Raw genomic sequence first — 72,089 nt, forward strand, 5'->3', positions numbered from 1 at the left:
TTCCTTTTCATGGATTCCATGAAGCACGGATTGAGACAGAGTTTTTACAGACTAAATTTTTCTCTTGATCATCGCCTTACTTGATCTAGGAGGAATTATTTTTCATCAAGCTGTTGTGTTTTGCACATCCTCAGCTTTTTTGAGTCTGATGTGCCCTGGTGACTTTTTTTTGACTGGGGTCCAGCAGGAGTACATTGTTTGGGCTCCAATCGCAGCTTCGCCTTAGCCCATAAGGCGAAACCTAGACGGTGTAGCGTACATGAAATAGAACGATAGTTATGATATTATAACTCTAGCTCTATGATTGTAGCCGTCTAGTTTCCCACCTGCTGTACCTTCCAAAGAATAGTGTGGAGGATGAGCGGCGGTATGCGCTGCATTATATACACAGTGCCGTGGGAAATGTGGGCGGTGCCCACGTTGATTGGTGCATGGTTGATATTTTCACTGGGTGCGAGCAGGCGCACGGGACAAGCCCATAATGCGAAGCCTAGATTGGCTACGCCTAAAATCATAGAACTAGAGTTATAATATTGTTACTATCGTTTACCTGTCCAATTGAGGCACAGCAGGGCTGTGTCTCAATTCAGGGGACGCATCCTTCGAAGGACGCGGTCTATGAAGGTGTGGACCTTCGTAGACCGTGAAGGCCAGGCCGAAGGCCGAACAAACGTTTTTAAATGAGACGGTCTGCCCCACGGAGCATTTCAAGTTTGCGTTACAAGCCGTTAACACCCTTTACCTTGCGTGATGACGCGCCGCTCCTGTCACCTCGCAACCCTGACAGCTGTGGTTCAAACCGGACGGCGGAGGAGAAATGGAGCAGTTTTATATAACCCACGCGATGTCCACTTTCACTTAGATGTCCACTTCCTACTTTATTCTTATTCTATTTAATTTATAATCTTATCTTCTATGCTTGTAATTTCTATTTGTACGGAGCACCTGGAACGAAACAATTTCCCCGTGGGGATCAATAAAGTTTTCTGATTCGGATTCAGACTCGTTTATATAATAATTATCTAAAATATAACGTTAAATAGTTTAACGTTTTATGGCTCGTGTTAATTTAATTGAACTTTGACAATAAAGTTACAAATTTTAAATAGTCCCAACTCTATTTTAATAGTTTTGTCATTGAATGTAATTCGGTGCAACTGCCGCTTCCGCTCTCTCTGACCCCATTTCTGAAAAAAATCCAACGCGCAATGAATCTTGGGATAAGTTGGGCCGTGAAGGATACATCCATTCCGGTGTATCCTTCAAATCCGGGAAAAGAAGACTGCATTTGTCGGCCGCAATTGAAGGAGCCTTCGAACTGGGACAGCCTTGGCGCGTCGCAGTGACGCAATCGCCCTTCGAATGCACCCTTCGAAGGATGCGTCCCCTGAATTGAGACACAGCCCAGGTGTGCAGCCTCCCTCAGCCCCAGAGTCATATCAGACTCGGCCAGGTGAGGCTACTTAAACCTGTCATCATCACACACACTCCACAGGGAATTACAACGTCCCCTGCCCTGAACAAAAGCCTTATTAAAAAACAAGAAAGAGGATGTTTCTCAAGTTTAAAAACGTTTTTAAATGCACACACCGCAAGACGCACCGCAAACTTTAAGGCTCGCCAAATCTGGTGTTGTGTTCATGAACTGTGCTGTTGTAGAAAAGGCTTTGAGGACGAGCCAGAGCCAGGGGCCTTTAGGAAGGACAACGCTATCATAAAAGCAGGTCGTTGTGTTTCCAGGGCCTGAGGCTTGGCTCAATTTGGAAGTCTTGGAGGGTTTTCCGAAAGAAATGAGAGCATTTGGGAATGCTCCCAAGCTGAACACAGACATAAATCAAATGAAGCATCATTAAAGAAAAGATTAGCAGGAAGTGTACTCTACCATACTGCAGAAGTCTTACCTTGGAATCATGGATGTTCAGCTTTTGCAGATGCTTCTGATACACACACACACGCACACACACACACACACACACACACACACACACACACACACACACACACACACACACACACACACACACACACACACACACACACACACACACACACACACAGAGAATCACTTTGAAATCTGCTTTATGTGATTCCAAACAGCCTTGCTTCAGTCGATATCCATACCTGACCCTCTCTGAAACCCTCTTGTTTACTAATTACATCCATTTAAACATGTTTGCATGAAAACACCTGTATTAATAAATGAATAAATCTAGTTTTGCAAACTGTTACCAATTCACTGCATGCTTCTTTTTGTACACAGTGTTGACTATGACGCACTCTACTCATTGACATGGATCTCTAACACAAAACATGCAAGAACACACACACACACACACACACACACACACACACACACACACACACACACACACACACACACACACACAAACACACACACACACACACACACACACACACACACACACACACACACACACACACACACACACAAACACACACACACACACACACACACACACACACACACACACACACACACACACACACACACACACACACACACACACACACACACACACACACATATGGTGTAGAGATCCAAAGGTCCACATTTGCACCTTGGATGTATAGTCCTTGCCCAATGATATGCTTAATGAGTCTATATATTATTCACCAAAAAGTCTTTCCTTTTCATCTGCTGCTCGGCTTGGTGTTCAGCGGACATCTAGTCGTCAGCCAGGCCTCATTTCACTTTATCTCAGCATTGTATCTGAAAAGTTCTCTTAATATTGTGTTTAGAACACAGCATTACAACCGCATCACCATTGCCCATGCCCACCCACACAATTGCGAAGGTCATGTCAAAGTTACTTCGGAAAGATGTTGAACTGACTGTTCAGTTGAGGTACTCCCATGGAAACGCTGGTCAAACTGTTGACATCTTCTTTACCCTATTTTCTCTTTTTTTACAACCATTTTTCATTACAGCCAAGATGTTCAATGAAACATCAGCAGTTGTATTAGAAGTTACAGTAAACCGAGCCCTACCCTTATTTTTCAGGGTTTCCGTGGTAACAGTACCTATTTAGGGGCAGGAAAGCCCCACATTATTTAGGGAGGGGATGTTAGACGGAAAAAGTTAATAGATTAGGAAAGATTCAAATGACACGACTGGAAAACAGCCAACTCCTTTGTGCTGTGCATTGTTGAACATTATAAATACTATGGTCCAAATGTATTTACCATACACTAATGAGACCAAATGAGATGTACTTTGTTACAAATTAGACACAAATATAGAAATAATATGTTTTTTATTAGACAGTTAACAAACACAGTTATACCCTCACAAGACCCCATACAATTATGCTGTAATAATAAACCGCATATATTGCTGTGTTAGACTTTAAATTCCTTGCGTCTTTTCTACTGTGTCAACAATTCATTGATTTTTCGCCCTGCCACTTTAATCTGCATGAATGGTTAACAGGAATTGTTGTCTGTAGGCTAATAGGCTGATGAAGTTACTAATCCAATCATAGCGCAGCGTGGGGAGATGGGGGGGCTGCATGCTGTGATTGGCCAGCCGTCAGGCAGCATCCGGCATAGAGGCTCCTAGTACAAAGCACTGACGCGAGAAAATAATAAAGCTACTCTGGGTCAATGGATTTGTGTCTTTATATATATATAATTTATAAAACATAAAAACGGTCTGCCTCGTATTTTGTGACACCCTTACAAACGCACTAGAAAGCTGGGAGTCTGAAATCGGTTGTACTTCAGAGGACCCCCAGACACCGGGTGGTTTCAGAAGGTGCTTTCACGCCCGTTTTAGACACTTTGTGTTGTTGCCTGTGTGAAATTCTTTCTTTTACGCGTGATCTGATTATCCAGAAGTTGGGAATATTCTACCCGGACTGCATTTTATTTAATCTGCTGCACAGCTGCTGCTTCTCTCTTCATTTGTAGTCTTTTGATACATCTTGTTACTCCCATCTTGACCATTTGCCGTCCATTCTGGAGTTCTGTTGTCAAACCGCTCCCTCTCTCCCACAGCCTTGAATGATTTATCTTTTATAGTCCATTACTATATCCAGGGTCGGACTCCTTCAGCACATTTTAATTCGACTTTCAAATATAACATCATAGTGGTACCATGACATCTCCTGCTGCTGATGTTTATATCATTCCATAGGTGTGACACATCGTACTCTATGAGAAACTATGTGATAAACAACCAGCACATGAAGTACAAGGTTCCTCCATGGAGGTGGATACCTTGGCCTCCTGTGGACAGGCTTCCCAGCCACTGGTTGATGCTTCTCTATCTCATTCCGCAACCTTGTCATTTTGAGTTCAAAGGTTGAGGTTTAGTCAATTCTAAAAGAAAGGGCAATCATAAATCCCTTTGGTGGCTTCCCATTAACCCTTGGTGGTCATCAGCCTGGTAGGAAGGAGGGGGCGTATGTCTCTACTTAAGGGGACAAAAGTACAGAAAGTCTATTCTCCTCTCAGCCAAGGCCAGTGTCAACCCGGTGTGTTGTTCCGTAGCTCCAAAGCATGTAATGGGATTTCCGGACAGGAATTCCCTTTCACGGATCTTGGCCTTGCTGGCTCACTATGGGGTAACACTCTTTTAAAGGGAGAAGTCCAACTGGGCGATTTCCTGGACACACATAAAGGCAAGGTCCTGGACCTGAGGCCTGTTGTGGTGAGAGCTCATCCATCAGTGCTCTATAGGCATACTATAGGTCTATGAAGACCAAGACTTTGCGGTATGTTGTGTGCCACTCTACCTAAGACTGACAATGTAGTTGGGGACAAATGTTAAAGCTGTACTGGTGTTTCTCACTTTTGAGTGAATACAACTTTTTAAATGATGGCTAAAGCACTCCAAGAACGTGATGTATATTTCTCTCCACAAACTTTGCTTCATATAATTATGCCGAACCAAGACCTTTAGATGATTAAGTAGATCCTCTGTTTCAGACAAGGTTGTACAAGAATTATTAATTTAATAAATCAACATTCCAAGTGATTTAGCTGAGGCATAGTTGGATTTTCTGCTGTCTACTGTTCAAATAGTAAGTCGATTAAAAAGTAAGGGATGTTGATGAATGATGAAAAATCCAGAGTAAATGACTCAATAATAATACAATGTGGACATGTGTAGAGGAGTGTATTTGACCTCGTGGGCTCCATTCACAGCCAGAATAGACTCAGTGTAGCTCAGTGACTGCTTCTGTATAAAGGATTCCAATGAAAACACACTCGTTAATATAGTGTACTTTCAACAGGTGCTCAGGGTCACCTAGAACCTTTAGCAGAAGAGATTTATTTTAGCTTAAATATTTGAAGCGAGAGAGCAAATACAAAAAAAAAGAAGAGTCCCCTCAAGCCCCTGTCTGCCAAACCGGACCCCTGATCTGAGAGGAGGACGTTAACCAGCTGACCCCTGATCAGAGAGGAGGACGTTAACCAGCTGACCCCTGATCTGAGAGGAGGACGTTAACCAGCTGACCCCTGATCTGAGAGGAGGACGTTAACCAGCTGACCCCTGATCTGAGAGGAGGACGTTAACCAGCTGACCCCTGATCTGAGAGGAGGACGTTAACCAGCTGACCCCTGATCTGAGACGAGGACGTTAACCAGCTGACCCCTGATCAGAGTGGAGGACGTTAACCAGTGGAAGGGGACGTTAAACCAGCTGACCCCTGATCTGAGAGGAGGAGGTTAACCAGTAGAAGAGGAAGTTATCCAGTTGACTCCTGATCTGAGTGGAGGACGTAAACCAGTTGAAGAGGATGTTAACCAGTTGACTCCTGATCTGAGTGGAGGACGTAAACCAGTTGAAGAGGATGTTAACCAGCTGACTCCTGATCTGAGAGGAGGACGTTAACCAGTTGAAGAGGATGTTAACCAGCTGACTCCTGATCTGAGTGGAGGACGTTAACCAGTTGAAGAGGATGTTATCCAGCTGACTCCTGATCTGAGAGGAGGACGTTAACCAGTTGAAGAGGATATTATCCAGCTGACTCCTGATCTGAGAGGAGGACGTTAAACAGTTGAAGAGGATGTTATCCAGCTGACTCCTGATCTGAGAGGAGGACGTTAAACAGCTGACTCCTGATCTGAGAGGAGGACGTTAAACAGCTGACTCCTGATCTGAGAGGAGGACGTTAAACAGCTGACTCCTGATCTGAGAGGAGGACGTTAAACAGCTGACTCCTGATCTGAGAGGAGGACGTTAAACAGCTGACTCCTGATCTGAGTGGAGGGCGTTAACCAGCTGACTCCAGTGGAGGACGTTAACCAGTGAAAGAGGATGTTAACCAGCTGACCCCTGATCTGAGAGAAGGACGTTAACCAGCTGAACCCTAATCTGAGCGGAGGTTAACCAGCAGCTGTGTAGTGGCCCATTGAATGCTTTCTGTGAGGGTGGGAATAAAATGCTGATGCTACGGGTTGTGGAGAAAGTTAGGTACATTGGATTTTCCTCTCTTTGAGGTTGGAAGGTGATAATTGGAAAGGTGAATAACAAGACTACGAAAATGATAATGTCCATTTTTATTGCATCTTTAACGCTGTCTCTCTGTCACAAACCAATAGTTGTCCCCTGGTCTCCCTGCTCGTATCCCCACTGGGGGCCTGCACACCCATCCCCCTCACAAAGAAACTAAAGCTCCCTCCTGTCACTCAGCCCTACGGCAGCAGTGAGTTTCCCCCTGCATGCAGAGCGGGGAGAGCCCAGCGAGCCATGACGCTGCTTCCTTCCTGCTGGTTATCTGAGTCTGGTTTTTAGTGGTTTGTTATTCTGGAATATAATGTATCATATCAAATAACACACACAAATCAAGTCATAAATCAACAAATGTTTATATTCATATATACGTCTTTTGCGTGAATGGATGTATACATAGTATACAAAAACAGCTAACAAGAAACAATAAAAAAAATGATGTAAAACAAAATAGCGCCATTGCAAACAACTTTACATTTACACAATTCAGATGCACCATGAGCCAAACGGTTAAGGGTGGGTGCTGTGGGCTTTGACGGACCAGCGTTCTGTGTTTCTGATTCCCGTGTTAGTATTGCTGTCCTACAGAGGAAGCCGTTGGTCATTTCCCTGTCCTCATGCAGGCCTGAACTCTGCATACCGTTACTTGGTTCATCTCAGGTCATATGATACTGGCTGGCTCACATGGGGAATAACAAATACTGACGCTACTTTTCTTTGACTCAACATTTATTTAAATTGACCTAAATCCCATGAATCAACGCCGCATTACGAGGGGGTGTAGGAGGAGGACATGTAGGAGGAGGATGTGTAGGAGGTGAGAGTAGGTGGAGGAGGACGTGTAGGAGGTGAGAGTAGGTGGAGGAGGACGTGTAGGAGGTGAGAGTAGGTGGAGGAGGACGTGTAGGAGGAGGAGGGAGTGGGAGGTGGCAAGAGGTGGAGAGAGGAGGAGGAGTAGGTGTTGGAGGAGGGCGTGATGCAGAAAGAATGCAGCGTTAGTCATGGTTTTGTTTATAACACGTTGAAGATATCGGCTGAGGAACAAACTCCGTAATGCTGACTCTTCTAGCGGTGATATTAAAGGAAAAATATCCATTGTAAAATGGATCTGGGATATGTTTAGTATGATAACGAGTTGGAATGTTCGTTTGGGAGCAAAATAGTGTCTATAGACGCATTCTTCAGTTGGCTGTTTTTAGCCGATTCTACCGAAACGCTATAAACTTGGAACGATAGGGTCTCATGGTAAAAACTAAATAGCTATATTATATATATGCGCTTTTTTGCTCCCAAACGAAGATTCCAACTCGTTATCCAACATATCCCAGATCCATTTTACACCGGATTTCTCCTTTAGTACTGCATTTATATAGACGTATCCACAATATCGACAGAAGAGCGGAAAGCAAACAGAAGTTGGAACGCAAAATACAGGCAAGAAGAGAAAAGTACGAAGCAGCTACCCTCTGTGCTCTCAGTTTTGGCCAGTAGCATGATAGAAACATCATCACCACAACAACAACACGTCAGCAACATGCTCACTTGCTCACTGGGAATTCTCCAGCTCGTCGATACTCCAGACTTTACACCAGGGTCCTGGCCGGATAAACTCTGGGTAACCTCTGGGTAAACTCTGGGTAAACTCTGAGTAAATTCTGGGTAAACTCTGGGTAGACTCGGGTAAACTCTGGCTAAACTGGGTAAACTCTGGGTAAACTCTGGTTAAACTCTGGGTAAATTATGGGTAAACTCTGGGTAAATACTGGGTAGACTCTAGAGGTATTATACAGAGAATGTGTGAAAGGGCTATTAGCGTCTAAAAGCTTAACCCTCTCTCAGACGTGGACATCCACTGCTGCAAGTAGGGTAAAATAGTTTAGAGAATGTCAGTTCGAGGATCCATGTTTTTGAAACGTTAGTTTCGAGGTAGTATTCCCTGTCCGATAACTAAAGTGGGCTCTCGCTCATTCTGAGAAAGTTGGTATCCGAAATGAATACATCATCATACATATTATCAAAGGCAACCTATATTCTCAAATATGTTTTTTTATCGCCAACTGCTATTGAGATGGATGATCAATACATGTAACACATAGTGGTAATAATATTCATATGATGGTAGTTTACCGCAATGGAGTATCAATATATGTAAAGGATAGGATAATTATAGGTCTATCATGGTTGTTTACTACTATGGATGATCAAAAGATATAACAGATAGTGATATATGATGGTAGTTTACCATTGTGGATGACTGATCAATACATATAAAAGATAGGGATATTTATAGATCTCTGATGGTACTTTACCACTATGGATGATTAATACATGTAACAGATAGGATAAGTATAGGTATATGATGGTAGTTTACAACTATGCAGTTAGAACACTGTGTGTTGAGAACCTAAATAGGCTGTTGCCTCCGCCTTGTCCAATGGTGTCTCCATGGTGACTATGACAAAGATACCCGATTGTGATTGGTTTAACTGATTTATATGTTCTAATGGCTAAAAGCCATGAGAACAATCTACCTTAATGCGATACAAGCTAATGTTCCTTTTTCGCAAAATCAAAATTGTGCCGTTTGTGTAGAGTCCCATTCAGCTCCATGATCTATAATAAAAGCGCAACTAATAATAGTGTTCAATGTAAAATTACCATTACTTGTAAGCTATGACCTATAGTCTTCCATTGAGAGGCTTAACTAAACACAATTTATAAATCTATCAAAGAACCTCATCACTTGACACCTGGCTACTAGATGCTGTCCCTACTGGCACCTTACACAAAATTAGCCTGTACAGGCCACCTTACACAACACTGGCCAGTACAGAACACCTTACAAAATACAGGCAAGTACAGGACACCTTATACAGCACAGGCCAGTACAGGACAACCCACACCCCAGAGGCCAGTACAGGACACCCTTCACAACACAGGCCAGTACAGGACACCCTACAAAACACAGGCCAGTACAGGACACCTTACCGAACACAGGCCAGTACAGGACACCCTACAAAACACAGGCCAGTACAGGACACCTTACCGAACACAGGCCAGTACAGGACACCCTACAAAACACAGGCCAGTACAGGACAACCCACACCCCAGAGGCCAGTACAGGACACCCTTCACAACACAGGCCAGTACAGGACACCCTACAAAACACAGGCCAGTACAGGACACCTTACCGAACACAGGCCAGTACAGGACACCCTACAAAACACAGGCCAGTACAGGACACCTTACCGAACACAGGCCAGTACAGGACAGCTTACAAAATACAGGCCAGTACAGGACACCTTACACTACACAGTCCAGTACAGGACACCTTATACAACACAGGCCAGAACAGGACACTGTAGTTGTTATAAAGGGAGGGCTGATTTCAGTTAGTTTCAATCTGCAACTTTTAATTCACAGGTAACATATGTAGGTCTGATAAAAGTTCAGTGATTTCTTTGAATGATTAAAGAATTCAACCAATATTACATTTTTCCTAAACTGGCCTTTCACCCTTCTTTATCATGCAGCATTAATCACCCTCCAATCATATTTATTCTTATTAGATTAGATTAATTAAATGCTTACATTGTATGTGTTTGTGTATGATGTTCAATTTATTTGAATATAAATTCATGGTTGGTGACTCAACAACAGTCCAATACTCTCTGTCTGCCTATTTTTACTCTGTCTAACTAGTCTCACATGTCCAACTAGAGGTAGACTCTCTAAAAGCCACTGCCAGAGGCTGTCAACCAATGGAGAAGATGAGGGCACGACTTTTAGTCTGTTCATGTCCATTCAAAGTAGGAAACAGGAGCATCTCTGGTGTTGTTCTCCATTAAAGCCCGGTAGAGCCAGCCAACATAGCGAGAGTGTGTTTGATGGTGCAGTCTTGTCCCTGAATGAAATGGTGTCTTCAATTGAGGAGGGATTAGTATTAACATTCGTTTTGAATCCTCCTTTCTCTGCCAAGGTAAAATGTTCCATTGTTTTTATTTGTCTCTATTTAACATGGCCTCAAATTACAGAGGTCCAATTCCTGAGGCTTTTTCCTTCCAGAGCACTGATCTCTGGGTAAAGTCAAACTGTTGTGGCTCACACACCTCAGTGGACGCCGCTTGTAGCCCCGCCCACAGGACTTGGAGCAATGTGCCCAGGGCCCCACGTCCCACAGGGGGCAGGGGGCCCCGCACACCCTCATAGCCGCCGGCCTCCCGCCCATGTGACAATCCCCCGCGGGGCGACCCTCCGCACCCCGGCACCCCACCGGCCTCTTCTGGAGCCCGTGGCCGCACGTCACCGTGCACCTGTCCCACTCGCCCGCCACCCACTGGCTTGGGCGGCTGGAGCCCAGCGCCGGCTCCTCAGCCTCCACCTTGTTGCTGTAAGCCAGCACGCTGTTCTTGTCGCGTTCCTCCTCCTTCAGGGGCTCCCCCTCACGCCCATGCTCCTCCTTCTTCAGGGGCACCTCCTTGTTCCGGGGCTCCTCTTTGTTCCGGGGCTCCTCCTCCTTCAGGAGCTTCTCCTCCTTCAGGGGCTCCTCCTCCTTCAGGAGCTTCTCCTCCTTCAGGGGCTCCTCCTCCTTCAGGGGCTTCTCCTCCTTCAGGGGCTCCTCCTCCTTCAGGGGCTCCTCCTCCTTCAGGGGCTTCTCCTTTTTCAGAGGCTCCTCCTTGTTCTGGGGCTCCTTCTTGTTCTGGGGCTCCTTCTTGTTCTGGGGCTCCTTCTTGTTCCTGGGCTCCTTCTTGTTCCGGGGCTCCTTCTTGCGTGGGGGCGCTTCCTTGTTCAGGGGCTGCTCTTTGTTCCGGGGCTCCTCCTTCGTCAGGGGCTCCTCCTTCTTCAGGGGCTTCTCCTTCTTCAGGGGCTCCTCCTTCTTCAGGGGCTCCTCCTTCTTCAGGGGCTCCTCCTCCTTTAGGCGCTCCTCCTCCTTCAGGGGCTCCTCCTCCCTGCGGACGTAGAAGGAGTAGCGCACCCTGGGCGGGGTCATCCTCCCCACGGACAGCACCTCCACGGTGAGGGGCTCCTGGAGGGGTCTGGTGGCCAGCAGGGTCTCCACGGCCGTGGAGGTGCCGCTGTAGCGCAGCAGGCTGCCCCTCACCAGCAGGTCCCGCTCGGCCGCCGACACCACGTAGTCTCCGTTCAGGAGGTAGCGGCCGTGCTGGTTCTTCACCGCCAGGTAGTTCTCGTCTCCCACCAGGCCCCGGTACCCCCGCTGGCGGATGTCCACGTTGGAGGCCCCGACCGGCAGGGTTAACACCAGATTGTAGCCATGTCTGAAATGAATTGGTGGAATGAGTTTGTCATGGGTGGAATGTACTGCAGGATGAAAAACAAATGGGTCGTGCTAATTCTAAGCTAATAACATTCACATTTATTGAAGCTTACGATGCAAATGCCAAGGACGGAAGTCGATTGTTCTTATTAATCCTGTACTTACATGGGTTTCATGAAATGTCCCGACACCTTCTTGCAGGCCTGGTTGTCTCCACCACACACACCACACTTGTCAAACTTGCTGTTGGAGTTGAGCCTGTGGTCGCAGCCAGCCTTGATGCACCTCCCCTGCACGCACACAGCCGAGGTGTCCGGGGAGCAGGGGGTCCCATCCACCACCTGAGCAGGGACATCCATCAGGACGCCCACTTTACAAGTCATGTCTGTTTACATTGAAGGTGGTGAAAGAGGTAGCACCGATGGCCATGGCTTGTGTATAGTAGAACTGGAATCAGCAGGCCTTGGCTTAGGTTGCCATCACATGCTTGTTTATTTGCCGTTTGCATAAATACTTGCTCACAGGCCGCAGCTGTGAAGTGATACTGTCCTGACATGCTTCCCCTCTCTCCCTCCCTCTCAGACAGCAAGGAGGACTCCTTGTCCTGCCAGCTGCTGCTCCTATTCCCTGCCTCACTGTTGACTGTTCACAACATTGACTGGAAACACCTGTGACTGCAGTTCCTCGTGTTGAATACGATTTTGCTGCAGGTCATTCAAATACCTTCATCTCTTTTACAAACGGACTAATTCATGTTTGGTTTATTGCAAAGTATAAAATCGAATCACGTGTGCGCTTTGCCCAAGTGTTGAAAACATTTTGATTTGGATGATACATACCTTCGGAGCAAGCACGTAAAAGTATCCAGTTCCGTTGGCTCGGCAGATGAGTTTACATTTGTCCTTGGGAGAGATCCCTGAGTACTTGGGGACCCAGCCCACGGAGGAGCTGAGGCGGTTGGTTTTCAGGTTGAAGCCATTGAACGCCTCGCACTGCTCCTCGCGGTAACTCTTTCCTGCACAACAATAGCACTCTTTAGAACAAAGAGGTTGACCCTGTGTCTAGAACAAGAGGATTCAAACCCACTTTAAAACAAGAGGTTTTAACTCCACCTTTAGAACAAGAGGTTTCAACCCATCTGTTCTGCTCTAAACATCTCCATTGCCTCGATGATGCCTCATCCTTCATATCATTATGTCACGCTATTATTTACCTGTTTCAGGACAAGTACTGAAGTTGCAGGAGCGGTATTTAATGCGGAGGCCATAGCAATATTTTCCGCCGTTATCTGGCACAGGATTGTTGCATTCCCTCTTGGCCAGTTGGACCCCCCCACCGCAGGTCCGAGAGCAGGCCCCAAACGTACCCCACTTTCCCCACTTGCCATCCACCTGGGGAACACAATCAGGAGTGGTGGTTAAGGCAGAACTAGCTTCGCATTGAATTAAACGATTACAATGAACAAAAAATACAATTTCTAAACGTGAATGTGAATTCTATTTACCGCTGCATTACATTATTGACTACTCAATAACATCTTCATGATAACCATCTGTAGTCAGCTGTGGCATGATCAGCTGTTGACATTTCAAGATGGTGGTGCACAGTGGACAGAGCGAAAAGGGTCTGAGCATGACTTCCCTTAGTGCACTATGCCAGCTGGCACGATGTATTGCTGGTGTATTTGTGCTTTATCTCTGATGACTCAAAATGTTGGGAAGAACCTCCCAATTCCTCATGGGCATGAGGATTCTCCCAGCGCCTTACACTGACCTTGATGTGCACAGTGTTGTTTTTGTCCACGCATCCCCCTCGGTAGCAGACTCTGCTGGTTCCGCAGCTGGTGCCGTCTGCCCATGGGAAATGTCTGGTCTGGCACACCAGCTGCCCACGGGCCTTCCCCGTGCACCATAGCTTGGTGCAGGGATGCATGTAGGGGCATGGCCTGGAGCCGCTCCCGAAGGCAAGCTCACACTGGCGGTGGAGGCTGTAGCTGGAGCCAGGGAGGGTCTCTGGGAGAGTCAGCTGGTTCTGGGGCTGGTCCAGCAAACATTCTCCTAACAGAAGCCAAACAGAACCAGCAGGTCTATCAAACCTCATTGTGTTAAGAGTTTGTGGTCCTTTTAAATTTGGGTTAGCCATATCAATAATAATTAATAATAATTCATTATATTTATATAGCGCTTTTCAATTACCCAAAGAAACTTACAGTGAAGGGGGGACCTAACTCACCACTACCAGTGATAACCATGACAGCCTGAATACAGTATCACCCTCTTGGTCAATGGGACTTGCTGACAATTATGATTTGGGAATTTGAAAGTCACTAGTATTACTATTATTGCTATAAGATGAGGAACATGAGGTTTAAAGGTATTATATTACATTCTGCCGCTAAGGGTCTCTCGATCAAACAAAAACAAACACAAACATTTATTGATATTACATTAACTAACATTTTATGGAGTAGAACTTGTAAGACTAAACATAGGGAACGGGTTTGCCCCGTCCCGAAATAGGGAAAAGCGATGGATGATATTTGTCTCCAAGCATGGGCTGCATCACACGCTTCAACTAGTTGGACAAGAGGGTCTGCTTACTCAGCACATCTTCACAGACACACTGGCTAACACAAGGAAAAGCGGAGGCCATTTAAGCATTCCCCACAGGCTTACGCATGCCTGGAAGATATCCACATTGATATGAAAATGCCAGCCAAGCGCCTACAGCAACAAGTGCATGTTGGAACAGCGCTTACTACATGATGCAGATCGGCCTTTCAGTGTCTATACAGCCCACCACAACCCTCCAGCTACGCTGACGGACAACCAGCGGACCCTAATGGAGAAGACAGTGCAGGCTTCAGCTCCCTTTGAAGAAGTGACAAGGGTAGAGAGTGCTGAGACTACAGCTACTGTGATCCCTGCCATGACGGCCCTTAAACTTGTTTCTTTGGTGAGCACAGCACCGACCAGGGAATCAAGAGCATGAAAAGCACTTTCCTAGAGGTAGCGGCTGCATGCCTAAGCCAGGTGGACACTGACTCTACTGCACTGCTAGAATCCACATACCAGCACAGGCCATCCAGTTTGTTGGCCTATTGGATGCTATGATGAAGCATATTTGTATGCATTTGTTTCAATGAATCCAATATAGCTTACCAGTATTTAAGCCACTCTATTTTGTGGTTAAGAAAATAAAGTAGGTTTAGATGTGTTGATGGTTTGGTAATGGTCTATCTGTCTCAGTAAGCAGCTGCCAGGAAGGTCTCATTGACGCCCTTTTCCACACAGTGATTCCTGCTCATTCATTGGGTGTCCCGTGTGAATGTAAACCCTGCATGTTGTGATTTATGTTTTTCTGTGTATGCTAATTCCCTCACAGCGCCCCAAGTCCACAATAGGCGCTCTGTAGTAAGCCATCTGAAGCGGGGAGGACAGGGGTCAAAGTCTCCGTGGGTCCAGCGGGGCTAAGTGACTGTGGATCAGCTCGTCATGTCTCTTCATATACAACGCCATTGTTTCTGTCTTTCCTTTTTCAGTTATCACCGCTAGACTTGGACTGCGGATTGTCTCATTCTTACCCCGGATAAGATACATTTATTACTGATCATTAGACATAGAGTAAACATGCACAGCTCGTGAACGAGACCCTTTTTTTTTCTTTTGTAACCATTGCGGAACCCATCAAAGTTTAATCAAAGTTGACTAAGAGTTTTTCTGGGTTGAACATTGCTGGAAATATTTGGGAAGATGTACAGAACTCAACTAAATATATGACCAAGGTCATGTCGATTCTAGATATTTGAATTCGGAAATGTTACATATTAAAGGAAAGCTGCTGAAATGCTCAGTACCTTCCTTACACTCAGTCCTTACACTACCAGTTTCAGGGAACAACGTTTCAGGAAACAACGTTTCAGGGAGTTCCCAGCACAGCTGGCCCTGCTGTTCAGGCAACAGACCGCTCTGTTTCTGGTTTCCATGTACTTTCTAGATATGGTCTTTGAAAGCGGAGTAGGGAAGAGCCCCTTGTTACTGGCTGGTTCTCGAAGCCGGCAGTAACAATGCTTGTGATTTCATTGGGAATGACGTATGGAATGCACTACTAGGCTATCCTGCACCATGATTCCACTCACGGTACTCCCTGCCTCTTGTTCTACTCCCTAGTTGAAGGGCATCGGTGCTCACCATGACCTCTGTCCAGGAACTCTGTGATAATGGCAGCACTGCACACAGACCAGGGCCGGCTCCTGTCAATCTGAATCAGCGTAGGAGACATCATTTGGTTGTCCCTCAGCTTCCCAAACACCGCTTCACAGGCCTTCACATTGTCATGGGGCATGTTGAAGACGTGGCCTGAGAGAGGGGGAGAGAGAGATCAGTAAAAGAAAATTAGAATTTCATTGGAATTGTCCCCATGTATATTCTAAATTACAGTCAAATCTGATATGGCTGATTTGACCGGGTTTTGAAAGCAGATGATGAGGCAGCAGTGCTTGGTAACAATACATATGGCATGCGTTCATGCGCTGATGTTCATCAGCTTCAAAGGGAAAATGTGGTTCAAACCATGTTCTACCATACTCATGTAATATAAAACAAAGGAGAGAAGTAACACTCACAATGGGCGTCTTTACAATCTGATGTTGACTTTGGAAGGGGAATTCTACAATGACTACATATGAGTAGGCCCTGTAAACCAATGCCTCTGTTGGGACCTTGAGACATCTGGCAATACTCGCACATCTGGTTTCAGGCAGGCATACATACCCCCCATCCCACCCAACCAGGGTTGATATAAAAACACTTGATAGAAACGAAAGTTAGTTATTAGTCATTATTATGTCTCAACAAATGTAGGTCAACAGACTCTCAAATCAGTTTAATCTGTGTAAATACCTCTTACAGTAATGTCCAACACTCAAGCCGCATCAACACACACACAACCTTTTTTTTTTGGTCAAGACTAATGAGAGAGGGGTGTGACCAATGAGAGAGGGGTGTGACCAATGAGAGAGGGTGTGACCAATGAGAGAGGGGTGAGACCAATGAGAGAGGAGTGTGACCAATAAGAGAGGGGTGACCAATGAGAGAGGGGTGTGACCAATGAGAGAGGGGTGTGACCAATGAGAGAGGGTGTGACCAATGAGAGAGGGGTGTGACCAATGAGAGGGTTGTGACCAATGAGAGAGGGGTGTGACCATTGAGAGAAGGGCTGTGACCAATGAGAGGGGTGTGACCAATGAGAGAAGAGGTACAAATGAGAGAGGGTGTGACCAATGAGAGAGGGGTGTGACCAATGAGAGAGGGGTGTGACCATTGAGAGAAGGGCTGTGACCAATGAGAGGGGTGTGACCAATGAGAGAAGAGGTACAAATGAGAGAGGGTGTGACCAATGAGAGAGGGGTGTGACCAATGAGAGAGGGGTGTGACCTTTGAGAGAGGGATGTGACCAATGAGAGGGGTGTGACCAATGAGAGAAGAGTTACAAATGAGAGAGGGGTGTGACCAATGAGAGAGGTGTGACCAATGAGAGAGGAGTTACAAATGAGAGAGGGGTGTGACCAATGAGAGGGGTGTGTGACCAATGAGAGAGGGGTGGTATCACTCACCTAGTTCATGAGCTGTGGTGAAGGCCGAGGGTAGGCCGTCATCCTCAATGACAGAGCAGCTCCTCTTGGGGTCGCAGATGGTCCCCACATCAGCCATCCCCAGAGTGTCGCAGGTTTTGGCCCCACAAAGGTCCTGGATCACAGGAGATCAAATTGGATTTCTCTGTGAACTAGGTTATATAAATATGGTAGTTAATACTACCGTATAATTTAAATTATCTTAACAGCAAATCAATAAATAAAATGCTCTGAGGCAGTTGCAGGCCTGTAATAGGCGTAAGCCCGTACCTACATAGCTACCTGGTACATGCATAGACTCTGCCTGTGCACTCAACACGCATGACTCCACCCTGAGACTTTCACAATGTCAAGCAGACCAAACGATAAAGCTTGCGAGTTAGTCACGGGTTTGGTGGATTTTGAGGGAGGTCTGATGGAAGGAGTATTCTGGGGAACGTAGCAAAATAGCCTGTGCAGACAGCAGTGACTTATTTAAAAGACAATGAAGTCTATTTAAGCATATAGGTAAATGTTGGTGTCCAAACACCAATATTCGTTTTATCAACAACTTTTTTCAATGTCAAAGTGGTTGAGGCTGTATGATTAGTGCTCTTACTACGTACCCACTGATTGTTATCCGTGACAGATTTTTTTGTGTTGTTGTTTTATGTAATAATGAAGAGCATTTTGCCACAACCCTCTGTGTTCAAATCCTCTCAATACTCTGACTTTTAAAAATCATACGTATCACGAGAGAATTATCATTAGTCTTTTTCTGTTCTTATCTTCTTTCCTAATGACCCGGAGTGGATATGACCTTGAGGCCATTCTCATCCTATCACTGCATGTGAGGCGTCTGTTTGAACCTTACAAGGAACGTCGTGACCCAGGTCCAACTAAGCTGTATTTCAGCATTCACTGGCTGTGAGCATACATAGCGTGGGCTATCAGTAATTGGCATTAGCCTCTGTATCACTCTCATATTTAAAGGTGACAGATGTATTTATATACTTCAATCACTATAATACTCATTTGGTCACTGCAGAAGATCAGATCAGAAATCCTCATGCTCTTTTCCTCTAATTCTCATTCTCTAATGGGATGCTCTATCACCCTTCTTATTGTCATGCTCTTTCCTTCTCAAGGTTATGCTCTAGCATTCTCAAAATCATGCTCTCTAGTATAAATAAATATTTTATCTTCACGATTTTTTTCTTTTTTTTATTGATTATCACACACTTTGTGAGTGTCTTCTCCTGTCTTGTCCTGATGTTTTGTGTTGAGGACCACAATGGAAATAGGTCCTGGACTTTATTGTATTTTTATCCTCAATTGTATTTGATGTATTTTCATGTGTGTAAGGCATTTGTTTGATACAATTTAATAAATCAAATCAAAATAAAATAAAATAAAAAAATTCAGTCAGTAAATTGTGTAATTGCAGTAATGACATACCTTTTGGTATTCATTGTTTACATAGTTTCTTCAGGAAACCACAGTTTAATAATGAAAATAAATGTATGTTTGGTTTCTTTTAACCCTGCTGTACCGAAAAACCTACCGAACTGTGACTTAAAAACCGAACTACGTAATCCTGACTTTTGTGTATCGTTACATTACACCCCAGAGCCTTCTCAACGTAATTCTCTCTAGCCTTCTCAACCTCATGCTCTAGCCTTCTCAATCTCCTGCTCACCATCGTTCTCAACCTCATCAACATCCTTCCTATCATTCTAATCTTATCTCAATCTCATCCTCAAATCAAATGCTCTACCTTTCTCAAGAATTCTGCTCTATTATTCTCCACCTCCTTCTCTGATCTCATGCTCTCTCCATCTTGATGTCAGGATTAACGTACCAATTGAAGTGACACAATGTCTCGACTTCTTACCTGCTTGGTGAAAAGTATGGCTGTGTCCCAGTAGGCGGGATGTTGGTCGTTGTATTTATTCAACTTTTTCTGCCAGGAGCAGAAATTACGCAGCGTAAGAGCTGCGTTGCTGGACACTTTAGGCCCCTTGTCTTCTTCGTGTATAGCCATTAGGCCTACCACCACTATGTTTATGGAGTTCAGAATACTGGGATGTTTGTAAAGCCTGGCGGCCACCGACATCAAGGTCAGGAGGTAATGCTTGAGGTCATCGCCGTGGAATTTGACCATTGAGTTGTCCGCGACCACCAGCACCTCCACAAACCTGGGGATAGATGCGAAGCGTTTCGATCTTCCCAACGATCTCATGACGGTTTCGGTCGCACCATCCATCTCGAATTCCTTCATGAACTCGTACTTTTGCAGAGTATCCGAGGAAAGGTTGAACTTGGCGTTAGTGTGTGCCACTCCGCACCTGCTGGCGAAGGGACCGCTTCCATCGCTTCCATCACTAAAGTGAGCCCGCGTCCGGCGACGGATGACATGCGTCCTGTCAAAATTCCTCCCAGCCTCCGGACTTTCTTCACCCCCAAACAGGCTTATAAAATACTCCGTTCCGTTATGCGCGAAAATTCCTTGGAGCCCCTTGCAGAGACTGACAGCCGCGAAGGAGCGCGGGTCCGCGTTCACGTCGCCGGAATAGAAGCACTGCCTCGACGCTCCACCTGCAGATGCAGGGGCACGGAGCTCTATACTTAACGGGCCAAGGAAATTAGAATCGGGGGAAAGGTGTAGGTAAAATACTTTTCTGAAAGCATTGAGTTTAAACACTACATGGTTTTCAGCCGTGCTATCCGTGCGCCCAAGGAGTTGCCTCATTGCAAGTCGCTCGTCGAGCTCAACCGGTGTGCAAAAATCGATTTCCATGCAAAGGTTCAGTTTGGTATATATTAAAATATCCATCAGAATGATCCACGACCTACGAAGTGGAACCATCTTTGCTCCAAGTTTACCAGATAGACCGCGGCCGTACGGCGGTCAGAGGACCTGGTGATCGCTCTCTGCCTCCCGCATCTTGTGCGTCCTGACCCGTGGTGCTTCCTTGCCCGGGATGCGTCCTGGCCAGGGGTGGTTCCTCCGGCTCCTCTGCTCTTCACACGCCCTTTAATGAGATTAGAAACCAGGAAACTACTGGAAGAAGTAATATCATCCGAAATAAGGCGGTGCGTTTATAGCGAGCTTATTGGCCATGTCTCTGTGTTTCTACTGGAACCCAAAGCAGCAGTTGCCTCCACAGATGTTGCGGTGCAGGATGTGTGGGTATGCCCCCCCCCCCCCCCCCGCGCCTCACCCCCAGATGGAGGACGACTCGGGATGCAAAGCGCGGCTCCTCACAGATAGATGAATAATGATCCAAATAGAGCTTTTTTCATGACCGACATGCTCTTCTAACATATAATATTAATAGGAACACAACGTTGCAGTGAAGATCAACGCAGCTCCGAAAGACCCCCAAGTTGTAAGTTCCCCATCAGACCCTGGTCTTCTCATAGAGTTTGGTTTGATACTTCTAGAGGTTGGTTTGATACTCCTAGAGTTTGGTTTGATGCTCCTAGAGTTTGGTTTGATAATTAGAGTTTGGTTGGATACTCAGAGTTTGGTTTGATGCTCAGTTTCGTTTTTGATTTCGTATTGCTATTTGTAGAGCCTCCGCTCATCACGCGTGTCTGCAGTCTAATGGCTCCCTCTGCAGGGGACTCTGATCATTACAGAGTGGAGGCAAATCACTTCAGAATAGGAAGCAAAGGAATAGGAAATATTTAATTTGTTATCCTTTATTACTCATCGACGTATTTTTATCTACGAATACATTACATCTGTGGATTTATGAGTTTGATCATTTATATTATTTCACTGCTGTGGGGGAAGAAGACGAGCTTTAGTAAATGTTAGACACCTTGTGATTTCTATCGATGATGTGAGGGGAGGAAAGGAGTTGGAGGGGCCCCGCTGGGTTAATAACAGGAGCGCGGTGGTCAAACTGCTGCAGAAGGGGGGGGTGTCGCTCCACTTCATCCGATCCGTTTTATGCGAACGGTTCTCATCAAGTAGGAGTGGGAGGAGTATTTCCAGCAACGCACTGGATATCCAAAATAACCCCCTGGTGTCGGGAGAAGAGCAGAAGGTATAAATACCCCTGCTGTACCAGATCTCTATGGACCATAGGTGAGTGGTTGAACCAACACTAGGTAAGAGAAAGAGATTCTCAAGTTCTAGACTAGCAGAAAAGGACCTTAGCCGATCCAACCCTTTGACGGATCCACTCCGGCTGGAGAAACCATCTCTGACTTGTCCCTCCCGACCCGTTAGACCAGAGCGTCCAGCGAACACAACAGAAGAGTTGGTCAATGAGCATAATTTGTGTATTATTCTAGAGTGCGGTTTCCATTGCACAATGTGGTTGACACTTCGTTGTATATTTCTGTACCTGTGCGTAATCAACGTCGTGCTTTCCATGGTCTATGAATCAGAGGATATTGTACCGGTCAGGATAAATGGAAGAGGCAGAGGGCGCTTCTGGAAAAGGAGCGAGGAACAGCCGAGATTCACTCTCAATGCCTTTGGCGAAGATTTCACGTTAAATCTGAAGCCAGACACCAGCTTTATCGCGCCTTCGTTTACAATCCAGCGCGTCACAGCCAAACATGTCGAGGTTTTACAAAGCGCTCCGGGTGCCCAACGACCAGATGTACTCCATGACTCGATACACCAACTCAGAGGCTGTTTCTACTCGGGGAACGTGGACTACAATCAGGACTCAGTCGTTGCTGTCAGCTTGTGTAACGGAATCTTCGGGTCATTCATTAACGAGGGAAAGGAATATGTGATTGAGCCAAAGCAGTTCGGCCTAGGACTCGGGGCTATCGAACAGCTGCATGTCATCAAAAGAAGAATTCACAACAATACAGTTCACAGTGGCCCGCTGTCACCTGGTCATCACAGTGAGGAAAGTCCAACGGAGTGGGACGAGGACCTTTTTACGCGCGGACTGCATGACGCACAGAGGAAACGTCGCCAGAAACGTTTTGTGTCCGCGCCACGATTTATCGAAACCTTAGTGGTTGCAGACGCATCCATGACCCAGTTCTATGGAGATGAAATCAAGGTAGGCTATAACCCAGCCCAACACGTGTTTCATCAACACTAGCCTTTTCAGAATTAAATAATAATACTAATGAATCATTATTATGACATAAATTACTAAATACGCATACTAGTAGGATTTAAGAATTGCGATACATTCATGTTTTCTAAAAAAAAGATGCGTGGTGCATCGTATATTTCAGGGAACCAATCGAGGTAATAGTACCGAAATGCCAAAAATGTTGCTCCACATACTTTAAGACTTGGTCATTATTTGGCCTCAAATCCACTCACACATCCCTCCACCGATAGTGGAGCGTATCGAAAGAAGACGTTGGATGAACAATTCATACCAGAGGCTGTTTAATACACAAACGCTCTAGTAAAAATAGAGGAAGAGTAAAACCATTGTGCATTTTTTCCATTTCCATCCCACTCATGGGATGTTTCTAAAATACTTTCCAAAACAACCCACCCCGATTCTTGACTGCATCCTATTTCCCATTTTATTTACCTCCCCATATTTTTCATATCGCAGTGTAAGAAAGACCATTGTTCAAATACCTTTTATATACGAGAGTGCAATTCTCATTTTTCATATTGGCCACACTGCCAGTTCCACAATAATAATCCTCTCTCTTTCTCTTTTCTCCTCCACTCCTCCCCTCTCCCTCTCCTATCTCCTGTCATTTCTGTTCTCCGCCTGTCCCCACTTCACCCCTCCTGCCCCTCTCCTCTCCTCTCCTCTGGGATCTCCTCCTCTCTCTCCCCCGCCCCCCCCCCCCCCCCCCCCCCCCCACCCCCCCCCCCCCCCCCCCCCCCCCCCCCCTGATCTCCTCTCTCCCCTTCTCTCCTCTCTTCGCCTCTCCACTTCATCCACCTCTCCTCCCCCCGTCTCCTCTGGTCTCTGGCCTCTCCCCTGATCTCCGCTCTTCTCCTCTCCTCCCTCCCTCCACTTCATCCTCCTCTCCTCTCTCTTGTTTCCGCCTCCCAGCACTACATCCTGACCCTGGTTTCCATGGCAGCGCAGCTGTATCAGCATCCCAGCATTAAGAACTCTGTGCACATGGTGGTGGTGAAAATGCTGGTTGTGGAGGATGAAGAGGTGGGCCCCGCTGTCTCCAGCAATGGAGGCCTTACCCTGCTCAACTTCTGCTCCTGGCAGCAGCGGTTCAACCCGCCTAGCCACAGGCACCCGGAGCACTACGACACGGCACTGCTCTTCACCCGAGAGGTGAGGCCTCCTTCCATCGCGGCCGTACACGCTGCCTAGCAGTTCCATTGGGGGAGTAGAGGAGCAGAGGAATGCTAGTGGTAGTCATGGCGTTTGTGATGGTTCTCCTGTGAGGCAAAGCAAAGTTAGCCTAGGATACGGTATATTTACCTATATTTAGGGTTTTACACTACTACCAGCCTCTTGAGTTCTCTCAAAATGGCAGAGTATCTGCAAAAATAAATCCCAAGATGCATTCTGACGTTCTAGCGCTACTGAGGATGTGAACACCCTTTTCCATCGAGTGGTCCACTTAGGAAGTCCTTATTTTGGCCATTGAAGTACCTGCCACCAAGGGTACCAACATAGGATTAGGAATAAATTCTAAGATCTTTTATGAGTCGGGGAAAGGAGTATGGTTAAATCAAAGCAACAATCTCAAAGATTTGCATGTAAAGAAATGTCTGTGAAGTCACTATCTATGAAAGCCCTTTCATTTGCACTATTATGATTATGAGAAATCACATGCAGCGCACAGTGTGTGACGTATTTCAACCCGCCGCTGTGGACGGGTGATGGAACGTAGGCAGTTCCTCTGAGCTAATGTAACAAACTCCATCCAACTCGTTCTGTGTGAAGCAGCTGACATTTCTTTCCCGTTTTTTTCTCTGCTTGTGCTGCAAGCTGCCAAATGTCAGATCACAGGTGACAATGTTTGGATCTTTGGGATGAGTGGTCCAGAAAAAAACCTGCAGGCATTGCTTATCGCCATAGGCGCCAAAGACGAACTAAACGTAATTTTAAATGAAGTATTTAAATACATATAAGGATTGAAGTTTGGTGAGTGTTTGTCAATCACGCGCCTACAGATCCCCGCCTCCAGCAACATGAATGGTCGAAAAAAATATGAAACGGAAAAAAGTTAACGTTCACCCAGACGATAAGATTTACTTAAAAAGTCATCCTGTTGCAGTGGATTCTTATGTCAGGTTAAGCATTCAATCTGCATGGTGATGTACTAAATGTTGAGTAATTAGCAAGAGCTGAATAGGATGGATGGAAGGGTTTTATTCAGTTGGATAATTTAAGATTCAATTAATGGTAGCCAATCTCTTTAGTTGTTTCCAAGATAAGAGTGCAGATGGCTCCTGCTGCATGAACTACTTAAGCGCCGAGAACTCAACAGACCTCACAAGATGACATGACTGAAATGTCCGGGGTCTTTTTAACCCACACTGCATCCAGACTTGACCCTTCAAGCTATTCACGCTGACTGCTGTTTTGAATTTTAACTCAAACCAGACTTTTGAATGCGGTGGAAATTAACACAATGATACACGTCATTTGGGGTTTCATTTTACTGTGCCTGTGTCTGTGTGTGTTTCGGTGTTTTAACAAGTGCTTTCTTTATGTTTGCAACCAACCTCAGATGCAATTCTTAATGAATCTGCCATACCTGTGTTGGTGTTTGTGCCCATGGTAACGATGATCCAGCCTAATTTTCAAGGTGCACAGACGCTGAAGCTGAGCTGCAGATGCAAATCCAGATGTGTTTTAAATCAAGGAGGGCTATTTCTTGTGGTTTGTAAAAGCCAGCTTGTGGCCATAGTCCAGCATGCATCCATTTCAATCAAACAGAGCTGAATGGCATCCAAAGAGGAGGAAAGATTGTATGCTGGTTCCTATTTACAAGCCCAACTTCTGATACAAGCATGCTGTTCATTTGACCACATTATGGCCTTCTATGTGCCCATGGGCCAAGAAGATTTATTCACTCACATTTTATGATGGAAACATTAGACATGTTTTTAAATGCTTTGGAAAAATGAAGACTGCACAGGCAGCAACCAAACACATCTCAAGTTTGCTCATTGCACGGGTTTACAAAACAAAGAAGCTTTCCATTAACATTCTGAAATGCCTCGGTTACTGAGTGACTGTTCTCGTCCAAACCTTTTCTCCAGAGAGACATGGGGTTTGACCTGTCTTTTGTTTTTGATATTCTTGTTTGTGTCTTAGGACATCTGTGGATACCAGAGCTGTGAGACGGTGGGCGTGGCAGACGTAGGCACCATGTGTGATCCCAAGAGAAGCTGCTTCGTCGTCGAGGACGATGGCCTGCAAGCAGCGTTCACCGTTGCCCACGAACTGGGTGAGTCCCTCCTTGGTTTTTAGAAAACTTTGATGCCCAGTAGGTTCACTGTAATACACCTTGCACATGCCCAGTAGGTATCACTGTAATACACCTTCACATGCCCAGGAGTTATCACTGTAATACACCTTGCACATGCCAAGTAGGCACTGTCATGCCAAATTTGTACCGGCTGCCAAATTTGTACCGGGCGCGTCATCCATACGTAATCCACTCCAAATCTGCCTGGCAACAGATGATCGCTTCGTCCGTTGCCTGGCAACGGACGATCGCGTTGAATGACGTGAACATTCGCGAACCTTCTATCTAGCGATCCGTTATCTGTATTGTGCTATTTCGTCCTTGACCTGCTTTAAACACTCAGTTTACTTGCTAAATTTGATTAAACAATTAAATACAATACAATAAAGTAAAAACAAGTGTTATCTGTAATGATATCAACATCAGTTATTAGACCGTCACACGGAGCATGCGCAGTTGGATTGGCGCGCTGCATGTTGATGTCTGTTCCAAGATACATCGTGTGTTTATTAAGGAACCCAACAAAACATTACATTATCTAGCGATCCGTTAACTGTATTATGTTATTCGTCTTTGGCAACATGAGCGTGAATGTTTTTTGAAACCTGCCCGGCAACGGACGACGCGATCATCTGCTGCCATGCAGGTTTGGAATGGATTACGTATGGATGACGCGCCCGGTACAAATTTGGCACCCGGTACAAATTTGGCATGATAGCACCACTGAATTACACCTTGCAAGTGTCTGGTTGGTATCACTGTAATATTACTGTAATACACCCTTCATACAAAGTGTGTTTGTTATTTTACAGCTGATTGTGAGACAAACAATTCTTGAGCTGGCGAATAACTTTATTCGGAATGTCAACAAAAAGAAGAGCAGATTTGTTTAATATCTGGTCTTCTATTGCAAATCCAAGTTCATATCAATATTATATATTATATAAGTTATTGTAGCAGGTCAGAGAGCGTGCGGAGACCACAGTTCGACTTCCCTCACTGGGAGCTTTTTTATTTCAAATGGTAGCAAAAAAAACAGAGACTTGAAACTATAAATTAAGGTCCGGGAAAGTCCTCGCGTTCAGCGCTCCGCGACCTGCGATCTCTGGTGGGGATTGCGTTGGATCTCTCTCTGCTCCCCGGTCTGGTTCCTACTAACAACAAAGCAGGCACATAAATACAAACACTCCCTGATTGGCCTGAGTGCTGACACCTGCTCGCACTCAGGTCCAACCCCCTCCCAGCCAATCCGGTGCGCTCCCAACCTGCCCATACTCCCCCAGGGAGAAAGGGAGATCAAAGTTAGGAGCACACAGGACCCCCTGAGAGACCCTCGCCCTGACCGAACGGGGGGGTGGGGCCTGGACTAGGGACGTATTGCCCGAGCTCTTCCCTCTCCGGTAACGTCGACGCAAATGCGACAGGGACCGCATCGTTCCACCTCTTTAGGAGGTTAATGTGGTAGACCTGCTTGTTTTCGCCCCTTTCCGAACGCGCTACCTCGTAATCCACATCCCCGACCCGCCGTGTGACCACAAAGGACCCTTGCCACTTCGCGAGTAATTTGGTGCTAGAGGTGGGCAATAGTTCAAGGACCTTATCCCCCGGGGTGAGATTGCGTAATCTAGTCCCTCTGTCGCACAGGCGTCTTTGACTCACCTGGGCCCGGTGAAGTGCTCAAGTGACAATACCCCTAGTGAGTGAAGCTTTGCACTCAAGTCCATGACGTACTGGATTTCGTTCTTGCTGTCACTGGACCCCTCCTCCCAGTTTTCTTTAATGAGGTCCAGGACGCCCCTGGGCTTGCACCCATTAAGCAACTCAAATGGGGAAAACCCTGTGGAAGCCAGGGGCACTTCCCGCACTGCAAACAACAGAGGGTCTAGCCATTGATGCCAATTTCGAGCATCCACGTGTACGAACTTACGGATCATGGACTTTAACGTCCGGTTAAACCTCTCACACAAGCCGTCCGTGGCTGGGTGATAGACGCTTGTGTGGATGGCCTTGACCTTCAACAACCCGTAAAGTTCCCTAATCGTGCGTGACATGAAATTAGTGCCCTGGTCAGCAAGAATCTCTTTCGGGATTCCCGCCCGCGATATGACATGAAACAACGCCTGCGCAACACTCTTCGCAGAGATGTTGCACAACGGAATTGCTTCCGGGTATCGGGTTGCGCAGTCGATCAGGACTAACACAAATTGATACCCGTGTGCGGAACATTTTAATGGCTTGATAATGTCCATGCCAACGGGGTCGAAGGGGGTTTCCACCAGGGGAAGGGGCCGTAAGGGAGCCCTGGGGACGGCCGGGGGATTCACCAACTGGCACTCGGAGCAGGATGCGCACCACCTGCGCACCTCCGCCCGAATTCCCGGCCAATAGAATCGGGCTACTATCCAGTTAGGTGTTTTATCGTACCCCAAATGGCCCGCCATTGGGCTATAATGCGCCGCCTAGAAAACCATTTCCCGGCGGCTCCTGGGTACCAGCAACTGGGTGACAACCTCCTCACTCTGGGTGTCACGACTCACCCGATAAAGCCTATCCCTAACCACTATAAAGTGTGGGTAAGTCAGCGCTGCGTCTGGCCGGACCTTACTCCCATCAATAGCTATCACCTGGTCGTAGGCTGAGCTCAGTGTGGCGTCACGAGACTGCTCGAGGGGGAAATCCTCCACCGGTGGGAACCTCAGCGCTGGGACCTTGGGTTGGGGATCCCCCGCCTCCCCCGATCCCTGAGCAGCGTCGTCCGCCCCCGCCTCGGCGCAGAACACAGCACACGACTTACATGTCCCTACCGGTCGTGTCCGCACCCCCATAGTCTCCCTAACAGCCTGAGTCCAGCAGTGCCTGGTGCGTACCCCGCTGTATCTTCACCGGGATACGGTACACCTCGGCGGGACCGTGGGGAGGAGACGGGGCAGCGGTGACGCGGACGACCTGGCCCACCTCCATTAGAGGGCAATCCCGCTGGAAGTGACCAGTCCGCCCGCACCTCCAACACCCCTCCCCTGCCGTCTGAGCGCCCGTCTGCGGAGTGGGGGTGGGAGATGATTCACGTGCCCGCTCCGGAGCGGGGACCCCCCCTCTCACCCTTGGCGCCGGGCTTGGCCTGTCCCGTCATAGGGAAGCTGCACCGGTGCGTGGGACCGGTGTTGGTGGTCGCTGGGCCGTCGGTGGGGGCTGCAGGTGGCTCTCCGCCAGGTCGACCGCAGCGGAGAAGCTCTCGGGCCGGTGGTACCGGACCCAGGCGGAGGTCCTGGCCGGAAGCCTCTCAACAAACCTCTCCAGGGCCACCTGCTCCACCACGTCCTCTGCCGAGTTCTGGTCTGGAACCAGCCACCTCCTCGCCTGGTCCTGCAGCTGCTGGGCAAAGGCGAAGGGACGGTCCCCCTCAGTGAACGCCAGCGTCCGGACCGGCGCCGATGTTCTTCCGGGTAGAGGCCAAGCCAGTCCCGGATGGTCCTGGCGATGGTCCCATAGTCCCGCTGGGCCCCGGCCGGCAGACTGTGGGCCGCAAGCTGGGCCTCCCCCATCAGGAGCGGCAGGAGACAATGAGCCCACTCCTGATGAGGCCACCCGGAGACCTCGGCCACCACCTGAAAAGTCTCCAGGAAGGCCTCCGCATCGTCCGCCTCCCCCATCTTTGGGACGTGGATGTTGGCCACGGGTCCTGCTCCCCTGGGTCCCTCGCCGCGTCCCACGGGAGGAGCTCCCGTAGGACTGGGCCAGCTCTGTGAGCACCTTGCTTTGGGTCTGCTGGAGCTGGCCCTGCCGTTCCGCCATCTGGGCCAGATGCCCGAGCACGCTTCCCAGCGGTGACTGGTCCATGTCTGCGCCCGCCCCGTATTGGGCTCCGCTGTAGCAGGTCAGAGAGCGCGCGGAGACCACATTTCGTCTTCCCTCACTGGGAGCTTCTTTATTTCAAATGGTAGCAAACAAAACAGAGACTTGAAACTATAAATTAACGTCCGGGAGAGTCCTCGCGTTCAGTGCTCCGCGACCTGCGATCTCAGGTGGGGATGGCGTTGGATCTCTCTCTGCTCCCCAGTCTGGTTCCTACTAACAACAAAGCAGGCACATAAATACAAACACTCCCTGATTGGCCTGAGTGCTGACACCTGCTCGCACTCAGGTCCAACCCCCCCCAGCCAATGCGGTGCGCTACCAACCTGCCCAGACGTCGTACGTCCCCCCCACAGTTATATATTTGCATCAATGTTTGTTGCCACGGAAGGGATCTTCAAAAAGGAGGACTAACAGGATGCACACCCACAAAAGGACATAAAGGCACAGTACACACACACAGATACACATTTACGCACACAGATGTACACACACACACACACACACACACAAACATATAAACACACAGACACAAACACACATATAGACACAACCATACACATATACACACACACACACATACACATACACACACACACACACACACACACACACACACACACACACACACACACACACACACACACACACACGTATATAGACACATACACATAAGCAATAACTTCTCGGCTGGCGTTGAATGCTGTCCGCCCTTGGCCTCACTGGTCTAAACCCAGTCTCAGGGGCCAATCACACTAGGGCCGTTTGCCTGTTCCGTGCTGCAGGAAGATTCAGCACGATTCCCCCCCTCCCCACTCCCCCCGCTGGCCCGTGGTCACACTGCTCCCAAAGGCCGTGGCCTGGGCACGATTGCTCCTTTATACATACGTCATCACGTCGTAATGCGATAAATACGTCATCACCAAGCGTGGTGTCCAGCTGCGACTGAACGCTGTCGTCGGCCCAAATTTCAAGTAAACACTCGACTTCACCATCGCACCAACGTAAACCCACTCGTGAACCGCTTGCCGGCATTGTTTAAAATTATTGTTGTGGGGGAAAAAGGTCATGGACCTATAAAGAAAGAAGGGTCGCGCAAGGACTACGTCATCCCGCTCACGTTGCGTATCCGCGCGTGTCATCTCATTAGCATCTGTACTTTGGCCACGGCACACCTCTCCCAAGTGTGCCTTGGCCAAGGGGCTGTTCCGTGCTTGAGTACGGATGGCGTGGTCACACTAGCCAAACGTTCTAGACTTTAGTATGCAAATGAGCTTGGGCACGGGGCCACGGCCCTAGTGTGAGTGGCCCCTCATTGAGGGTGAGAGCCCAACACACATGAGTATTTATTGTTTCCCTCTTTAAGCTCACCAACCACAGTTGCGTCTGTCCCTGCAACCAGGCCGCCCCGCCCCCTTGTCTGCAGCCGACGCCAAGCCACGCCCCCTCACTCCAGTGTTATAGACAGAAGGGGCGATTGAAATCATGTGTTTGCCTCAAAGCACCATTTATCAAAGCAGTCTTTATGGGAGGTTGATTATTGATCAGTGATGTTCTGGTGCAGGCCATGTGTTGAGTATGCCCCATGATGACTCCAAGACCTGTGAGAGGCTGTTTGGGGCCCTGGGGGGCCAGCACCTCATGGCCCCAGTGATCCTGAACCTCAGCAGGACCGCCCCCTGGTCGCCCTGCAGTGCCCTCTACGTCACAGAGTTCTTCGACAACGGACACGGTGGGTGAAGTCAGAGGCCGGTAGAAGGATGACAGGTCACGTTTACAGTAGATTCAGTAGATGCAATTGCTGACCGCATGCAGTTGTTTGCACATCGTACTTTGAAGTCGTTGTCTCTTAGGAAAAAGGATTAAGGTGAAATTATAGGAAAGCGAAAATAGATTTATCACAATCACAATCATTTACTGAGCTAGAGTAATCATGTCTATTCAGAGTATTGCGAGGAAGTCTGAATCACCACATGTCACAAGCAGTTCATCTCATTGCCCAAAAAGGAAGTGTAGGATTGCCGTTGTGGTTTGAGAGTGTTATTACGTTGGGCCAGGGTTCACTCCAGGGATCAACAAAGCATGCTGTAGTTTCTCACACCATCTCTCGCCTATACTCATTCACAATTTCTCTCCTGTTAAAACATGTTTTGACAACCACAAAATGACAGGTTTGAGAAGTAGTTTAGAGTAGCTCTTTTGGTTTCTAATATCAGTCTCTCCTGCTCTCCTTCTCTCAGCTCAGTGCTCAGCACTGTGTGGGCCTTTCTGGATTGTTTTGCATTAGGGGACGACCACGGTCCCAGAACCTACTTTTCCACTGACTCATACTACTGACTTTTTCCTGCTGCAGACTCCTTGCGCCAAGGCAACAGCTGTCATCAGCTAAATATGTTCTTTATCAGTTGGAAAATGTCTCCACAGAAGACTAATGTGAAGAATCATTCCTAACGCGATACGTCAGCCACACAACTGTGGACAATGTCCCTATTCAATGCAATATAAGTTCATTAAAAAACAATAAATATTGAAAGGAAAGAAGAAGCTGGATTAAATTTGAATGCTTTCTGATAACTTAAAAGGAATACAGTGTTTTGACTCGCATGTAGGATTGGGTTTATTATTGATCTCTTTAGGGTTTAGGTGAAAAAGTGTCTTAGCCATTTCTTTCAACAATATCCAACATCCAAACGTATCAAAGAAAAAATACACTATAAAGAAAAAAACAATAGCAGCAATTATTTGACTCGTCTGTAAGTCACTATATAGAATACTGGGAGGAATAGTAAAGGCCCCATGCGTGACCGTGTTGGACTGAAGTCTGTCCACTCATTAACCCCTGACCCCTCTCAGGAGACTGCCTGCTGGACGCCCCGGAGACGGCCATGCCGCTGCCCCGGGGGCTGCCCGGCCGCACCTTCAGCCTGGACCGCCAGTGCCAACAGATCTTCGGAGAGGAGTTCCTCCGCTGCCCCAACACGTCGGACAGCGAGCCCTGCTCCCAGCTCTGGTGCCACGAGGAGGGCGGCCACCACTGCACCACCAAGAACGGCAGCTTGCCCTGGGCCGACGGCACCGCCTGCCCCAACGGAACATGTCTTCATGGGATGTGCCGGGCCACCCAGGAGGTCCTGCAGCCACGGGTGAGAGTCATGTTGGATAGTGAACCAACAGCATTAATCAAATGGATACCTATTTTATTATACAGATGCATCCGCTGGTCACCTGATTCTATATTCATATTTTGTGATGATACCCTATATCCTATTCTCATTTATTAAATTTCATATTTTGGACTTTGTTCCATATTCATTACGTAGTCCACACTTCATTGTCCTGTTATCCCCTGTGTTACTCTATATCCTGACAGACCTTCAGACTCATTACTTTTACGATAATGTTGCTACCCAAATAAATCTAGTCAAGAGTACTCATCTAAAATAACATCCCCACTAGGATCGTTTTCTTCTATAAGCCTTCTTTCTTTGTTCAAACATCCTCTCTGCCCCTTTCCCATATCTGCTCACATTTACACAATCTGTTGCCTGATAAATGAAGTTTATCATTTGTATTCATTAGTTTGGCTCAGTTGCTCTGACATCTCTTTGTATATTCTATGTGTGAAAATCTGCACGTCTGTTTGTAGACGTCCTTACAGTAAGGCAAATAGCTGCTCCAAATCATGTAAAGTCTGGAAACAACACACTCACACGTACACACACGTACACACACGACACACACACACACACACACACACACACACGCACACACACACACACACACATACATACACACACACAGACACACACACACACACAAAATGTATGTCGACATGGACAACATACATGCTATGCATCTGAACTGTATTCCCGTTAATGAAGCCCTTAACCAGGTCTTGTGCGTGCTGAGGCACAAGGGGCAGGGACATGCAACAGCAGGCCCAGAGCGGTACTAACCCCGGCCCCAGTGTGCCCGGCTCTAACCAGACCTTTCCTCCTGGTCTCCCCAGGTGGTGGTAGACGGGGGCTGGGGCCTGTGGGGGTCGTGGCGGGAGTGTTCCAGGACCTGTGGGGGCGGAGTGGAGTTCTCCTATAGAGAATGCCAGGACCCTGTACCCCAGAACGGGGGGCGGTACTGCGAGGGCCAAAGGGTGCAGTACCGCTCCTGTAACCCACAGCCCTGTGAGGACAGTGATGGTAAGACATGCAGAGCTGGAAACCATCCCTATGGAGGATTTGTGTGGCTCCATATTTGATTGATTATTTGTATTTGTGTGCTGAATGAGTTGAGAGTCGTGAGTTGAGAATACATTGGTCATTTAGAAATTATGAATTATATTTCAGCTACGTCTTGCATTTGGAAGATGCAAGCCAAACTATGTACTGCATTTATCAAGTCCCATTTCGGTTACCATCAGAACTATAAGTCACGTGACGTAGCCAGTTAGGCCTACCAAGTTGAATAAATGTTTTGACCCAGACAGAACCTTATCGATTGTATATAACACTGTTCTATTTTCTGTTGCCAACATGCTGGGTCTGAAGGGTTCTGTGGACGTTTGCTGGCAGAACCACAGACCCTGAGTCGCCTTTGTGAGCATTACGTCTCACTTCTTTCAATCTCACATGTATGGGAGCTCAAGTATTTTTTCCTGGAGTCATGTTTCCAGTGCGGGGTTGATCCCAGACCAGTTACTGCTGTGCCAGCAGTAACTGCCAGTTTCTGCTGTGTGACCCCATGGCTCATGGTGTGTTGTAGATGTATCATACACCACCCGCACGAGTTGCTCTTCGGGGAAGAACAGGCTATTCATTGGCTCATTTGCTATTTGTTTGTCATTGTTAGCTACATTAGCCTCTTTAGCAAGCCATATCGGAAAAAAAAACCACAAAAACTTTACATTGTATTGCTCCCACAGCAAGACCGTGCAATGCATTAATTGGTGACCGGATTAAAGCAGCAATGTTATCAAGTGTGTAAGAGCAGAAATCAATATTAAAAATCAATATTAAAACGACCAACGTGGCACAAATACAAAGAAAATACACCTCAGTAAAAAAAAAAAGAAAGACGGCAGCGAAATGCTTTTTTCTTTTTTTTATACCATGAAGAGCCGAGAGGCTATGGGCTCAGCCATTTTTGTTTGTCGAGTCATACGGTCAACCTTACTGAACTCGTTGGACTCTCAGAATCCTGAGATATTACGACCAAAAGGGACGTGCCTCAGCTAAAATGCCGCAAGAAAGCTGGGAGATTTCCTTCTTTGCAACTCGTGCGGGTTGTATACGATGCATCTCGAATACACCATCAGTGTGGGGTGGATCCCAGACCAGTTAATGCTGAGAGGAGGTGTGGCCCCGTGGCTCAGTGTGGGGTGGATCCCAGACCAGTTACTGCTGAGAGGAGGTGTGGCCCTGTGGCTCAGTGTGGGGTGGATCCCAGACCAGTTACTGCTGAGAGGAGGTTTGACCCCATGGCTCAGTCTGAGGTGGATCCAAGACCAGTTACTGCTGAGAGGAGGTTTGACCCCATGGCTCAGTCTGAGGTGGATCCCAGACCAGTTACTGCTGAGAGGAGGTTTGACCCCATGGCTCAGTCTGGGATGGATCCCAGACCAGTTACTGCTGAGAGGAGGTTTGACCCCATGGCTCAGTCTGGGGTGGATCCCAGACCAGTTACTGCTGAGAGGAGGTTTGACCCCATGGCTCAGTCTGGGGTGGATCCCAGACCAGTTACTGCTGTGATGAGGTTTGACCCCATGGCTCAGTGTAGGTTGGATCCCAGACCAGTTAATGCTGAGAGGAGGTTTGACCCCATGGCTCAGTCTGGGGTGGATCCCAGACCAGTTACTGCTGAGAGGAGGTTTGACCCTGTGGCTCGCAGGGCAAGCTGCCCTGGACCAAGCTGCCTCATCTTATGGAATATAGTGTTTGGATATATTTAGATTCATTTCTTTATTTCGTACAATATAATTCTGGGGAATAAGACCCCATCGATAAAATTGACACGTCATTTCATGGCTTTTCTCTTTTCCTCTTCCGTTCCTTCTCTCTCAGGAAAGAGTTTCCGAGAACAGCAGTGTGAGAAGAACAACAGCCCACACTACCTGGATTTCAACGGTCACATGAAAGAGTGGATCCCCAAGTATGCGGGCGTGTCCCCTAGGGACCGCTGCAAGCTCTTCTGCATCACGCGGGACAGCAGCGAGTTCAAGGTGTTCCAAGCTAAGGTATGTCTGCTCTGTAGGCCATCATGCTATCGCCATGGCAACAACTCTGCTTGTGCTGGGAGAGCAGAAAAAATGGAAGCAGGATGATTGGTGTCCTTCAGGATTAGACGAGTTTGTGCAAAAATGGGAACACAGTATCTATAAGAACCATATGGCAACAGTTATGGAGCTATAGTTATATATTAGATATTTCAACACTTTTGGTTTGTCAACAGGTAATTGACGGCACCACCTGTGGGCCTGACACCACCTCGGTGTGTGTCCAAGGCCAGTGTGTGAAGGCTGGTTGTGACCAGTTGATTGGATCCAACAAGAAGTTTGATAAGTGCGGAGTGTGCAGAGAAGCCGCCACACACGAGCTCACCTGCATGAAGATCACAGGTTCCTACAGCAAAGCCAGGTACGCACTATGGCTGATATAGGGATTAAGAGGAATGATGGATGGACATCTTCAACAGCCTTCACTTCAAGTGGTCAAATTCTCTATTTATATATATATATATATATATGTATACATATAAATAAAAACTTGATTGCCAAGTTAATATATTCACTTGATCACAATATACATACCAAGAGAGTGTGCATATTTATGATAGGAAGAGGGTTTCGAGGTATCAACTTAAAGCTGTAACTGTATCACAGTAGGGTGCCATTAACCCAAAAAGACATACGCCAAAGTCAGTGTCCCATGCTCAAAGTTAAAATTTGAATCATTTTGCACGAAAAAACTGCAGCCTATGAAAATACATACAGAAGTAGGTGAGTTCAAAGCCAGGTGTATTCATATATTCCTGTGTCTTTTCCCCCCAGATATGGATACAGCGACATTGTGACTATTCCAGTCGGTGCGACCAACATCGACATCAAACAACGCAGCCACCGTGGGGTCAGACACGACGGCCACTACCTGGCCGTCAAGAGAGCAAAAGGCAGCTACGTCCTCAACGGTAACTTCTCCGTGTCCACGCTGGAGCAGGATATCCCTGTTCAGGGCGCTACTCTCAAGTACAGCGGCTCCTCCACCACCCTGGAGCGGATCCAGGGCTTCAGGCAGCTCAGGGAGGCCCTCACCATCCAGCTCCTCGTCCTGGGGGGCCACTCCATCCCTCCCAAGGTCAAGTACACCTTTTTCATCCCCAGGGACACCACCTTCAGCAGTAGGGCAGCCGAGGAGCGGCCCGGGCGCCGCCCTCTCCCCGCACATGCTCCACCCGCTGGGCCGGCCACAGTGGGTTCTGGGAGAGTGGTCCCAGTGCTCCAAGAGCTGTGGCTCGGGATGGTCCAGGAGGAACGTGGACTGCCTGGACGGGGCCGGGTTCCACTCCGGGCAGTGTGACCGGGACCTGAAGCCCGTCGACATCCGTCCCTGTGGGGACGCGCCCTGCCCCATGTGGCAGATGGGACCTTGGTCCGCATGCTCACGAACTTGTGGTGCAGGGGCGCGGCGGCGCAGCGTCTTCTGCACCGAGTACACCGGGAACATCGTGGAGGTGGCTAAGTGCGACCCCAAAAAGATGCCTGAGCCAGTGTCCGGGGAATGTCTCGACCGAGACTGTGCATGAAGGAAAAGAGTGGACATTTGGAAAGTGAATCGTTTGTAGCCCAAAAAGGTGGTTGACGAGGCCCGCCTTCAGAGGGAAGATGTTGACCATGGTAACCAGCCAGTCGCGTTAGAGCCTTCTACTTGGTCACTGTGCAACCCCCTTGACATTCTAGAACCACTATTGAAATGTTGTCATTAAATCTACCTCAGGATGTATATGTTTTGTGTGTCAATACTAAATGACGGTACTGTGGGTTTCTCTCCAGAAACTGATACGTTTCTAGCCTATATAGATGGAGAGTAATTTTATTAATTAATTGCGTTATTACTTTGAGTCAATTGGAATTAGCTATTTTGTTTTTTTTGCATGAACTCTGCTGTCAACAACAGTATAGTATCAATATCCCTCAAATTTGTATCCACAGAACTCAGTCCAATATAAAGCCTTAATGAAGACTATTATTTAAGGTATAATGGCAGGTCAATATTCATTGACACTCTTTTTTTAGATAAACTGACCTATAAGAATGGATGTGTTTAAACTAAAGATGTTAAATCATTCTAAGCATAGTTAATGACTGGGAAGCATCCTAATCAAGAAGCACCATACACCAGACACAGGAAACCTTATTCTGATCTGTAGTGTGTAGTCTATGCTCTGTGAACTATAATACATTTTCTGCATAGTAGTTACTGTTAGGATAGCCATAAGCATTTTATGTTCCTGTGTTTAAGGATCATAATAATATGTATTTTCTTTAAAAAATATATATGTAAATGAAATATTCAAATGCACACTGTTTATTCATGATTCTTTATTCCAGTTTGGTAAATCACAGTATGTTATAAGGCATGAGAGACAAAGAATCAGGCCTATATCCCTTCAGTGAAGGACCATACAATATCATTATTACAGCTTCCTTTCAAGATATTTATTTTTGTAAAGTTTTTACTTTGGTTGTTGATTTACATTTCAGATGCTGCTTTATTTGAGTTTTTTATCTAGTAAAATAAACTAATTCAAACCAATAATTGCACAACTTATTTAGTGTTTGTGTTGTTTATTATTTTGTATTCACACTGTGTGAATCTGTATCTATATTTTACATACATACATCTACACATATACAAATATAAACAATATATGTATGTATATATATATATATATTATATATATATATTATATATATATATATATATAATATATATATATATATATAAAAACAATAAATTATATATATGCCTCATATATGTCACCAGGTTCCAGTGATTCAAGGTTGGATTTGTAAATGTAACTTAATATATTAACTTTTATTGGTTGGTTTTAAAATGCAACCAACGCTATTAGCATTCGCACAAAATCACGAAAGTATTAATTGATCCATGTGATAGGTTCACTAATTAAGTCTTAGCTAGTACATGGTTTGATTTATCCATGTTTATGAATTAAGGCTTTACTAGTACATGGTTTGATTGATCAATGTTTATTAATCAAGTCTTAACTAGTACATGGTTTGAATGATCCATGTGAAGATTCATTAATTAAGTCATAACTAGTACAAGGTTTGACCATGTGAAAGGTTAATTAATTAGGTCCTAACTAGTACATGGTTTGATTGATCCATGTGAAAGGTTCATTAATTAAGTCTTAACTAGTACATCGTTTGATTGATCTATGTCTTAACTAGTACATGGCTTTCTGGTCTGTGTGGAAGCATCAACAGAGGGTGGAGACGCGTTGCATTCTGGGACATAAATAAAGCGCATTTAGGAAAACGGGGAGCACAAAGGAACGATAGAGGCACCTTATGAACTTTTAATAGTAAGTTAGTGGAATGTCTACTCTTATATTAATGAAACTGCTGTTGTTGCTGCAGGAGTCCAGTTAAATAGTCTAGTTGAAGCTGGAGGGATGTGAGTGAGGAGCGGGAGCAGCGGGTAAAGTGTCGCCGTGTGTTGTGCTTCTCACCCCAGTCGGTCGGAGGTCTCTCCAACCCGAGGCCGAGGACCGAAGCCCTGCTCCGTGAGGTAAACAGCGCCCTACTGCCCACCGATTACCCGAAGGTTGACATCCTGTGTGGATGAAGCGGCGCTACTTTTACCTCGTTATATGCTAGGTAGTTTTGTGTTGAGTCAGCTAGCATTAGCAGCTAACTTTGTTAGCCGAGTAGCACAGAAACGTAAGCTAGCTGAATAGCATTTTGTGGCGCAGTCATTGTCTGCCTCATATACACTGTGTGTGTGGACTGATGAATGTCCACGTCGTTAGTACATTATGAGGCGTTAGCGGGCTGATTGACAGGTATAATGTCCCACGTTGTGTACGTGTTGTCACCGCGAGCGCGTCGGAGTAAACAGAGCGCTGGAGGACGGGCCACGCCCCCTTCTGCTCCAACATTAGCACTCGCATCTTTTGGGGTGGTTGGAGCCATCCGTTGATTCGGAGGTACTTTTTCTTTCTAATGTTTTCTATAGTCCGAAATCTGTGCAATATGGGATAAAAATGACAATTAACAATTGATCAGAAAAACGGGAGGCAGTGGTTAAAGCTCACCAATGGAAAGCAACTGACAGCCAGCTGTTTGCTCCTGTTGCTACCTGATGTAATATTGTATGGCTCACGGAAACATCACTGCAGCCAGCTGTTTGCGCCTGTTGCCACCTGATGTAATAGTATAAAGCTCACAGAAACATGACATGTTTATATGATATGATGAGGTCGATAAATCTAGTTTCAGTAAGGTATTACGTTAAGATCATTATTGAGATCACATCGTTTGCTGTTAGCTCAGAGATGATCAAGTCAAGATGCGGGTTTGGTTTTAATAGTACTCACTCACATATTTTAAATATTAACTAATGTGGTTTAACAGCAGCCTAGTCTCCCTGCTATTTTTATCGTGTGTTTACACTGTATAAAAGAACAGATCCTTTATCATGCGATATTATTGAATCCAGATTTGAAAGACTGTATGAAAAACTAGGGCAACACGCCCTTAATGGGTTGGATCAATACCTGGCTGAGTTTGGCAAATTTCAGCGAAGGCTGGCTGACAAACTGCATTCCAGCTATTACCTAGTCGTTTGCTATTACTTGTTGAAAAGACAATCAGGCTGCACTATAAATCCAGGTGTGAGGTGGCTCTGCATTGACTCTGCTCTATATCGTCCCCGGTCTGGAGTAGTGTGGCTGAGCAAACGCTTCAGTCTGTTATTTGGTCCTGGTCGTCCCTGGCTCCCCCTGCGAAAGGCCCCGTAGCTGGAGCTCTTGGATGGAAAGTCTCATGCCTCAGAGAGTGCACATGTCTGCAGACAGCTGCTCAGCATCCCGTAGCGCTCCGCTGGCCTCTGCCTAGTCTGGCTCCCATCACTGCGCATCTGCTTTGATTGTCGTTATGTAACTTGGCATTTGGATTTTGGTACCGTCTAGCCTACTGTCTGTTTTTTTTATTTATTATTATCTAAGAACAGGAACACCAACCACCCCTCACTCACTTACAGTCCTGCTCGTCAAGCCCCTGGTTTCCTGCAAGAGCTATGGGTCTTAGACAGTTGGATATTAATTCCCCCCCTCCATATTATTGATTAGCATTGCAGCAGGCCGCTGAGATGCTATTGTTTGACAGCTCATTTACCTCCTGGTTTGTTTAGTTAGGTTTTGTTGAATATAATTAACCATCCACAATAAATGACAGCAATGTTCTTGAATCAAAGATGGTTTTCACTTTTGCTCTTTCTCATTTCTGTGAGAGATGTCAATATGTTTATTTGTTCAAAGATAATAGAAAATAGGAGCCTTTCACTTTGCCGTATGTTACGTTTCTATCTTCTTTCCCGATGATCTATGATTGCCTTTATTAGCCGTGATTACGTTATTGTTACATTGTGGTTCCTCTTTCTACAGAAGGACATCGTCCCCCAATTAAACCAAAGAGCAGTACTGTGCAACTTAGAAGATGGGGGTCAAAACCTTCACCCATAGTTCACCCTCCCACAGCCAGGAGATGCTGGATAAGCTCAACGCACTCCGCAGTGAGGGCCACCTCTGTGACGTCACCATCCGTGTCCAGGACAAGCTGTTCCTGGCCCACAAGGTGGTCCTGGCCTGCTGCAGCGACTTCTTCCGCACCAAGCTGGTCGGCCGCTCAGAAGAGGAAGACAAGTTTGTGCTGGACCTCCACCACGTCACGGTCAGTGGCTTCACCCCCCTCCTGGAGTACGCCTACACCTCCACCCTCTCCATCAGCACAGAGAACATCATCGATGTCCTGGCAGCCGCCAGCTACATGCAGATGTTTGCCGTGGCAAGCACCTGTTCAGAGTTCATGAAATCCAGCATACTGTGGAGCTCCGGAAACAACGGCAACAACAATTTAGGGGCAGACAAGCTGCAGGAGTCTGCGCCAGAGAGCGCGTCGTCGAACTGTGTCCTGACGCCCCTGGACGGCAGCCTGTCGCCCGTGTCGTCTGACTGCAGCTTGATGGAGCGCAACGTGCCTGTGTGCCGGGAGTCGCGGCGCAAACGTAAGACCTACGGCGTCGCCATGGCCTCGCCCGAGAGCCTCCTCAAATGCCCCACGCAGCTAGTTGCCACCTCCCCTCAGATCCCCCACCCCTCACCGTCCTTCTCGGACAGCGCGGCCCAGCCCGTGGAGTCGTCTCTGGCCTTCCCCTGGACCTTCCCCTTCGGCATGGATCGCAGGTTCCACTCTGACAAGTCCAAGCTCCCAGAGAGCCCCCGAGGCCTGGACCACGCCACGGCGGCGAGCGTGTCCTCGGTGGAGGCGCAGGTTGTTGGCCGGCGGCTGAGCGACTTCCTGACGTGCGAGAGCTCAAAGGCGGGGTCGTCGCTGATGGCGGTGGAAGAGGAGGACGTGAGGGTGAAGGTGGAGAGGCTGAGTGATGAGGAGGCCCAGGAGGGTTCCTCTCAGCCCGTCAGCGCGTCGCTGAGCGACCAGCAGACGGTGCCTGGGAGCGAGCAGGTCCAAGAGGAACTGCTCATCAGCCCACAGTCTTCCTCTATAGGTGAGGGATGCTTTCCACATGACTGGCATAATACTTCTCCTGTACTATGCACTCTAGGGTTGAGGATGATGTTTGTATATTTGAAATATAAAAGAATACACCTTATATTTGGGTTGTGTATGGGCAAGATTAAAGTGATCGTATTCTGCTTTTGTGGTTCTCCCTCTCCTGTAGTGTTGTATAGCTTTTTTTTTTTCCATAATTAAGGTCTGCTTGGCTACGAAGTGCGGGGTTACTCATTCCCAAATAAAGCATCTCTCCTGAAATGCTGGTTTACAGTAAGATTTACTTAGTGCTTTTGTTACGTCAAGAAATCCCGGAGATGCAAGAGTCGCGGGTTGTGGCTGGTTTGGCAAACACCTGTTGAGAGGTGGAGTTCTGTTAGCGCCATGTCACAAAGACACTGCTGTCGTCAGTATGAAGGCAAATTCCCTTTTTATAATATGTGGTTAAAAATACATTTTGACTCCTTCGTGAGCCAGGCATAGTTCAATGCTGTGCATCCTGTAGATTCAGGATCACTAACAATGCTTTATCTTGATTTTTCAAAAAAGGCAGCTGCTTCGACTGGTCAAGTGCAGAGGCATTGGTAGGAACAGAGCTCTCTACAACCTGTGGGAAAATTAAGGTCATTGTGTTCAAATGTTTTGGTGCGACAGCCTGAGGCTGGTTAACTTGCTAGCTAACCTAATGGTGTTCCCATGTTTTGGTTAGTCAACTGTGAGCCTTGGCTACCTTGCTACCTACAGTTATTGTGTTCAAATAGTTTTGCAGCTGAAGGCCCACTTTTACCTACAAAGATGTAAAAATATGGTGTTGGTTTTCCGACAGATGTGTGGAGTTGGATTTATCATTATACAAGTTGTAATGTTTTGGCCGCTATACAGTTATTTACCTTCTGAGACACTGTTCCCCGTTCATTTCCTGACTTTAACTTTTGCTGTTTCTGTTATGTAAAGGCCGAGTTCAACAGAAAGGGCAGGGATATTGTGTTGGTGTGTGTGTACATGTGTTTACATGGGTATGTGTGGTCAAGGTTTTTTTTCCCCAAAAAGTCCAAGAAGGCTGAATGCACAGCAAAGCCAAAAAAAAATGGCCCACTATTATTTTGTAAAACATTTGTACTTAACATAATAACTTAAAGAATAATATAGATGATTATGGGCATACTTTACACGTGTATAAAGAAAGTGGATTTCAGAAATATACTCGCTTTAAAAAAATGATTTACTATTTGAAGGCAATATTTTACAGATAATGTGCACGACCTCATGAGCTTGTCGAGGTGCTGATGAGGTGTTTTAGGACCCATCGCCATTTGTTGAGTTTAAGATGATCCCCATATCCCAGGACCTGTCATCCTAGTATAAGGGACCCTCAAAGTCCCTTATAATCCAGGGGCGATCGAAGCCAACAAACCGTCCAGATCAGGATACTCCTGGCATTTCCAGAGTACCACACAAGAAGTGATGACCACCCAGACATACCTTCCTAGGTAGCTCCAGCTGACATAAGCTATTATTTTGAGGAAACCTTTATTTCTCATTTTATTTTAGTTTGTTGTGGCATTAAATTATATGAAAAATGACTCCTCTGTTCTACTCATCAAATGCCCTAGTCAGCTCTATAATTATTGTTTGATTTCTGCAGGGTACAGGGATTCAGTGTGGCTCTAGACCTGGATGTGGGTGTTGAACCCTGGCTGGAGGGGGGGACTGGATCCTGGTTCATATTACAACCTATTAAGGAAATTACAATGATTTACAAAGTTACCCCTTATATAGAGCAAATAACTCATGAGGAAACATGACCGCATCACTGCAGCAGATATCAAGGAAGTAACAATTGAAGTTGACCAATCACAACAAAGTGGACCATCTGACCTCAGCGAATAGGAGAGGCCGAGGGGGGGGTATTAAAAGGATCTGACAAAGTCTGATAGTGATTCCGCAGCAATAAACATGTGATAATAAGGTGTATTTATTACATCAAAGCATGTCAACCATAGGCTTATGACCAAATGCACATTATGATCCCTTTAATGCAGTATAAATAATGTCTGCATTGATATGAATTAAAGCCAGGTTAGTCAACTTCTTCATATTTGGATGTATTCTCTTTACATCCTGTCATCAATCAATAAATCAAATGCTCTCAAAATAAGAAAAATATGCCTGTTTCTATGGCTAAGTGTGGCTGTAATAGCCTGTCCAATCCGAAGTACAGTATTTGGCGGCCTACCTGTCCCAGCTCTGTAACTCCCTCCCCCAAATCCGCAATTCCCGGTCCCTCATCATCTTCCAGTCCCACATCAAGACCCATCTCTTCTCCTCTGCTTATTTCTAAACCAGCCCCCATCTACTTATTTGTTGTTTGTTTCCTTTGTTAAGTTCTTTGAGTGTGAGAAAGCGCTATAGAAATGTAATGTATTTTTATCATTATTACCTACCGGGCTACCTGTGAACACCATGCAGAATACCTGAAGGGTCTCTCTCTAAGAGTCTCCCTCTCCTTCATAACATCAAGCATGCTTTGACTGGATTCTCCATATTGCTTATGCTTGCCATAAATCTATTGACGGATCTATTTGAAAGTGCATCATGATTTAATTGATTATGCAGGCCATAAATCTATTGACACATATATTTGAAAGTGCATCATGATTTCATGCACCTATTCTTGATTTAAATATGATGAAAAAGTAATAAAAGTTGTGAAGGACCTTCAAGCGCACATACACATAAACTTATACTAACTCCAAACCTATTAATTGTCAAGTGACATTTTACAAGTCGCAAATCTTGATCACCTTGACATGACTCAAACTAGGTTTGAGTCATGTCTTCTCTGCCTAGTAGACATGACGCTAACTCAAACAGCCTAGGTCTGATTCATGTCTCCCCTGCCTAATAGAAATGATGCTAACTCAAACAGCCTAGTTTTGATTCATGTCTCTCCTGCCTAGTAGACATGACGCTAACTCAAACAGCCTAGGTGTGATCATGTCTAACCTGCCTAGTAGACATGATGCTAACTCAAACAGCCTAGGTGTGATCATGTCTAACCTGCCTAGTAGACATGACGCTAACTCAAACAGCCTAGGTGTGATCATGTCTCTCCTGCCTAGTAGACATGACGCTAACTCAAACAGCCTAGGTGTGATCATGTCTCTCCTGCCTAGTAGACATGACGCTAACTCAAACAGCCTAGGTGTGATTCACGTCTCCCCTGCCTAGTAGATATGACGCTAACTCAAAAAGCCTAGGTGTGATTCATGTCTAAACTGCCTAGTAGACATGATGCTAACTCAAACAGCCTAGGTGTGATCATGTCTAGACATGATGCTAACTGAAGCATCTGCAACATAAATTAGGCTCTGGGTTTGTTCGTCACCTTATTCTTGGTCTAATTACAGGGTCGATGGATGAGGGTGTCTCTGAAGCCTTGCCATCAATGCAGAGCACGTCGAACTCTAGAGGCGAAGATGATGAAAGGTGAGGTGTTTCTGTGAATATGTTTGGAAACGCTTTAGCGAAGTGATGGGAAAGGGCCTCCAGTACGTTGATCAAACCACCCTAACCGTCTCCTGGCTTCACTGAAACAGATCAAAATGTCAGTCTTTACATCAGAAATTCAGGGCAAGTGTTTGTTTATAGGTAAGATTGAAAAGTTGAAGGATGTGGATTTATTAGAATATCCACAGAAACAAGATTTCTTAGAACATGGTAGTTGAATTTTTCATGCATGAATTGCTTTAAATTTTCAATATATGAATAGATTGTCATTTGAAGTATTAGATCTTCGACCATTTGACTCTACCTCTGGGTCAATTTAGATTACATTTGATCCCTGCTGATTTTGCATGGAAAGAAATAGGAAGGACGTCTGAGCGCGGATCATGTCTCATTTCCTAACTTTTGAATTCATACATTTGTATAAGTTTATTTATGGTTGTTTGTCTTTTGCCCTTAATCTGCCCTGGGATCAAGGCTGGATGGGATCCAGTACCCCTACCACCTCTACATCAGCCCCTCGGCCCGCTCGGGGGCCAATGGCCCAGACAGGCCCTTCCAGTGCCCCACGTGCGGAGTGCGCTTCACGCGCATTCAGAACCTGAAGCAGCACATGCTCATACACTCGGGTAGGGGCTTTTGGACCTTTGGTCTTCAAATACATTTAGCTGAAAATCATTGGGAAACGTTTTCTGAAACAACCAGCTTTTGTTATCAGTGAGTATTTTAGCCCCTGCCTACTTAGAGATATGACCTTTTTAATCACACTCATGCTATTATTAAGAAATATACTTATTACGAACAGGTCATCATATCGTTGTTAATAAGTTACAGTGCTAAACAACTGAAAGGCCGAGACAATTGTGTTAAAGCGAGGCGAACTGAAAGGTGAACCCCGATCATGTGTCATGCCTTAAACACTGCTAGAGCTAAGGTTGGACCGCTGAGTGGGCCTATAAATACTGCTAGTGCTAAGGTTGGACCGCTGAGTGGGCCTATAAATACTGCTGGAGTTAAGGTTGGACAGCTGAGTGGGCCTTTAAATACTGCTAGAGCTAAGGTTGGACCGGTGAGTGGGCCTTTAAACTAGGGATCGACTGATATGGATTTTTTAGGGCCGATACCGATATTTTTTCATCAGCCTTAGCCGATAACCGATACGCCGATACCGATTTTCTGGAGCCGATATTTTGAGCCCATAATACCCTGGAAATCCAGAGTTCTCGCGAGAGCACAATTTGAATTCGCTCAGCGAGTCACTCTGGGAACGAGCAATATACTTGTGTATATTCTGGGCCTCCCCTGGCCCAGAACATTAATCAATCATGTATCAATCGATGTATCAATATAGGCGGGCCAAAAGTGTTGCTTTTTTACCGACCGGATACGGCAAGAGTCTTATCTATTGGTTAGCTCCACTGGTCTGGATACGTCACCCCTTGTATTCTTCTGATAGTTTCAAATGCATGCTTGGTGCAGCCCCTCGAGTTGGGCCATTTTCATTAATCGTTGCCAGACCCTACAGTCTTCTAGATGTGGGTCTGGATTTTCAGGCTATGCCTCTCTCAATTAACATCATAAAAATGACACAATGATGATCGACCGATACTGAAAAAAATATCGGCTGATACGATACACGATAATATCGGCCGATCACTGCTAGCAGATAAACACTGCTAGACCTAAGGTTGGACCGCTGAGTGGCCTTTAAACACTGCTAGAGCTAAGGTTGGACCGCTGAGTGGCCTTTAAACACTGCTAGAGCTAAGGTTGGACCGCTGAGTGGCCTTTAAACACTGCTAGAGCTAAGGTTGGACCGCTGAGTGGCCTTTAAACACTGCTAGAGCTAAGGTTGGACCGCTGAGTGGGCCTATAAACACTGCTAAAGCTAAGGTTGGACCGTTGTGTGGGCCTTTAAACACTGCTAGAGCTAAGGTTGGACCGCTGAGTGGGCCTTGAACCACTTGGAGACAAAAGTAGTAGCAGTGGATTCCTCTGGGTGCTAATGTCTCCCCCTAAGGCCTGGCTCTGTGTCCCCCTGCAGGCATTAAGCCCTTCCAGTGTGACCGCTGTGGGAAAAAGTTCACGCGGGCCTACTCCCTAAAGATGCACCGGCTGAAGCACGAAGGTAAACGCTGTTTCCGGTGCCAGATTTGTAGCGCCACATTCACGTCCTTCGGCGAATATAAGCACCACATGAGGGTCTCCCGACACATAATCCGCAAGCCGCGGATTTACGAGTGCAAAACGTGCGGCGCCATGTTCACCAACTCTGGCAATTTAATTGTGCACCTCCGGAGTCTGAACCATGAGGCGTCCGAACTAGCAAACTACTTCCAGAGCAGGTGAGGAGTCCTGGAGGGTGTCAAGGCACACCCCCCCCCCCCCCCACCCCTTTCCTCCATCCCTTCCTTCCACCACCACCACCACCACCTCTCCCTCCCACATCATTTATTCAAATCACACCTGGGGCAGATTCTAACCTCTGCTAACCCCAGTGGAACAAGGTTTCTTGTCCCCTAGGTTGTGGCTGTAATGTGATGTACCTGCTGTATGAAAATGTATGAAGTTGGGTCTGTATATCGGACCTAATGAAATACATTATTTTCTGATCACTTTTGGGGATGATGAGGTGACTTGTAAAGCACTTCTCATTTAGGTACATTTCAAAAAAGATAGTGGAATAATCCAGCCATTCAGACTGTTCATATACAGGATACTATAGCTGGGACATCAGTTTAAGGACATGGCTAAATATAAATGTGTGTTAGTCGAGCTGTACATTTAGACCTATATTTCCTAACTTGCACATGTATGTATGTAAGGATGTTTGTATTTGTAGGCGTATGAAGGCCTCACTGCTGGTATTTCCAGAGTAGTCTGGTGCTCCTTACACTTCCACTTCTTAATCATCACAAGCCTCACAGCAGGGCACCACTCCTTCTGGAGGTTCATAGTAGCCGGTCCAGATGTCAGACCTCAGGGGAAAGGCTTCTTCACCCCATCCACACACTCTCAGCCCCCTTCTTCAGAGTTCATATAGAAACACTGCATTGAATGTACGGATGTCTTTTCAGTACCAATATTTGATCAGCTCCGTGACACCTCCCCTTTCCAACCTTCTATTTGTTGGCTTATTCGTTATTGTTTTATTATTTAAAAATTGCTATCAACCTTATTGACACTGATTACTTTTATATATCTGTTATACTGTTAACTCTGTTAAACTGTTGACTTTGTTATACTGTTAACTCTATTAACAGCAGACTGGTGACGCTTCCCTAATTTCCAAACCCACTCCCACCCCGCCCTACCCCTCCCCACCCTCTATGCAGTGATTTCCTCGTGCCCGACTACCTGAGCAAAGTGCAGGAGGAGGAGGAGGCGGCTGCAGCGGTGGCACTGGGGGTCCAGTACCAGCTTGAGGACCCCTCCCCCCACCTCCACCACCTTAATCCAATCTATCCCAGCAACAGCACTTCTCCCACTACGGCCTCCGGCACCGCTGCCACCTCCTCCTGCTCCTCCTCCATCCAGCTGCCGGTCATCTCCCAGGTGTCGTCCTCCACCCAGCCCTGTGATGGTTCCCCGCCGGGCTTCCTGTCTCACGAGCCGCCCCAGGAGCCGCCGGGGCCCCCCTCCCCCTCCATCGAGACGGATGTCGACGGTGGGATGGTGGCCCTTGTGAATGGCCCCGCGGCGGGGCAGGGGGCTGACGGAGGAGGGGGTGTCTCCATGGAGGAGCTGCAGCAGCACGCCCAGGCCCAGGAGCTGGCCTCCATGAGCGTAGATTGAGGATCCCCCAGCACATTACCCCTTACAGCCCCTACACCCTTCCAGCCCCTACACCCTTCTAGCCCCTACACCCTTCCAGCCCCTACACCCTTCTAGCCCCTACACCCTTCCAGCCCCTACACCCTTCTAGACCCTACACCCTTCTAGCCCCTACACCCTTCTAGCCCCTACACCCTTCTAGCCCCTACACCCTTCCAGCCCCTACACTCTTCCTGCGCTTACGCCCTTTTAGCCGCTAACCTTTTCCAGCCCCTACACCCTACTTTTGGAAAAGAAAGAAAAAGTGCCTGAGATTCTGTGAAGTACTGTAGAGAGTGGGAAGAGAGGTCTTCACTTGCCAATGCTGACTAATCAAGTCTGTTTGGGCAAATAATAGTTCAGCATTTATAGTTCCCATGCTAGTTTGTATGAACAGAGACCTTCTCCTCTAGGGTCATCGTTATAGGCAAACTGTTAATTGTTAATGTTGCAAGAGCTTGTACTGTAATTTTTATATCTGAATGCTATGTCTGTTGGGTGTCGTAAGGTGTGTGGTTGTGTTTTTATGTATGTGGATTTTAGTTTGTAAAGACAATATGAGGAGGTATGGAACCTTTCAGCTTTTCATTAAGATCAACATTTGATTGATGCTTGTATAGAAATATGAATTGACTCCATGTACGGCCTTTAACAGAGTTGTACAACTTCTGAAAAAAGAATTGGACCCTGATATGTCCATAATATGGTCAGGCATTTTAGAAAAGTCTACTTGAGCAGAAGTTGATCTGAGCTACTTTCTCAACTTTTAATTGATCAACCAGATCTAAATGGAGAACAGCAGTAGTCATGACCAGCAATGTTTTCTATGGCGATTCTATATGGCTGAAAGACTTGCAGTAAGGTAGTTCTTCCACCACACTCACCTATGGTTAGCGTTGGTGTCTCATTTAAACCCTTTTTTGTTTTTACAAATCCAATTTTCTGTGGAATCATTTTGGGACACGCATGGATCCCTGTTACGGCTGCCACCCAAATCTATCAGAAGCATTGAGGTTTGATATGATCAACATTGAAATACGTGGCCATATCTGTGGCAGACCTCTGTGCAAAGCCACTGTTTTATAATATGTATTATGACAGCTGTTCATAGAAAACAATATAGGCCTAGCTTATACCATACCTTTGCAAAGTCACGGCTATGCGTGTGAATGTTTTTACTGTGAGTGTATCACTATCAATGATTTATGCTAAAGAGGCAGTATTTCCACTCATCAACATCTGTTGATAATCAGAGCTCTGACAAGGCCTTTGTTGCTTTTTTTGTTCTGGCAGAAGCATTTGGTTGATTTCTTGTAGTCGGTGTAGTAGGCATTCTGTACTTGGTCTTTATTGTGTCTGGTAAAGATAATGATACCTGTGGTAATTTCCATCATTTGAATACTACTGATATGTATTACTGGTTTTAGAAAATTGAGGTGCTCATCTTTAATATGCCCCATCCCCCGAGCACAGCTCAAGAGCAAAAGTTAAAAATGTGATCGAAAAAAACGCAGGATCTCTGGTCTATACTGGTTTACAGTGTTTTTTTCTAATTGGCCCAGTTAGGTGTCTTCAACAATTTCATCCAATCAGTCAAATAGATTGTAATTGCGTTTTTTCCTGTCTCCTTTCTCTTCAAACAAAGGCTTGAGCGTTTACCCTTTTAAAGATGAACACAGAGTCGAGCTGTGTGGAGGTATTTCAGAAAATGCTGTCATTGGTATAACTTCTATGGACATTTGTCTTAATGAAAAGAGATCCCCATCATATGCTATATTGTCAGATTCTTTGGGAGGTTCAACTCCCCGTGACGATTGCGCTGAAATCAACTTCCTCCCACTCCACTCCCGAATTTTGGACCAAATGATCTCGCCTCATTCGAGAAGATGCCACGGCAATCAGTAATTGCACATAACCAATTAATGATAATCATTTATAAGGTCCATGCTGCTTAGCAGAGGGGCTGTGCTTTTATTGCCCCTTAACACTGTCTGATATTGTGCATTTACGAGGCTAGCCTTACAAAATGGACCTATTCAAGTCGAGTTGCACAGTCAAACTTTTAAGAAGTATTTTCTTTCTGTTCTCCATTTGAATGTTCTGAACTTTTTTAATGTTGTCTTGTGCAGTGTTCAAACATGTTTTTTGATTATGAAATGCTGCTCTTTGTCAAAAAAAAGCGAAAGTGCCCAAAGTATTTTTGTGAACCTAGTGTGCAATAATTTGACAAGTGTCGAAAAGGATATTTTGTGCTTGAAAAAAGTGTAATTTTGTGTAAATCAATGACTTAAGGAAAGCTGAAGAAAAAGAGGCAAGGATCCCAATCAATCTGTGAAATCAAGCTTATCTAGCAAACAGCTGGTTCTCTCCCAATACGCCCTTCCATTGTCAAGTTGCATGTTCATATGATTCTATGAATTGGAGAGCATGTTCTGCTGCCTCCATGGGCAACCCCTTCCTGATGTTCTGTCATGGCCTTATTCCTAGATGTCTTCATTACCTTCTTTTGTTCTTCAAGCATGTTTTTTAATTTCTGTAAGTAGCTATTTTTCTGTGCAATGTTTTGTGATATCTTGATTATATACAGTACATGCCTTTTTGGTGTACATTTGATTGATGATTTTTTCCACTTCATATTTAAATTTGCTAAGAAAAAAAAACTGTAGCTCTTCACGAGTACAAATATATATATATATATATATATAAATATATTTTTTGGGTGAGTTTTGTATTATGGTTGCTGTTAAAATGAGTATGCCATCTTTGGATCTTCTTGATTAATGTGAACAGGAGGGTGTGTGCGTGTGTGTGTGTGTGTGTGTGTGTGTGTGTGTGTGTGTGTGTGTGTGTGTGTGTGTGTGTGTGTGTGTGTGTGTGTGTGTGTGTGTGTGTGTGTGTGTGTGTGTGTGTGTGTGTGGGGGCATGCAGGGTTGTGATTGGTAGTCTTCACTTTGTGAGTGTCTTGATGTGCAGTTATACACAAAACGTACTATATTGCATATTATTTTTACTGTAGGTTACTGGACTGCAACCTGCTATGAGACAGATGTTGTATTTTGTGACTTTAATACTGTATTTCAAGCTGTTAGTTTCAAGAGTTTTGTTGAAAGTTCCCAGATAGTAACGAGACCTGCACATTATATGTTGTAAAAACAAAAAAGAGAATAAACATCAGTTTGTTGTATTGAGTGTCATTAACTGGATCTCATTACAGAGTGTATATTACAAGGGGAACACACCTTGTAACGATGCTAGTATTACTAGGTGTATTTCCCTTGTAATACTGCTAGTATTACAAGGAGAACACACCTTGTCATTCTAGCAGTGTTGTCTGCTTGGTCTTGGTTAGGGTTCTGACATTTCAGTCCTGCTGTTATAAAGCCTTTTTTGTGTCAAATTTAATTTAAATAAATCTTAACTTGCAGCCAACAATGTTGTTGTGGTTTTATAGTGAGATTTCATGGCTCAACGCGTTAAGTGAGTTCAACTGCTCCTTGTGTATTATAGCTGCTGAACCAGTCAAGTGTTTATGTGAATCTCCTTAAGTGGATAAATGGGATCACAGTATCTTGATCCCTCATGTGACGCAGGCAGTGAGGTAGCGTTTGGACCAGATGACAACGTTCTGTCCCTGGGGAGGGCTGCTGGACCCCCGCCCAGCTGGTCGTGGGTAGAAGCCTGCAGGCCAAGCGGACCCCCACAGCCCATATGGTTCAATTATGGAGAGAAAACGTTGCTAAATAACTAAACAGAATAACCCCACATCAGCTCCTGCTCTGATGCCTCGGCTCTTGAGTTCTTTCATCAAAATAAATCTGTACAACTGACAGGGACAGTGTCTGTCCCTGTCTTCAAACTGACAGGGACAGACACTGTCCCTGTCAGTTTGAAGACCTTCCTAAAGTCTACCCCACTATATGCACCCATTGCACAACACTGGGCTGTCAAACATCTTACTACTATAATAGCAGGCCTGTCGCACCAGTTACTCAAGTTACTCATTTGAGAATGTGCCAAGCAGCCTGCAGCGCACACACACACACACAGCAGCGTGAACGCATACATACACTGCAGACACGCACACACACATACACGCACACGCACACACGGTACGTCAAGACAAAGGCAGCGACACATACACGGAAGCACACACACGCACGCGCACACACCGAACGTCAAGAAAAAGGCAGCGACACACTCGCCGAGCTAAGACGCTATGTTTTTAAACATAACGGCTCCGCCTTTGACACACCCACAGGTAAGAACACACACGCAAGCGCACACACCGCAGCAACACTCGCCCAGGTAAGACGTTATGTTTTTAAACATAACGCCTCCGCCATCGACACATGCGCAGGTAAGAACACACACGCACGCAGACACACCGCAGCGACACTCACCCTTAAACAAGGATCCGCCATCGACAAACGCACAGGTTAGGACACACATGCAAGCGCACACACCGCAGCGACACTCGCCCGTTATGTTTAAAACGTTATGTTTTAAACATAACGGCTCTGCCATCGACACACACGCAGGTAAGAACACACGCACGCGCACTCACTGCAGCGACACTCGCCCAGGTAAGACGTTATGTTTTTAAACATAATTGCTCCGCCATCGAAACACGCGTCCAGGTAAGAACACATACTCACACACTGCAGCGACACACTCGCCCAGGTAAGACGTTATGTTTTTAAACATAACGGCTCCGCCGTTGACAACCTCTCCCATGTAACACATTCTGTCTATAGACTGTAGAAATTGCGATAAAAGAAGGGAAGAGACCATTTCTCACCTTAACAAGCAAAGGCGGGTTGTTCATTTTTTGATATAAAAACCGTTAAATTCAAACATCCACCGACCGGCATATCAACACATAAGTGACATGACCTTATAGAGAAAGCGTGCCTATAACGCAGAACGAAAACATATCAATAACACAGAATGGTGAATTATGTCTATAAAGTCCACCACAAGACTACACTTTGTTGCTCAAATATAATATTATTCTCCTTCTTGAGCCTCCCGAAATGTCTTTATACTTTATTGCCCAAACTTAGCTCTCCTCCTTAAAGGAGAAATCCGGTGTAAAATGGATTTGGGATATGTTTGGTATGATAACGAATTGGAATGTTCGTTTTGGAGCAAAAAAGCACATGCAGACGCATTCTTCAGTTGGCTTTTTTTAGCAGATTCTATCAAAACGCTATAAACTTGGAACGATAGGACCAATGGTAGTTGCCTTGCATTTAAAAATGTCTCTGCACCTTTCAGCCCTGAATAACAGTAAAAGCTATTGATTTGCATACATAGTATACTACACTTTCCATTGAACAATTACCCCTGTTATCATAAATTGACTAATTTTATAATGTAATCAAATGCTCACACACTAGCTGCTTTCAGACACGTGTAAGTCCTGATATTCTCCTGAGGGGCCGTATTTGTGAACAACATATCCTGACATTTGTACCCTGAAAATCTCCTGAATAATACTACCCCTGAGGTAGTATTTTCTCCGTAGGAAATGTAAACTACCTTATATGTGATTGAGGAGTAGAAAGTCTTTATTTCTCAGACCACTTGAGTGGGCATGTTGATGATGCTTCTGCATGTCAATGAGTGGCTTCCTAAATGATAATCAGCCTGTTGCCTTTTGTTCGCTGAATGGTTAAAAAATATTTAAATGTTGGCACTTCTTTTAAGAGTCATTTGTGGTGAACAAATGTTGTATGTTCTTCTAACATTATAGGCAAAATGTTATTGTATTATGCACTCAGAATTTTTCTACATTATCGATATTATCGGGTTTCCACATTATTGCTATGTGATTAACTACAACTAGAGTGTGAGTGCACGCAACGCGCGTGCAAAAACTCTAGTTCTACTAAACTCCTACAGGCAAGAGAGGGCTTCCAAAACATCTGGGCTCACATGTGCCCAGAGGTTGTGGGTGTGTCAGCGGGGAATGGGGGGGGTGTCCTCAGTGTGGGTGGGTGGGTGTCCTCAGTGTGGGTCGGTGTCCTCAGTGTGGGTGGGTGTCCTCAGTGAGGGGGGGGCTCAGTATGGGGTGTCCTCAGTGTGGGGTGTCCTCAGTGTGGGGTGTCCTAAGTGTGGGTGGGTGGGTGTCCTCAGTGTGGGTTGGGGGGTGTCCTCAGTGTGGGTGGGTGTCCTCAGTGTGGGTGGGTGTCCTCAGTGTGGGTTGGGGGGTGTCCTCAGTGTGGGTGGGTGTCCTCAGTGTGGGTGGGTGGGTGTCCTCAGTGTGGGTTGGGGGGTGTCCTCAGTGTGGGTGGGTGTCCTCAGTGTGGGTGGGTGTCCTCAGTGTGGGTTGGGGGGTGTCCTCAGTGTGGGTGGGTGTCCTCAGTGTGGGGTGTCCTAAGTGTGGGTTGGGGGGTGTCCTAAGTGTGGGTTGGGGGGTGTCCTCAGTGTGGGTGGGTGTCCTCAGTGTGGGTGGGTGTCCTCAGTGTGGGTGGGTGTCCTCAGTGTGGGGTGTCCTAAGTGTGGGTGGGTGGGTGTCCTCAGTGTGGGTTGGGGGGTGTCCTCAGTGTGGGTGGGGGTGTGTTCTCAGTGTGGGGTGTCCTCAGTGTGGGGTGTCCTCAGTGTGGGTGGGGGTGTGTCCTCAGTGTGGGTGGGTGGGTGTCCTCAGTGTGGGTGGGTGTCCTCAGTGTGGGGTGTCCTCAGTGTGGGTGGGTGGGTGTCCTCAGTGTGGGGTGTCCTCAGTGTGGGGTGTCCTCAGTGTGGGTGGGTGGGTGTCCTCAGTGTGGGTGGGGGGGTGTCCTCAGTGTGGGTGGGTGGGTGTCCTCAGTGTGGGGTGTCCTCAGTGAGGGTGGGGGGTGTCCTCAGTGTGGGTGGGTGGGTGTCCTCAGTGTGGGGTGTCCTCAGTGAGGGTGGGGGGTGTCCTCAGTGTGGGTGGGGGTGTGTCCTCAGTGTGGGGTGTCCTCAGTGTGGGTGGGTGGGTGTCCTCAGTGTGGGTGGGTGGGTGTCCTCAGTGTGGGTGGGGGTGTGTCCTCAGTGTGGGTGGGTGGGTGTCCTCAGTGTGGGTGGGTGGGTGTCTTCAGGGTGGGTGGGGGGGTGTCCTCAGTGTGGGTGGGGGGTTGTCCACAGTGTGGGTGGGGGGGTGTCCTCAATGTGGGGTGTCCTCAGTGTGGGTGGGGGGGTGTCCTCAGTGTGGGGTGTCCTCAATGTGGGTTGTCCCCACTGTGTGTGGGTGTCTTCATTGTGTGTGGGTGTCCCCAGTGTGGATGGGTGTCTTCATTGTGTGTGGGTGTCCCCAGTGTGGATGGGTGTCTTCATTGTGTGTGGGTGTCCCCAGTGTGTGTGGGTGTCCCCAGTGTGGGTGGGTGCTTTAGTTGAGGGGTTTAAAACACAGAGAGTTCGCCATGATACTGTCAAGCAATGCACTGCCAGGAAAAATAAAACACACTGCATGACTAATACAGATGTCATACATTCCCAATCAATGGAGGGGCGCCGTTGAGTGGAATATTCCACAAATCCTGTTCTGGCCCCATTCATAAGACCTTGTGCATCACTCACCGTTAAAGGAAGTAATCAGAGGCTATTCTAATAATGTCCCCAATGACGTACACTGAAGTCCTGCAACAAGTTAAGACACAATAGCTGAGTCCATTTAGACAGAAAATAAGTGAATCCCAGACAACGACAGCATCTGCATCCCATTATCCACAGTTTACATTGATCCATTTCCATTGAGTAAACAACCTGCAAAACCAAAGATGAAAAGGGGGAAGGGAATCAAGCAAAGAGAAAGGAAAATAAGGACAAATAAGATGGATATGAAGACAGAAAGGAAGAAAAGTGGATCCATCTCCTGCCTAGAGGTCTGCTCCTGAAAGGCTAGGCTCTCACTACTGAACTCGCTCTCTGAATTTTTCCACTACTGCTCGTTAATATCCAGCAGTAGTGCTCGTTACAATCCGTCCCAAGCGTTTTGCAGCCAGACATGGAAAATACGGCCCTCATTCCAGAGAACATTCCACAGACGTCGTATGAAGGAACGAAGAGTAGGCTGAGGAGGGAGAGGAGGGGTGAGGTTAGAGGAGGAAGATGAGGGTAGAAGAAGATGAGTGGTGAGGAAGATGAGGGGTGATGTTAAAGGAGGAAGATGAGGGGTGAGGAAGATGATAGATGATGATGAGCGATGATGAAATTAGTGATAAGGAAGATGTGGGATGAGGAAGATGAGGGATGCGGTTAGAGGAGGAAGATGTGTGATGAGGAAGATGAGGGGTGCAGGTACAATGATGATCATTGTACCTACAATGACCTATGATCTAACTAATAAAAGAAATTGCCAAAAAAAAATTACTTTTAGCACTTGAGACTGAAACTTAAATAAACATGATGCTCCAAGCCAACCTCATTGACCATGAGAGTAATTGTATGCTACAGTATGTTGAGAAAGGGTTAAAATGTGGTGAGGGTTCAAACTGTGCAGACTTACACAAACACATATCACAGATTATTAATTATTACTAATATTCTTATATTATAACCTTTTTCAATGTGGTATGAAAAGGTCATTAGTGCCTATCCATTTCAGATCCATTTGTACAATGGATGAGCAAATTATTTGAATATTTTGTAAAGATGTGTGAGATCCATGGATCCAGGGAAGAAGGGGCCCACAAAGAAAGCTTTGGTAAGGGCCAGTGTTGTGCCAGATGTTTCCTTTGCCCACTGGTGTGACGGTTGGTCCCACGCGCACACACCGCAGCGACACTTGCCCAGGTAAGACGGTATGTATTAATACATAACGGCTCAGCCATCGACACACGTGCCCAGGTACGGACACTAACGGACCCACCGCAGCGACACACTCGCCCATGTAAGACATTATGTTTTTAAACATAACGGCTCTGCCGTCTACAAATTCTCCCAGGTCAGACGTTCTGTCTATAGACTGTAGAAATTGCGATAAAAGAAGGGAAGAGACAATTTCTCCCCTTGACAAGCAACGGCAGGTCGTTCATTTTGTCATATAAAAACCGTTAAATTCAAACATCACGCCGACTGGCATATCAACACATAAGTGACGTGATCTTATAGAGACAGTGTCCCTATAACACAGCGAAAACCTGTCAATAACACAGTATGGTGAATTATGTCTATAAAGTCCACCACAAGACTACACTTTGGGTTTGTTTCCTCCTCGAGCCTCCCGAAATGTCTTTATACTTTATTGCTCAAACTTGACTCTCCTCCTTAAAGGAGAAATCCAGTATAAAATGGATTTGGGATATCGTTGGTATGATAAAGAGTTGGACTGTTTGTTTTGGAGCAAAAAGCCTTCAGTTGGCATTTTTTAGCAGATTCTATCAAAAACGCTATAAACTTGGAACGATAGGGGCATGTGTTATGGTAAAAACTAAATCGCTATTTTAAACCATTTTAAAGGCTAGAAGTAGCCTGACACTTCTTTGGTAGTATAATCAGGGTCTTAACATATAAAACGAGGCATTGATTACTTTGTAAGTGTACAAATTGTTTATTAAAAAGGACATTTTATACACACAATACCATCAGTAGTTCAACGGCGACGCCATCTTGTTTTTAAGACTCGATAAGTAGATTGACGAACACAGAGATTGTGCCATCCATCCAGACCCGGCGCCAAGGGCGGGCCAGACCGGGCCGGGCCCGCCCATTTGATGTCTTTGCCCCCGCCTACTTGATGTCTTTGCCCTTGTAAAAATAAAATGTATTTTACTTTTTTATTTTATTTTTTATGCTAAGATATATATGATGTCAGATACTATTTAAAATCGCAAAAAATAATTGTTAAACTAAATAAAAAATGTGTCGAAAATAGAGATGTGATTGACATATGTGTAAACCTATCGCTATTCAGAATTCGTCACACCGAACGACGGCATTAACCGGCAAATTCAAATTAGTAGCCTAGCCTGCTCTGGTGTTTTAAAAAGAAAATGGATATCAGACGCTGGTTAAAAACTAATTGGCCTACTTATCCGGAAAAAAACCCTGCAGTTACTGTAAGTAAAGTTAGCTCTAACCCTGACCGGGCTGAGCCTCTTGCTGGAGCTGGATTTGAGTTCCCGCCGCTAGCTGTAACAACGCAGCCGCCATTAGCCCTTTCCTCCGAGACGCCTTTTACCTCTGACTCCGACCCGCCAGGAGTAACAACACCCTCCGCCTCCTCCTCGCCTCCACCAATCATTTCCTACAAATTCTGGTGAAAAGTGTCTGTTCACATGCCGACGTCATGGGTCCCGACCGGCGCTTTCATTGGATTATGCGACAATGTTTTGGCCGAGCACATGATGCAATGTTGCGAAAGTTTTGTATGTTTATGTTTATTTGCTCGACTGCGTGGCGCGGCATATTGCTGTTGGCGTCTGTGGTATTTAATGTGCCGCCGCGCACACAATGCAAATGTGATTTGTATTTGGCTGTTTGTGTGTGTTAAAATGTAGGCTATTATTTGCGAACTGCGTGCGTCTTAAGGCAATGCTGTTGTTGGCCATGCTGATGTGTTTGCGCTGTTGTGGTCTGTTGCAATTGAGTTTTTTGTAGGCTACACCTGTCTGTCATAATATAGATGTGGGCCCTCCCACAAAATCTACGTGCCCCCTGTATAGATTTGCTCTGGCGCCGGGTCTGCATCCATCCACAACACGCAAGCTCTGTGTTCGCCATGAACCATGAAAATCTCCTGAATAATACTACCCCTGAGGTAGTATTTTCTCCGTAGGAAATGTAAATGACCTTATATGTGAATGAGGAGTAGAAAGTCGGTATTTCTCACACCACTTCAGTGGGCGTGTTGATGGCGCTTCTGCATTTCACTGAGTGGACCACTAAATGATAATCAGCCTGTTGCCTTTTGTTCTCTGAATGGTTAAAAAATATTTAAATGATGCACTGCTTTTAAGAGTAATTTGTGGTGAACGAATGTTAAATGTAACAATATAGGCAAAATGTTATATTATGCGCTCAGAAATTGTGACACTATCGACTTGGGTTTCCACATTATTGCTATGGATTTAAATACAACTAAAGGTTGAGCGGGTGCAATGCGCGTGTGAAAACTCTAGTTTCTTTTAAACTACAGTAACATGCATGAAGGCATAACTTTCATGCGTTCATCTGTGTTGCATGTTTGGCGTTTTAGCTGATTCTTCAACCAATAAATTGATATGATGATAAAAACAATGGCCACAAGGTGGTTTCAAAAGACTAAATAGAAAAGGGAGTTCCCTTCAACACTTCAGCCTGTATGTCAGTGATTGAACGCGGACATGCTGTCAGTTCTACGGCCCGGCCTCCCATCAAGGTGTTCCTCCTTCCCCCTTGTGTCTCCTTTGTTCCCCACTCTGTCTCCCCCACTTGGTGTTTGTGTGTCTGTGTGGTGGGCAAGGGCGAGGCAGTACATTATTTCCCCCTGGCTCCCTGATTACTACACATCCCTATTCACCTGTTCCAAGACCACACCATGCCTTGCATCTCCGGCCAATCAACTCTGCTGTATAACCCTGGTTCTTCACCCACTCATCTCCAGATCGTTGTTTCATCGTGGTAGATAACCATGGCTGTTCTTTAGTTTTAGGAAGGCAGTCATTTTCCCCTAGCCTGCCTTCCTGCGTGTTCATCTGCCTGCCTTCCTTCGTTCCATCAGTAGATGGGATAGGGGGCTAAACCTTTCATTTGGGTCTTTTTGGAAGACCTATACAAGCGACGTATTCTGTGCATTAGGTTGGAAGACATGCTGGATGTAGAATATAACTACAAACACAATCTGATAGCCTTTGACTTAGGAAGCGTTATTTATAAAAACAACACATTTTGCAAACAGATATAGAACACGTCATATTAAAAGTAAACTTCTTATTTTGACACATTTTTGACAAACTTTATTAGTTTATCAAGCATGCAATAAAAATATGTGGTCATTTATTTTTTCCTCAGTATGTACAGCAGTGCAGTGTTTAACAGTAATGGCTCTAGGCTTGGCTCCTGGAACCTGAAAAATGTTCAGGTGCTCGGTCAGGAACGAGACTGTGACCAAATGGAGTGGAAAACATGTGAAACAAATGAATAGATAAAAGGCTGAACGTGTTACCAGCCGCTGTTATCGCTATTCACCTGTCATCTCTTCATACAAGGGAGGCTAACATCCAACAGAGAAAAATACATCCTTCAGGCAGACTTATGTTCCTTAATAACTAAACCTGTCAACAGATATAACACCGTTAAGGCACACAGAGCTAACAGCACGACATAGTTAACACTGTCTCTTCACCAGACTTTCTCCCAACTCTTTCTTTCGGGGTGAACCACTGCACTCACTAGGGGGGGTGGTTGAAATGCTCTAATAACCGAGAGCCTTTTCTCACAATATTTCATATCGACCGTCTAATAATAGAATAGATACCCAACCCAAGTTATTTGTTAGATCCCGAATTGTTACCCCCCCATATTTCATATTTTCCCATCTCGTTCCGCTTACCTACATCTAAGTATTAGCAAGTCCTGAACTTGTATACCGTTAGTACAAAATATAACACTGTAACTCCGGAATAATTACTGAATACGTCGTGGCTGTATATAGAATAGAATAGAATAGAAAAGAATAGAATAGAATATATATTGTTTTGGATCCGTTTATAATGAGTAATGGAGGATAGAGTTTTAATTCACAAAATGTAAGACAAATAGATAAAGAGGCAGAGACTGCAATATAACTAAGAATATTAACCCAAATAAACCCACTGGTTTACAGTTACCAGACCATCTTAACGGATCATATTCCCACAGGTGTTTTCTTTCCATAGACCTGTCTGCCCCTGTATCCGTTGATCTACTACTGATTGACTCTAGGTTGGTAGAATACATTTTTTGCCAATTGCTTGAACACTATAGACACATGATTAAACCAAAGTAGCATAACTTGAAGTTTTTGTTACTATATCTTAAACACATTGAAGTTTTTGTAAAAATACCTTAAACAAAAGCGCTGCTTTGCACTTTAGTTGCAATTGTGCAACACACTTGCTCCTTTCTGCAAAACACTTGCTCCTGCACACTACACACTATTTCATAGATAAGACACTTAGTTCAAAAATGAAATCTCTGTGTACCATTGGGAAAACACATCTATTCAAAATCCATAACACATTGGTTAATTAAAAATTTAAAAACACTTACTTACAAAACTGTACACCAATCAGCCAGCTACAAAAAGGTGCCCTTCCCGGGGAAGCGAGGGGGTAATATATCATTGTGGGCCGCCGTAAGCCTTTAAAGGGGTAGTTCGGAATTTTGGACATAGGGCCTGATTCCGAAGTGAGCATTGGTATTCTATATCACTGGAGACAGTTTTCAACACATTTCATTCAGTCCTTCTAGTTGCAGAGTTCGCTCGTGCTAGGCTAGCGCAAGTCAACGGGCAATGCTAGCCTGCTATTAAAAACAGTCTTACCCACTCCACAGTACACCCGAGGTAAATCAATTATAACGACAGACTATACATCTAAATGTCTGTTTATAGAATAATGTTAGAAATAAAACCAACCTTGCATTGCATTGCATTTTGAGGGAATTGCGGGGTCTCAGCAGCAGTGTTTATATTCCTGTACGTAGGCTACGTCAGCGGCGGACTGATACCTAGGTTACCTGCCGCTGTCATTGCTACAAACGCAGAGTACAGTGAACGAAGGAATTCTACAAGCGTATTAAATTAACAAGATATGGCCACGTTTGGAGGAGTTAGCGATGCATCTGCTTTTGAAGACGATTATGAGGAATTTGTTGTATCCAACGAACCGTACATGTACGAGCCGGTGTTTTGATGTCAAAGCCAGCAGCAACAAGCCACAGTTGAGTCCTTTCTGGATCTCGCACTGGAAATTGGTGGAAACTTTGTGGTGCCCATCTGTACCATTTATTTCTACAATTTCTAGAAGCACACTGAACCATCATGTTGCCTAGTCGTTCAATTGCGCTTCTGTCCCACGCTTCTCTGTTTACGTTCTTCTGTCGTGATTCGGTTACAAACCTAACCAGCGCATAGTAGAATTCCGCTTCTGCTGAGAAAGTAGTCCCTCGATGATTCATGCGATGCATGGTTAGTTTTATTTCTAACATTATTCTATCAACACAGACATTTAAATCTATAGTCTGGCGTTATAATTGATTTACCTCGGGTGTACTGTGGAGTGGGTAAGACTGTTTTTAATAGCAGGCTAGCATTGCCCGTTGACTTGCGCTAGCCTAGCACGAGCGAACTCTGCAACTAGAAGGACTGAATGAAATGTGTTGAAAACTGTCTCCAGTGATATAGAATACCAATGCTCACTTCGGAATCAGGCCCTATGTCCAAAATTCCGAACTACCCCTTTAAGGGTAATTGCACCATCATGCAAAAATAGGTTCCTACAATACCCAACATATCACAACATTTCTAGATGCACTTCATGATGCAGCTGAACAGGACAGATCAAAGCAGCCCAAGTTTGTTGTTGTCTGGGTTAATGTTAGTTTCCATTGGGCTGCTTTGGTCCGGAACTGGTACACCAACCATAAACAATTTGAAGTCGTCTACTCGCCATTTCTAAACCCTATAGAAGGGTTTTTTTTGGCTTGAAGATGGCATGGATACGACCAAAACCAAAAATACACAACTGTACTGTAAACGAAGAAAAACATGCCAATTGTGAGCAGGTGGGCTTATGCATCCTCGCCTTGTGTGCAAAATCCATCCATGGATTAACCTTACCTCAATGTCACCGCAGGCCTGTTCCATTGCCTGCAAAAGAGGCATGCAGGCATTCGGTCATATACATGCCATCATCAGGCCGAAAAAAAACCTTCTCTAGGGTTTAGAAAAATGGTGAGTAGACGACTTCAAATTGTTTATGGTTGGTGTACCAGTTCCAGACCAAAACAGCCCAATGGAAACTAACATTATCCCAGAAAACAACAAACCTGGGCTGCTCTGATCTGTCCTGTTCAGCTGCATCATGAAGTTAATCTGTAAATGTGATGATATGTTGGGTATTATAGGGACCTATTTTTGCATGATGGTGCAGTTACCCTTGAATGCTTATGGAGGCACACTATGTTATATTTCCCCTGCGCTGCCCTGGGATGTGCACACTTGTCCTTTGGCCTTTTTGCAGCTGGTAAGTGTTTTCAGGTAACTATTTACAGTTTTTAATTGCTTGAACACAATAGACACATGCTTAGACCAACGCAACACAACTTGAAGTTTTTGTTTCTATACCTTAAACACATGTAACCATTCCTGAAACAAAATCGCTGCTTTGCACTTTAGTTGCAATTGTGCAACACACTTGCTCCTTTCTGCAACACACTTGCTCCTGCACACTACACACTATTTCATACATAAGACACTTAATTCAAAGATGACGTCTCATTGTACCATTGGGAAAACACATCTATTCAAAATCCTAAACACATTGGTTAATTGAGAATACTTACTTACACACCTGAAAACACTTTCTTCCAAAACTGAACACCAACAGTTTCATCCATAATAAGGACATTCCGACACGAAAACAGGTATGTCTTCAACTCTCTACTTTCTACTCTACTCAGACTGTATCTAGAGTATTTGCAGTACTGTACCATATCACATGTAATGTATTGCAGGGTGGCTAATGCTCCTTTTTTAACGAAAGTGGTAGTTTTGTGATTACCTACATTGAGATGTTTCAGTACTTTCTATGGTATATACAGTAAAGTACAGTATATACAGTACTGTAAAAAAGAAGCAAACCAATACAGTAACATTTCGTGGTTGCTTTTTTCTATAGAATGACTAGAAGACCATCTGGGGGCGGACGCCAACGCCTGTTCACCCAACAGCAGGAACTTGCCATTGTGGACCTGGTCCGAGCAAACAATGCAATCCGTCTCAACCAGCTACAGCAACAAATACTTGCAGATAGAGAAATATTCAATAACATAGAGCGAGTGAGCATTTCCACTATCAGACGCATCTTGGTAAAGCACCAAATTACCATGAAGCAATTGTACAGGGTCCCATTTGAGAGAACAGTGTCAGGGTCAAAGGACTTTGACGTGAATATGTACAGGTAAGTGTTACAGTCCTTTACATTTACAATACAGTATTGGTGTCATCCAGTTACAGCTGAATATGTGCCATTGTATCAGTACCACATAGATACATTCAGAGAGGTACCAGGTACCTGTTCGATGGGATGGGGGTTCTGTATGTGGAGTACTGTAGTTGAGTGTTTTGAGTAATGCCATCTAAAATCTGTATTGCATGTATTTTGTTTTGTTACATTTGTTTACATTGATTAGGCTGGATTCAACCTCAGCAAAACAAGATGACGGGGTCGTAACATAATTGGCCAATAATTGGCAATTGTGTAAGTCCTGGGGCAGCGCGGGGGAAATATCTCATTGTGTGTTTACTTGCCCACTTACACACCATTTCTAAGCCCCATAGAAGAATTATTTTCGGCTTGGAGATGGTGCGTATATGACCGCCAACCTCATGCTCGCAAGCCTCTTCTGCAGGCAATGGAACAGGCCTGCGGAGACATCAACATAGGGTCAATCCATGGATGGATTCGGCACGCAAGGCAATATTTTCCCCGATGCTTAGCAGAAGAAAATATTGCTTGTGATGTTGATGAGATCCTATGGCCAGACCCCAACAGACGGCAGGATCCATAAGCCCACCCATGCACAATTGCCATGTTTTTCTGTGTTCACAGTACAGTAGGGTTTATTTATTTATTTATTTTTGCTCAAACTGTATTTACTGCACTGTAATGTACAGTACTGCAATGTACAGTATTTAGTATTTATTTTGGTTGTGGTGAAAACGTTCCCTCTGTGGAACTGGATAAAAACAGTGAACATGAAAGACTGCAGTGTTTTATACAAAGTAGACCAGTGTGTTGCTGCTGATCTGAAAGTGTATTCATATGATGCAAGTGTGTTTCATTTTAACATCAGAGTGCCATTTTTCCAAAGAATGTCTAGGTTTCGATAGCCGAGTTTCAATTTGACATAGATGGGAATGGTTTATTTCCCAGTGTTGTTGTCTTATTTGTTTGTGTGTTGAGTTTTGACACAATGAGCCAAATTTTGCCAAACGTGTTCAAGCTATTGAAAAAAACTGTAAGTATTTTCAATCAACCAATGTGTTTTGTATTTTGAATAGATGTGTTTTCCCAATGGTACACTGAGATTTCATTTTTGAACTAAGTGTCTTATGTATGAAATAGTGTGTAGCGTGCCTGAGCAAGTGTGTTGCAGAAAGGAGCAAGTGTGTTGCACAATTGCAACTAAAGTGCAAAGCAGCGCTTTTGTTTAAGGTATGGTAAATGTGTTTAAGGTATAGTAAAAAAACTGTAAAACCAAAATGGCCTTCGGGGACAGTGGTGACATTGTTTATGTACATTAGTAAATTACGTATATTAAACATGTATCTAACATCAGTATGAAGCTTCCTTTTCACTGATCAGCAGACAATCGGGGAAGACACAGATGAAATCGATGACTCACTTCCCAGCGATTCACAAAGTCCTCCAAGAATGTGTTATTCTTGTAACAATACTGCTGTCTGGCCCCCTCCTTGGCTCTCGCTTGCAAGATCAGCCATTTGTGTCCCAGTGTTTTCAGCTGTTGCTAGGGACTCTATCTCTGCCTGACAGCATTTTTACGTCAAACACCGGCCTTGTGCTGGAGCACAGCCCCCCCCCCCCCCCCCCCCTCCCAAAGATCTTATAAGCAGCATGATCTTCACCTTTTAGCCAAGGACCACGTGCCTGATAAGCAGATAGGCCTGTTTAATAACACCGTAGCCTTCACCGCCAGGGCCTCCCGGAACCTTTGATTCATTTGAAATTCACAATGATCACAGACCACAAGTATGTGGGACTCGTGACTTTGGGATTTGTGATGCTGCTGCTGCTGTGCAGGAGTGAAGCTAGGCATTATAAGTACAGTTAGCTTCAGTAGGAGTCAGACATCAGCCAAGAATTGTATTTCTGTGTACATGTTATTTTGTTTTAAAAGATGCCTTATAAATATTAAGTGTGAGTCCAAATGAGTATAGTAGCTAATGGAGAGGCCTTGATTTACAGATACACCCCCCCCCCCCCCTCCCAACACACATACCCCCATCCCTCCCCTCACAGACTCAATCTGGGAGAAGGGTCTTGAGTGCTTTTTTGTCATTCTTTGAAGTCCTTCCACTGCATTTCTGGGAAGTCCTGGAAAAGCCAAGCTGACAGCAGTGACAGTAAAATGCTTGTGACACCTGTGACTGTTTCCAGTAGTCTGCGTTTCAGCACATGTGGACCACCCCCGCAGCCGCCCACACCCCTCCATCGCACTTATTGTATGTTGTACGTCGTAACACTTAAAAATAGTACTTAGCATTTTGTAGCATCTTAGCCTAAATACCTTTGTTGTATACAGGGAATGGATTAACCTAGCAATCATTAGTACTGGGGATTTGGTTCGATGTACATCCTTACTGTACCAACAGCGATATATCATTTGTCTTCATTTGACATTTTTTGCTTTTGTTCGTTTTTGGATAAAAGTGACTGATAAATGCCCTAAATATGATGTAAATGGACTATTTCCCTTCTGATGAATTGCCATTTTTCAACCTCTGGTGTCATGGTTTCGGGGCTAGGTATGACTCGGAGGATGGTAAAGGTTCCAGACATGGTTAATTCAGAGACACAAGGTAAATGGTAAATCCGGGTAAAAATCGAAAGTCTATATTGATAAGTAGAAATATATAAATAAATAAGCAACGCCAACTGTTTCTGATTTACCAGGTGAATCTTAAGTCTATTACGGCGATGGCCGTGCCCAGCAGATTCTCTGCTCTGTCTCCCCCTCTTGGTGTTTTCACGTATGTGCAATAGGCGAGGCATTCCCTGAATGTATCGCCTCAGGATCCCCGACCAATGTTCCTGTCCACCATCCCTCCTGCTAGTCTACCTGCCCACCTGCCTGTGGCCTGCCTACCTGTCCGTCCAGTCTTTCCGTCCACCAACTCAGCCTGGCGCGGTCATCATCTTCGCCTGTCCACCTCCTGTTATTTCCTACTGCTCTCATCCTCAATACAATAAACTTCTGGTTTTATTCAACACCCAGTGTCTGCATCTGCGTTTGGGTTCCCCGTTCGATCCTAACAGAACGATGTGGCCAGTATGGACCCAGCAGACTCAGGTTCATTCTACCAAGCCCTCGCCAACCAAGGCGCCCAAGTGGAGAGATATGGTTTGATTCCTCAGGAGGTCATTCCTCAGAATCTCAGGACCATATGGGCCCAGATAACCCAGATTTGGAACACAGCTGGAGGTTGTCTCATACCATCTCGTCCAGGCGGTTCCAGAGCTCCACCTGGCCAGGCTGCCCCTGCAGCCCTTCCAGCTCTTCCTGCTCCTCCCTCCAGAGAGCCACACATCCCTGTACCGGAGACAATGCAGGTGACAATCCAGCTATCCTGTGCTGGAAAGAGAGGTGGCTGGTAACCCATGGCAGACTCAAATGGTGACATACCTGTGGCCACGCTTGGTAGGGAGTTGTGAAAGTATTCAATCCAGGCCAAATGGGTGCTCCAAGAGGAGGGATTCCTAGTGGAGAGGCAACAGAGTGCCGCTCCTAGGGCCTGGTTGGCCTGCTCCGCCTGCCCATGAGGCTGTGGATGGTAACCCAAAGACAAACTCTCCGAAGCCCCTACGGCTTGACAGAAAGCCTTCCAAACTTGGAGATGAATTGTGGTCGGTGGGTATCCCATGGAGACGGAACACATGGACTACCAAGAGGGCTGCCGTTTCAAAAGCTGTGGGGAGTTTTGGGAGAGCCACAAAATGAACCGCCGTCGAAAAATCGGCCCAATATGGTAGGGATCACTGTTTTACCCTGAGATGGAGGAAGACCCGTAACGAAGGTAGGCCAACTTCTCTTTTTGAAGATACAATACCATAAAGAACGTAACTCCAGGTCTGTGCTAAGGTAATCGCACTTTAGCCAAGTTTGAATGAAGGGTGAGTTTGATCTGCAGAAGAGCAGCCCTGATAAGTCATATAGTCCAGCTGACTGAAGCTTTCGATGGAGGACCTACTACGCTGCAGTGTTCATCACATTCCAGCATTCCACTGCCTGCCATTGAGCTCAACACTGAATGCTACTACCTGGCTGCTGGCTTCCATTTTATTGTGGTCAGATTCAACTTGGTGTCTCATAAGCAGAAACGCTTTCCTGATAGAAGAAACCCTGGGATTTGCAGGGGCCTACCCCAAATTCCCTGGCCTAGGGATAAACACTGAAGTGGGCTGGTGGATGGGCGGAGCAAGGGGTGGGGGTGTCTGGAATCCTCTTTCGCCTGGAATGCTAGAAGCATTCCTCTCCAAAAGCAAAGACGTCAGCAGAGACATGAATTACAACCCACCAGTTGGTGATGATGAAAGAGGACAGGCCTGCACTCCCCAGTTCTCCGGTCCGTTCAGAGGCCGGGTTACAACCCTTCTCTTCCCTGAGAACAGGATTGCCCCGCTGCCTTTTTGCATTTGGTACCGGCTGCATTCTACGTCATCGGCATGCTTTAACAACTGTAAATAACGCTGAAGGAGACCACACCGGATCCAATTGGTGGATAAACACAAGTTGTTATTATGTCAGCGCTATGACAAAGAGCCAGACATGCTGTAGCCTCATTGAATCAAACATTACACACCTTTTCTGTACCAAGAACTGTGTGTGTGTGTGTGTGTGTGTGTGTGTGTGTGTGTGTGTGTGTGTGTGTGTGTGTGTGTGTGTGTGTGTGTGTGTGTGTGTGTGTGTGTGTGGTCAAAGATGACCACTCAAGTGCTTCACAAAATGACCGAGGTCAGAGAAAGCGAAGCGAATAAAAAAAAAAAGGTTGTGAAATTCATTATTATTAAAACGCCCTTATGGTCCTCCTCGTACATGCATACCTGTATATGTATATCTGTGTATGCATGTACATATATTTATGTACATACATAGTATTCTCACCAGCTCTCAGGTCTGGAGAGCCTTAATGGGTATTAGATGTAGCAGGGAGCTAACCCATCAGAGGAATGCCACTATAACCAGGAACCGCTAAATATAGCCTTTATTCGACATACTGTATAACATACAGCTTGCCCTTAACCCCACAGGAACAATATAAAGGCAGGTAAGCTTCGGGTAGCCAGGGCCACAATAATGACCCAAAAACCCTCTGAACCAAATTCCAAAATGTGTTTGAGTCACACAAACACACACACAGACCCCTCTTTTCCCCTTCACATATACACAATCCCACGCGTGATCCCAGCACGACCCACCTACCACCACCACCACCACCACCACCACCACCACCACCACCACCATCACCACCACCACCAACATCACGACCATCAGCCACCACCACCACCATCACCACCACCACCATCACCACCACCACCACCCACCTACCACCACCACCACCACCGCCACCACCACCACCACTACCACTACCACCACCACCACCCACCTACCACCACCACCACCACCACCACTACCACCACCACCAACCACCTACCACCACCAACACCACCACCCACCTACCACCACCACCCACCCACCTACCACCACCACCACCACCACCACCCACCTACCACCAGCACCACCACCCACCTACCACCATCCACCTACCACCATCCACCTACCACCACCACCACCCACCCACCTACCACCACCACCACCACCACCACCACCACCCACCCACCTACCTGTCTCTCTCTCTCTCTCTCTCTCTCTCTCTCTCTCTCTCTCTCTCTCTCTCTCTCTCTCTCTCTCTGTCTCTCTGTTTCTCTCACTGCCTCTCCATGCTGTGACCCAGGAGAGGTCGAAATGCTCCCTTGAGGTGGTGCGAATGTCTAGCACGGTCTGTAGTCTACCACTTAGCTGACCCCATGACCCATACAAGTTGTCTTAGTCTCTTTGTGTGTTTTTGTGCTTAGTGTTTAGGCCTTGCCTGCGTGTATGTCTCTCTGTCTGTCTGTCCATCGGCCTGTTTCCCTGAATGTCTGTCTGTATGTGTGTGTGTGTGTGTGTGTGTGTGTGTGTGTGTGTGTGTGTGTGTGTGTGTGTGTGTGTGTGTGTGTGTGTGTGTGTGTGTGTGTGTGTGTGTGTGTGTGTGTGTGTGTGTGTGTGTGTGTGTGTGTGTGACCTCAGGCCTGGTTGACTGCTGCATGCCTTTTACCATCTTAAAAACTAAATGGAGGAGTAGGCCTTGACCGAGACAGAAGCTGACCGCCGCAGTCCCTCTGCGTGTCCGGAGCAC

At 45.9% G+C, this 72,089-nt stretch overlaps 3 protein-coding genes across 5 annotated transcripts; 2 read left to right on the forward strand and 1 right to left on the reverse strand.

Annotated features, from left to right (window-relative positions):
- Nucleotides 1-6,210: 6,210 nt before the first annotated feature.
- On the reverse strand, nucleotides 6,211-20,540 carry LOC130406708 (A disintegrin and metalloproteinase with thrombospondin motifs 15-like). The gene is made up of 8 exons (XM_056612390.1): nucleotides 19,262-20,540; nucleotides 17,371-17,503; nucleotides 15,947-16,114; nucleotides 13,530-13,813; nucleotides 12,970-13,147; nucleotides 12,596-12,771; nucleotides 11,922-12,097; nucleotides 6,211-11,757 (listed from the first exon to the last, which is right to left on the reverse strand). The coding sequence occupies exons 1-8, from the start codon at nucleotides 20,234-20,236 to the stop codon at nucleotides 10,494-10,496; spliced, it is 3,354 nt and encodes a 1,117-aa protein (XP_056468365.1). The 5' UTR covers nucleotides 20,237-20,540; the 3' UTR covers nucleotides 6,211-10,493.
- A 72-nt stretch (nucleotides 20,541-20,612) lies between these two features.
- LOC130406709 (A disintegrin and metalloproteinase with thrombospondin motifs 8-like) lies at nucleotides 20,613-38,450 on the forward strand. The gene is given in 10 exon segments (XM_056612391.1): nucleotides 20,613-22,406; nucleotides 23,379-23,618; nucleotides 25,617-25,749; nucleotides 31,187-31,354; nucleotides 32,476-32,765; nucleotides 33,632-33,818; nucleotides 35,679-35,851; nucleotides 36,067-36,251; nucleotides 36,665-37,031; nucleotides 37,033-38,450. Coding segments are annotated over 10 exon segments (2,838 nt in total). The 5' UTR covers nucleotides 20,613-21,695; the 3' UTR covers nucleotides 37,417-38,450.
- Nucleotides 38,451-39,117: 667 nt separating this feature from the next.
- zbtb44 (zinc finger and BTB domain containing 44) lies at nucleotides 39,118-53,398 on the forward strand. Of its 3 annotated transcripts, none has more exons than XM_056612392.1 (6): nucleotides 39,118-39,425; nucleotides 41,302-42,422; nucleotides 45,838-45,916; nucleotides 46,412-46,563; nucleotides 47,979-48,279; nucleotides 49,270-53,398. In XM_056612392.1, the coding sequence occupies exons 2-6, from the start codon at nucleotides 41,354-41,356 to the stop codon at nucleotides 49,727-49,729; spliced, it is 2,061 nt and encodes a 686-aa protein (XP_056468367.1). In that variant the 5' UTR covers nucleotides 39,118-39,425; nucleotides 41,302-41,353; the 3' UTR covers nucleotides 49,730-53,398. The 3 variants fall into 3 exon arrangements, with proteins under 3 accessions (XP_056468367.1, XP_056468368.1, XP_056468370.1); XM_056612393.1 differs by having other exon boundaries at nucleotides 39,118-39,219; XM_056612395.1 differs by having other exon boundaries at nucleotides 47,979-48,062; nucleotides 49,270-49,375.
- Nucleotides 53,399-72,089: the final 18,691 nt, after the last annotated feature.

Source organism: Gadus chalcogrammus, chromosome 16 (assembly GCF_026213295.1).
Source record: "Gadus chalcogrammus isolate NIFS_2021 chromosome 16, NIFS_Gcha_1.0, whole genome shotgun sequence".
Lineage (NCBI taxonomy): Eukaryota > Metazoa > Chordata > Actinopteri > Gadiformes > Gadidae > Gadus > Gadus chalcogrammus.

Excerpts from the sequence above, each read along its gene's own strand:
- LOC130406708 (XM_056612390.1), bottom strand. The coding sequence starts at position 20,236 with ATGGTTCCACTTCGTAGGTCGTGGATCATTCTGATGGATATTTTAATA. Across the intron at positions 13,148-13,529 it reads ACAACACTGTGCACATCAAG|GTGGATGGCAAGTGGGGAAA; the intron begins GTCAGTGTAAGG and ends TGTGTTCCCCAG. Across the intron at positions 11,758-11,921 it reads GGACATTTCATGAAACCCAT|ACATGGCTACAATCTGGTGT; the intron begins GTAAGTACAGGA and ends AATTCATTTCAG.
- zbtb44 (XM_056612392.1), top strand. The coding sequence starts at position 41,354 with ATGGGGGTCAAAACCTTCACCCATAGTTCACCCTCCCACAGCCAGGAG. Across the intron at positions 45,917-46,411 it reads AGAGGCGAAGATGATGAAAG|GCTGGATGGGATCCAGTACC; the intron begins GTGAGGTGTTTC and ends CCTGGGATCAAG. Across the intron at positions 46,564-47,978 it reads GCACATGCTCATACACTCGG|GCATTAAGCCCTTCCAGTGT; the intron begins GTAGGGGCTTTT and ends GTCCCCCTGCAG.